We start from the raw sequence: 72089 nt of genomic DNA on the forward strand, positions 1-72089 counted from the left end.
TAGTGATTGACGATTGGGGTCTACAGTTTTAATTTGAAGTATTGGGCTATTATGCGGCAGGAGATTTGATATAACAGAAAGGAGCTACTTGAAATGAAGAAGGATACAACGTAACTTTGAATTGGAAGGATGTTGCCGCATATTTAATTGATGTCCACGAGGGGTGAATGGACTTGTGCAGCTAGAGAGTGAGCTTGGATTCAGAATTTATGCCTTGTATAGAGGCGGGTTTCAAGGGAAGTGATTCTGTTGGGTGCTTCGTCAAAAGGGTATTCATGTGCTAGAAGATTCATGGAGTTGGTTATATTCGGGGCCAAGTCAGAGCGGATTGCTCCCAACAGCGGTCCTAGTGGATTCAAAAGGGCAAGGCGTGGTGCCTAATGATTTCGAGCCTATAGGTACGGTTAAGAATCAAGGTTTGTAACAGCTTATGAGAAGAGGCACAGAATGTTCTATGATGTTTTGACTCGCAGTGTAGCATTTGGGAGGTATGAAATGGTTTGTGGGATTAAGACAGCATGGTCTCATGATTCAAGGTCACTCAGGATGAGTGCGGATGGAGTGTGTCAGGTGTTGAATGGAGTCATTATTATTCTAAGGAAATCAAGAATTAATTTGGAAGAAGATAGATTGGTTAGCCATAGTTGAATTGGCATATTGGTGTTAGTGATCATTTCCTTCAACGTGATCAAGTTATGCAAGTTATTCGTGACGGCGCGTATGAGGCTTGTCGATCGCCGTAATTGATATTATTCAGAAGTATTCCACTGCTATGGCCTGTCATGTGTAGGCGGATCCCGGAAGGGCTATGGTGACTTAGACCACTACTTAGAGATTTGCATATTCTACGGTTATGAGAATTCACTTGTGTGTTGCTATGGTTCTCCTGAAGTGAGTTAAGTGAAAAGTTTTATATGATGAAGTGTTAATCTATTAGTGGTTACAGAACTATGATGAAAATCGTGTTCTATCGTATGTTGGCATGTGGGTGCAGTGTGTGGTATGGAATTTGAAGTGAGGATCAAGGTTGTAGTTCGGTGTTGACAAGGATGTCGCGAGCTCAGATGAGCAGTCTAGGAGTTTCGATGTTTAAAGTAAGTGGATATCGTCTTCAGCATCACCTGAAATTGGTGTTTTGTGAAAAAGGCCTTGCATCCTGGTTATGGATTCTTGAATGCTTTCTCAGCGTTAGTGCGGCTGGTGGTATGGATACGCATATTTGTTGTCGGTTACGGAAGGTCGTGGGAGCGTGCCCCACAGGAAGATTGTATAAGTGTGGCATGTAGTCACTTGGTTGATTTAAGATTTAAACCAAGTACGAAGACGGTGGTGATATCATTAATTTGAGAATTTATGCTTGGAGGGCACTCGACTTATTGGATTGTGGACCGTGGAGGATTTGCCCCAGTTATGATGGTACTTCTCGTGTGTTATGAGAAAAAGGGAGTTATTATGGACCTTCGAAAGGTTACTAGCCCAGTTCAGTGTGATCAGAATCGGCTTGAGGTCTGTGAATGGATCTAAATATGAATATGGGCTCTATATCGGGTCAGATGTGTTCATTTCAGCAATGCGCTCCTTTGGACAAGCAGTCGGGGTGCTATTTCATCGTCAGCTATTTCATGTAATGATATATTGTGCCGTATGAGTTGTGAGACGGCTTGATGAATTTCTTATGTGTTGAGGTTTCGCCTAGAGATGATGTTATATGAGCAGGATGGCTCTCGAGATTCAGACCGTATATCGCACATCAGTTGTGTTTGAGTTTTGTAGCCTATGGCACTATATGTCTCCCCAGGGATGGTATTATGCACTTAGCGTGCTTGTGACCGATATTCGGAATTTTGTTATAATGAGCAGTTTAGCTTGATGTAAATCTCCTTATATGAATTCTATGTGTGGATCGGGTGGCACGCCGCCATGGGTATGTTATTTGGATCGGGTTGCACGCCGCAACAGTGTGATATTGAGTACAGTTTTCTATATGCTATTTTTGTATGCCTTGCTTCCTATTTTCTAAGGAAAGTTCATATTAGTGCGTGAGTTGAGTAGTTCCTTCTAGAGTTCGTTTTTTTGTCGCGTTCGAGTTCATAGCCTATTGGCACATTGTGGCATCATATGAGTCTTTTGATCATGTCCGGAGTGGATTATTGCCTGAGCGGTTCGTACTGGGTGAGACGAGATCATTGGATTTAAGATCAATGCAATCTGATTATATGAAGTATATTAAGGAGCTAAGACCATTATTTGGTTCAGAATGAGGTGATGGTTCTTATAAGGAGTATAAGCCCAATGATTTGTTGATTCGGTAGTTGGGTATGAATTTCTACACACCTCTTCCGTCATGGAGGCATTGTAAGAGTTAGAGCGAGACTTATGTAGGTCATGAGGTGCAATGGGAGCGTCAGATTCGTGGAATTTCGACTAATTTGATCAGAGAATGTTATTGTGGTCCTGTGAGAAAAGTGGTGCAAGGTGTGAAGTCAGCTAAGGTATGCAGTCATGTTTTGGTATCGCGGGTAGTTATTGATACGGTGAACGTACGTTAGAACAGGCCTGGCAGAGGATTCTGGATGTAGGAATTGGGCTCTAAGGCTCATTTGCTTAAGTGAAAAAGGATATCTTCAGATTGATCGAGCTAAGGTACCCAGCCGTGTTGTGGTAGCACAGGTAGGTACTCAAGGTGTTAAATAGTGATTTCGGACAACCCCGACACAGTTCTTAGCACGTTCAACGATGAATGTATGTTTAAGTGGAAGAGGATGTAACGACCCGACCGGTCGTTTTGAGCTCTAGCGCATCGCTCAGCAGTTTGGGTCACGAGCAGCTTCATTTCAGGTATGTCTCTGTGCTCGTTCGAGGACGAACGAATGTTTAAGTGTAGGAGGATGTAACGACCCGGCCAGTCGTCTTAAGAATTTATGCGTCGATCCCCTATTAACTGCTTTCCCCAAGTTTATTTCTGCTATTTTGATTTGTCGGGACGTTCGGTTTTGAGTTTCGGGAATTTTTGGGACACTTAGTTCCCAAATGAGAGCTTAAGTCTTGGAAATTTGACCATAGTCGAAACAGTGTGAAGACGACCTCGGAATGGAAATCCGATGGTTCCGTTAGCTCCGTTGGGTGATTTCGGGCTTAGGGGCGTGTCCAGAGTGTGTTTTGGAGGTCCGTAGCTAATTTAGGCTTGAAATGCCGAAAGGTCGAATTTTGAAGTTTCCGGTTCGATAGTGAGATTTTGAACAGAAGGGGTTGGAATTTAATTCCGGGAGTTGAGTAGCTCTGTAATGTTGATTGTGACGTCTGTGCAAAATTTCACGTCATTCGGACGAGGTTTGATAGACTTTTGATCGAAAGCGTAATTTTTGAGAATTATGGAGTTCTTAGGCTTAACTCCATGGTTTAATTCGAGGTTTCGATATTGTTTGGGTGTTTTAAGGATTGGTAAAAGTTTGGATAGTGTTTTGTGACTTGTTGGTGCCTTTGGTTGAGGTCCCGGAGGCCTCGGGATGATTTTGGGTGGTTGACGGAAAGATTTTTGGAATTTAAGTTGCAGCTCCAGCTGCTGGTTCTGTCATAACCGCACCTGCGGTTTGGGTTCCGCGGGTGCGGTGCAGCAGAAGCGAAATTTTGGCCATCTCTTCAGGAACGCAGATGCGGTATTTTTCCGCAGATGCGGTATATTTTCCGCAGATGCGGGACCACAGATGCGGTATATTTTCCGCAGATGCGAAAATCCATGGGCAGAATGTTTTAAGTTCAGAAAATGGGACTCCGTCCCATTTTCCATTTTTACCAATTTGGAGCTCGGGGAGAGGCGATTTTCAAGAGATTTTCGGAGAGAACAACGGGGTAAGTGTTCTTAACTTAATTTTGGTTAGATTACTTGAATCTATTACAAGTTTTGGCATTAAATCTGTGGATTTAGTTGGAAAAGTTTAGAAAACCCTCTCGGATACATTTGAGGGTCGAAATGTTATGGGATTTGGATAATTTTGGTATGGTTAGAATTGTGGAGAGTGCGAGGCTTCTGAAATCATAAATTTTACCCGATTCGAGCGACGTGGGCCTGGGGCGTTTTGGTCATTTTACCTAATTTTGCGTATTAGCTTAGAATTTAATTGTGGAATCAGTTACTTGAGGTGTTATTTACATTATGAAATTGAATTGAATAGATTGGGTCCATTTGGAGTCGAATACTCGTGGCAAGGACGTGATCTCGGGTTGATTTTGAGCCGGTTCGAGGTAAGTGCTTATCTAACCTTGTGTGGGGGACCTTTCCCCTTAGGATTGATGTTGTGGTAATTGAAATGCCTCGTACGTGAGGTGACGAGCGCGTACTTGTGCTAATTGTTGGAAATCGGGTTTTTCATTAAAAATAACCTTGAATTGTGTTCTTCCTTTTCTTACTTACATTGTTTGGAAACTAAACCTGCTGTAGCCTAGAGAAGCATGTCTACTTGACTAAATTGCTCTATTTGCCTTAGCTGCCTTAATTGTATTACGTGAACCATGCTAGGTTAGGATTACCTGCTTCACTTTGATATGAAATTGATTGGATTGAATTCTTGTTGTTGCTGCGTATTTACTTTGGGACTACGAGACGGTATCCTAGGATCACCCCTGCATGTTTACTTTGGGACTACGGAACGGTATTCAGGGAGATCCCCCTGCACTTTTACTTTGGGACTACGGGACGGTATCCCGGAAGCTCCCCTGTATGTTTACTTTGGGACTACAGAATTGCATTCCGGGAGATCCCCTGCACTTTTACTTTGGGACTACGAGACGCTATCCCGGGAGCTCCCCTGTATGTTTACTTTGGGACTACGAAATTGCATTCCGGGAGATCCCCCTGCACATTTATGAGTTGGACTACGGGACTGCACCCCGAAGATCCACTGGATATGATATTTATATTTGGGGACTACAGGACGGTATCCTGGGAGATCCCCGGTTGTTATCTTGGTCTGAGTTGTGTTCTCTTACTGTGTTTTACTTGCCTCTGTGATAGTTGTTGTTAAACTTTATATCTTGTTGATGTTCTAAACGTCAATACCACACAAGAGGGGGGTTGATTTGTGTGGTACCTAATTTTTCGCACTAGAAGGACTTGGTTCTTCTAGATGTACTTACTATTACCGTTTGCGGAATTAAGAGTGCATAAAATAAAGAACACAGAGATTTTTACGTGGAAAACACCTGGCTTAAAAGGTGAAAAAACCACGACCTACTACTCAGTAGGATTTTCCCAAACTTCCACTAAAATCACTGAGCCAAAATAGAATTTACAAAACTCTTGTAAACCTAAGGATTAAATTCTAATCCCAGTGTGGCACACAGCCTCAACTGCTGCGGCACTTTCAAGTTAACTCTAACTTGAATACTCAAAGTACCTAATACAATTGCTTCTATGAAAGCTGGAAAGGTACAACTTTAAAACACCTACTACAATTGAACTAGAATAAAAGAAAGACACAATGGAATTGGTTCTTCTATCTTGTCCAAGTAGCTTCAGAAATGCACACTTGAATCTCACATAAATCGCTTGCAAAATTGCCTAGCTCTTTTTCTCTCAATTTAGTTTAACTTCTGCGTATGTACAACACCTGTAAAAGAGAACAATCATAGTTATTTAAAGAGTTAGTAATCAGAGTTTGATTGAGACTCAATTGCTGATCCTTCGTCGAATTTGAGTCCTAGAACAATACAAACTCCAACCTTATTCTTGATCCGGATTTAGTTCTCTTCACATAAGGAGACTCTATCTCCTTATCCTTTATGCAACCTTTTCGATCAGTTCAGAAGATATTGTTGCTGATCCTTGAGACTTATCTTCTTCACGTGCATCTCACACGTATAGGTAGATAACCACTGTGTATCACATGATGGACCTGTTCCATGACTGAGTTCATTTTGTCATTCTTCAAAACTTCATCTGAACTTGGGCCAACAAATTCCCCCTTTTTGATGATGACAAACTCTGTGCTTTTACTGATCAGAGAACCTGTGGAGCTCAGCTTAATTATCAGCACTTGAACTTAGAAGTCTTAACTTATCATTAAGGACCAGGTTTAATCAGGTTATAAATATCACTGTATTTCATAATACAAAGTAAAGCACAATATCTCTTCCCCCTTTTGGCATCATCGAAAAGTTGCATATAATGTGAATCCCAGATTTTAATTAATACTCATGGCCACTGGGGAAACTGCAACTGAAAACATGATTCAGTTAATCAATAATCAACTTTGACAAAAATTTAACTATTAAGATCAGAAGCTACATAGATCAAGAGAAAAAGTGCATTGTCATTGATTAGGAAATGTTTCTACAAAGCAGACCACAAAAAGAAAGAAAAAACATCCAACCATGAGCAACAAAAACAAAGAAAAGTCTCGAATTTGGGTCACTGGGGGGTTAGACTGGTTCAAAGATAGGAACTGGAAAGCCTAAGGCTTGGAGGAACTAGAGGGTTGGGATTGGAGAAGATTGATCATGGTCTGAAGCATCCCTTCACTCTTTTCCTTTTCCTTTGCTAGCTCATCTTTGAGGTCATTTCTCTCATTTTCCAGTTCAGCAATACGAGCCTGTAGCCTAGCAATTTCTGCATCTTTTATTCCGCATTCTTGAACCAATGCCCTAATCTTGCTGTTCACAGGAGTCTACAGAGATGAACCAGGTTCAACTGGGGTAGCATTCATTGGATAGTCACAAGCCATAAGAGTCTTGACACCAAAGTGCTCCTTGCTTGATGCCATTTCCCACTTCTTCAAAGGCACATTTAGCCTTTCCAAAACAGTAGTCAATAGGAACCCATATGGTGTGGCATGAGCTTTGGAGCCATTGATGACTTGATCCAGTAGTTTGACAATAAAAGCAGGCCAGTTTATTTGTATCCCTCTCACAAGGCACTCCATGAGGACCAAGTCCATGTAATTGGCAGTGTGCCTTCTCTCCTGCCTTGGCAGCAAGCATTTGTTCACAAACTCAAATAGCACCTTGTGCTCAGCCCTCATCTCACTCTTCTGAACAAACCTGGCTTCAGGCACATCTTCAGCAGTTGCAGAATCACAAAAGTTCCTGGTGATTTAGAGTGCAGTAGGAAGAGAATCCAGACAAGGCCACCTTTGCCTAGTATAATCATCATATCCCACACTGGGAATGTCTAGAATCTCACCCAATTTAGGTGCATCAAACTGCACCTTTACTCCTTTCACCATGCTGGTGACAACCCTATTCTTGACAGTGGCATTGGCCATGAACTCAATCAGCTCCTTCCTGGCCAGTTTCCCTTCCAATTGAAGGACCATGTCCTTCCATCCTTGTGCATCTAGGGCATCCACCAATCTTATCATGCCTGGATCCTCCAGGTCTTTCAACAACCTGCCTTTTAAGATCTTTCTCCTGCCAAAGATGGCAAATCTATCCTGCTCTTTCTCAGACTCCTCCTCTTCTTCTTCCCCACTCCATTCTTCTTCTTCAATAATTTTCTTTTGTTTTCCCTTCACAGAAGATCTAGTTCTTTTAGCCAACGAGGGCTCAGCAGATACAGGTACAGAGGATGACTTCTTGGTCGAAGTCTTGGAACTCTTTAGTTTGGGTGATGGAACCTTTTCAGTTGTTCCTCTTTCTTGATGGACCACATCCATCTCTTCTTCTTCTTCTTCTTATACAAACTCAACACTCTCTACAACTTTTGCCTTTCCTTTTTCCCTCTTTTTCTTCATGCTTTCTTCTAGTGCTTTCTGCAACTCTTCCTCACTTTGTTTGACCCTGCTTCTAGTTGCTCTTCCCTTTGAAGGGACAGTAGACTTAGGAGATGACACTTTGCTTTTCTTTGCTGGCTTGGAAGCAGTTGGAGCTTTTAAAGAAAAAGCCTTGCGCTTCTTTGGATCATAGCTGGCCCCAACCTTCTTCAAGATGTCAGCTAGGGTTTCTTCAACAAATGAACTAGGTTCATCTTGTTGTTCATTCAGATGAACAAGACCTTCAGCAGCCTCACCGGAGCCACTTCCCCCTGACTTGGTGCCACTTTCCTCTACCCCTCCACATATTGCAAGTATTTTGTCTTTCTTTTTCTTTCCCCTTCTACTAGACTCAGCCTCCTTCATATCTTTCACAGAACCAACCAACACAACCCTATTCTCCACTATTTCTACCACATCAGAAAACACAAAACAGGTATTTACCTCACCAGGGGTTTCTTGATTTTTGTCAGTGTCAGAAGACCCACGTTCCTCTCCTTCGCTTGCAGAGATAAATGTTTCAGACTCAAAACTTGAGTCAGATTCTTTAGCAGGGCTCTCTTTCATCTGGCTAGCTCTCAACTTTTCATTTAGGGCTGTTTTCAGAGAACCAGTAGCTACAGTTTTTCTTGCTAACATTTTCTGCCTGCGAAACCTGGGTTTGGGGGTTTCACTAGGGGGTGTAGATGAGGATGTATTTGAGGGAGACACTGGTGGGGGAGTTTCAGGGTTATCTTGAGGGTTTGTCATGGTGAAGGATTTCTGGAGAACTTTGGGAATTTTTGAAATTTTGAAGAGAAGGAGGATGATCAGAACTTGGGAGAGATTAATGACGGTTATGGACTAAAAGGGAGTATGTGGAGTGTATTTAAAGATGATTATGATGAAGTGCAGTAACGGCAGCCTTTTTGCAGTAGTCAATAAGGAGTCTAATCACTTTAGAACTCCAGTCACTTAGTGATTAATAGGCGACGCTAGTTTTTAGGCAAGAATCCCGTTTTCCTTAGAATTCTAGGAGAATAAAACTGGTTCAATGCTCAACGGATATAATTTTTGGGAGTTTGGTGGCAATAGGACTTCTGCTCATGATTGGAAAATTAATCTTTCTAATTGTGCAAAGTATAGAAACATACCTGAACTTTCTCATGAGCTTATATTGATGAACCGGGTTCTTCAAGTAGAACTTCTCTTGATTATGCCTCAAATGTCAGAATAGAAAAAATTTTGTAAGGGATCAGTGAATTAATATAAAACATGTCACAGGAGTATACTGATTAGAGTATGAGACTGAGTAAGAATTAATTTAGATATTTACATAAAGTCAGAACTTCTAACCAAATTTTTTTTTTCATTCATTTTTTTTCATTGCATTCTGAACTGATTCTTTTAGGTGATCTTAATCATGCCTAATTCCAATCTGTTCCTCTCAAAGTTTTTCCTATTCAGTGCTTTAGTGAAGATGTCAGCTATTTGTTTATCAGTAGCACATAATTCTATTGAGATTAATCCTTTCTCATAGTTATCTCTTAAGAAGTGGGGTCTAACATCTATGTGCTTGGTTCTTTTATGATGAACAGGGTTCTTTGTCATACTTATAGCACTAGTGTTATCACAAAATATTGGTATACATCCCACTTCAATTCCAAAATCTACCAATTGTTGTTTGATCCATAGCAATTGAGCACAACAAGAAGCTGCAGCCACATATTCAGCTTCAGCAGTTGATAAGGCCACTGAATTTTGCTTTTTGGTAGCCCATGAAACAAGACATGAACCAAGGAACTGTGTCATACCAGAGGTGCTTTTTCTATCCACTGGGAAACCTGCATAATCAGCATCAGCATATCCTACTAGATTGAAATTACTACCTTTAGGGTACCAAAGACACAATTCAGTAGTGCCTTTGAGATATCTCAATATCCTCTTGACAGCAGTCAAGTGAGACTCTTTTGTATTTGCCTGAAAACGAGCACAAAGTCCTACACTGAAAACAATGTCAAGTCTGCTGGCAGTAAGATACAGGAGTGAACCAATCATACCCCTATACAACTTCTGATCAACTGATGAACCAGGTTCATCAACATCTAATTTAGTGGAAGTTGCAATAAGTGTATCTATTTCTTTAGAATCCTCCATTTTAAACTTTTTGATTAGTTCTTTTGTATACTTCTGCTGATGAATCATGGTTCCATTTTGACTTTGTTTGATCTGCAGCCCTAGGAAGAAGTTAAGCTCACCCATCATGCTCATTTCAAACTCACTCCCCATTAATTTTGCAAAGTCCTTACTTAACTTATCAGTGGTGGCCCCAAAGATTATGTCATCAACATAGATTTGCACAACAAGGTGATCCTTACCTTTTTCCCTTAAGAATAAGGTACTATCAATTTTACCTCTTTTGTAACAAATTGAATTAGAAACAAATTGAATTGAAAGTCATCAAACTTACCCTTAAACTGCATACTGACTTGTTGTGACCAACCTGATGGCAAATTGAACAGGACATCTTAGCACCCTTCTTTGAAAGTTTTCCCCACTTCTTTGGTTCATCCTTGTCCTTTCTTCTGCATTTTTTTGGCCTACCAGGCATTGGTTTAACTTCAGGAGGCTCAATTGGTGGATTGGTAGACTCAGCCCACATTTGTATGCTTGGAATTGGCTGAATATAGTATTGGTAAGCAGCCAGGAAAGTATCTTTCCTATACTAGTGTTCAACATAGTCTTCTGCTTCCTTCCCAATCTTATTAAAGGCACATATTGCATGTTGACATGGTATACCTCTTAACCGCCATAACCTGCAGCTGTATTCTCTTTTTTGTATATCAACAGTGTGCCTATACATGCCTTCATTCACTTCAAATCCAGTGTCAGCATTCCACTGTACTTTTAACTTCCTTCCTATTTCCTTGTTCTCCTCTAAAACTAGTCTTGCCATAGGTGATATATCAGAAGCCCATGTTTCAACAAACTTGATCATATCAACTTTCCTACTCATCATTTTGTGCCTAATTTCTTCAAGCATAGTGATGACAGATTTACGCCTAGGACTTAATATCCAGGAATTAAATGTTTCACACATGTTATTTTCTACAATATCACATCTAACATTCTCATTGAAATAAGCCCTACACCAGTATTCTTTATCATAGGACAGTAAACTTTCACAAATACCATTACCTAATTCATCCAATTTCTTCATTTCTTCTCTTAATTTTACCTGAAATGGAGCCTTAGCACATCTCCAAAACTGCTTCCTTCTTTCCTCTCCCCTCTAAGTTTTCTGCCAGTTTGCCCAAATGTGTCTTGCACACATTCTTCTTTCAGCAAAGGGTAGCAAATCAGCAACAGCAGATGACAGTCCCTAATCAATACAACAGCAGCATAGAATGTTAGTGAGATGACAATCCAGAAGTAAGAACAATAATGGTAAGAAACAAACAACATAATAAATGGATTACAGTACCTTTTGCATGTCAGACATTACTGTTAAATCTTCACCATTCCTCAACTCTAAATCAGTTTTGAGATAGTTGATGAACCAACTCCATGAATGTGTAGTCTCTTGATCTACCAAAGCCCAAGAAATGGGATACATCTGATTGTTTCCATTTTTTCCAACAGCCACTAACAATTCACCTTTGCAGACTCCCTTTAGGAAACAGCCATCAAAACCTATTATTCTTCTACAACCTGCTATCCATCCCTTCTTCATAGCCTCAAAGAATACATAAAAGTATTTAAATAGATGTTTTCCAGGAACTGTTTCTGTATCAGTTCTCACCCAACATGAACTTCCAGGATTGGTGGACTTAATCATGTCAGCATAGTCCAGCAACCTAGAAAATTCAAGGTTCCAGTCACCCATAAACTGACTAATTACATTCATCTTGGCTCTATATACAAGTGATCTTCCTACATACAAACCCCATTTAACCCTTATAACCTCTTGCAACTCATGAACTGTGATGTATTTACTTCAATATCCTCATCAGCATTTACTCCAATACCCTCCTCACAATTTACTCCAATGCCATCATCAGTATTTACTCCATTGCCCTCATCAGTTGTTACTCCAATACCCTCATTACAATTTACACCAATACCCTCATCAACTTTTAAATCAGCCCCCTCACCAACATCTACACTAGCCCCTAGACCACCCCTAATTTCTGTAGCCTGGTCACTATCACCAACTTGTGAGGAAGGTAAATATCCCACAACTACATCCTCTTCCACAACCTCTAAATTATCTATTGCATGACTCACACAGACATCAAAGCGATCCCCATCCTTTAGGTCTTTAATCAAATTTAGTAGTTGGTAGTCATTTTCATTTGGAAAGAACTTCTGAGTTTTAGGAAATAGAACAAATAACCCACCAACAGAGTTGTAGCGCATTTCAGGGGTCTCTTTTATGTAGGACACAAGCTCGGGCAAAGAGAAATGGTCTTTGTCCACCACATGCCCTATTTCTTCACCCTCCCCCACATACTTTTCATCAATAAAGTATCCCCCATGATGAAAAATAACACCAATATATTCGTCCATGTGACTTTATACTGAAAATGACAAAACACAACCAGTCAATATTCCCCGACATTTTCTGATTTTCAAAACAAAAAAAAACCCTAATCTAATAGCACCATAACAGAACCAGTTGTGATAAAATAGAAAAAAGCAATAATAAAATATAAACATACCTTTATGCAATAATCGAAGCCTTTACAGCTGACTCCCCTTTTCACAAAAGATCCACTGCCAAAACCTTAAAATGGCCTTCCTTCAGGTAATAAATCTTGAACCAACTTAAAATTCGAACAAAGAACAGCTAATCATACTTAGTAAGTGAAAGAAATCTTTAATTTTGTAACAAAAATGCCGATTGAACCAAGCTTAACCGAAGAGATGAAGGGTTAGTCGGTGAGAGAGAGAGAGGGACTAGACGGAAGTAACGATGAAGATTTAACATTAAGTTTTATGTTTCTAATTCTTTATTTCTTATTGTTTTTCCACGTGTCAGCTTCTAATTTGTTCTTATAAAAGACACCGGTAAGTGTAATACACGCGATGGGGACTGGTGAGGTCGGGTGTTTATAGAGTTCAGTTTTTAAAACGTGATATGTTTAAGTGAAACATGGCTCGGTTGAGGTGTTCAACTGACCGTTGTGGACAACTTGAAGGGGCTATTTATGTATTTCGCCTTTTTTTTTGGTCGTCAAAAAAGATGATGTTGAACTCGGTGTTTTCGTAATTAAGCACTAAAATCATTTTTTGAGTAATGTTGAATTGATTTGTATAGTCAGTATTGTTTGAGCCAAATAGATCATCGGTCGGGTAGATATTTAGTGGGCCTCACAATGACATTAAACTTTAGAATTGTACTTCAACCATAGATCCTTCATAACAACTAGGCTTAATCATTTTATTACTTTATTTAATTAATTAGTCATAGGATCACGCTTAAGCCGAAATACTTTGGTAGACAAACTTTAGGATTTTATATTAGTTTTGAGGCGAGAGGTTGTTCGCTTAGTTAAATTTATCCGGGCAATGCCCTGAAGGATTTGTACATATCTTATTCCAGGGAATGCCCCGTAGTATCATGTATTTGGAGGCCATGACGAGCTTCGAGGAAAAGTATAGTATATATTAGGATTTAGGATTTTACTTTATTTTCTTATTTCATTTTCTTTTGGTTAGGTAGGGACGACCTCGATCCTCTAGTGTGTTTATTTTTCTTTTCTGTGTTTTTACCTCAATTTGAATATTTTAAAAGCCAACTAGATCGGGTACGCAACCGTACTAGTTACGGGACTCGGGGAATGCCTAACCTGAATCTCTAGTGCAGACTTAGTTTTGGAGTCCAAATGTATTTCCAAGGAAAATTGTTATTTTGAAAACGGTGACCTGGCACATCGAAACCAATGTCAGGTGGCGACTCTGAGTTAATCCTTTGAACACAATTTTTTGTCACTTTTTAGTTGAAAACTTTTTTTATCATATCGTTTGGAAAATGTTGTTCATGTTGTATCCGACCATGACCTTCCCCACTGAGCCCTTCTAGAGCAATGCGGACACTGTCCCATGGAGATGAAATAGGAACTTTCCAAGTCCTATTTTGCAAACTGTAAAAGTGGTCTATTTCCAAAAACCTATCTCAGCAAGGCTAGCCCGTTCCTGGCGCACTCCCTCCAGGCTCGCCTGAAGCCCACTCAACTCCTCTCCCTTTCGGGCAGAGGAGGCCTTCGACTCTTTTAGCTCCGAGGTGAGCTTCTCAAGCTCCTTCCCACAGCATGAAAGCTCATCTTGAAGCTTAGAAAAGGCATGGTCATACAATTTCTTGACCTACAATAAAAGCAGAAGAGTTAGAAAGACAAGGGAAAAACTTGAATTGCAAATGATATGTCGAAAATATTACTTGATGTTGAAGCTTCTCGGCCTCATCAAGAGCGACCGGGGCATCGAGGTCTGTGTCCACGTCGATGCCGATAAAGTAGTCCTTGAGCATATATTCCTCTCCATGAGAGGCCCCCCACACAGGCGGTACCCGGGTCCTGGGCATCCCTAATTTCCCTCGGTGAAAATGAAGGGCCCAATTTAAATCCACCCAGGGCATCAATTTCTGTAAGGGTTTCGTCTCGACCCTGAAAAGCTTCAGGTTCAGGCCCTCCAGAATCGCCAGTCGAGGTTTCATCGGTGCAGACTGTACCATGTTTGACTTGAAGCTTGGGGACTGTGCCCAAACCCTCTTCGAGGGTCTCCTTAGCACGGGTTAGGTCCACATCGGACATCTTCGACTCGGCGTCCTTGCGCCCAATAGCCTGTGGAGCATCCGCACCCCGTCTTGCCCTTTGTACCAAAGGGAGATCATCATCATCATCACCTTCGTCTTCAGTATGGGGACTTGCCACAGCAGCCGAAGTCGAGACCGCGGCGTCGGTCAAAGCCTGTAAACTTTGGATTTTTCTGATTTAGGAGACTCGGCCAATCCTCCTTCTTCCTTTTCTTACCCTTGTCGGGTTTCAAGGTTCCTTCTTCACCGTGGGGAGATGGTCTCATCGACACGCCCTCCCCAAGGCCTAGATAAGCATGATGTATCAAACTCACCCACCACAAAGAATACTCTTAAGGAACCTGGTAAAGATTACGGTAAAAAGCATACCGTGGTTCTTGGCCTGCCACCGCGTTCTGGCCAAATCAAGCCAAGCACGTTCATTGTAGAAGGGGGATTTTCGATGAAAAAATCAGAGACTGTATCGAATTCGCCAGGGATACATTGCTCTATAGTTGGAGGTACTTTTGGTTTTCCCCTGGACGGGCATGACAAAGAAGTGGTGCCTTCTTTCTGAGGTACCATTCTAGAGGTTCTAGCCATAACTATAAAAAAGATTTCAAAAAGAGAAGATGAAGAAGCAAGCACGGAAAGAAGATGAATGCAGAAAGTTGTGAACTCAGCCCTAAAAACTTGAAAACGTTGTAAAAGTGTGAATGGCAAGACAAATTGAAGTATTTATAAAATCCATTTAAGCAATGTTTGGGAAGCGAAAGAGTCGAGTCAATAGCGGTTTGTGGTCTTCTCGATAATCGTGTTGACAGCGACCTCTGCGTAACCTTTGAGTCATGTCATCTAATGCTCTGATGGGATGACATCATAATGGGAGTATCGAGGAGGCAAAAATTCAAGACCGTTTCATATCATTTCACTCTAAGAAACGCGAGGACTATCTGTATACAACTAAAATCGGGGAGTTCGATTTTATGATCATTATGGCATTTCACGACCCGTCTTCAAAAGTCTCGAAGCATAGCTCGTGGTTCGACCCCGGGAGTTCTCAATGCTCAACCTCGGGGCAACGCAAATCGATGGTTATCTTATACAAGCGGGAAATTCTCAAAAGGCACGTGGTTAAAGCTGACCGGGTCTATAAGAACAGTACAAGTCCGTACTGTGACATAAAACAGCTGTACCAACTGCGTATCTTTGTAATAAATGCATATGTAATATGTTGGGATTCCCCCTCCTATAAAAAGGGGACCCTTGTTATTTCTTGCACGCAAGATATTGAATACAAGAACAAGAACATTCTCTGCTCCTAACTTAAACATATTCTCCCTTGATTTTGTTGCTTATATTTATCACATTGCTTATATTTATGTGTTTCATTGATTGTTCTTTATTTATTACTCATCATTGATCATAAAGAGCTCTCATCAAAGCTCTTAGAAATGTTAGTCCTTCATCGGCTACCCACAGTCTCACGCTTTAGCTCGACCTCGAGGTCCAGTACAGGCTAGTTCGAGGCCTCGATTCTCAGTCACTTGGTTTGCTTGTCAGACGACCTCCAAGCTCTTATCTTATTTTCTAGTCTCACACTTAGCATCTACTGCCTAACAACTAGCATAAAAATAAATCACATATTTTTAGAACCACAAAATCAAATCTAATTGTAATTACCATTTTCAAGGTAAACAGAGAGAAATGACGGAAAAGAAAAATGTGAAAGACATTTCCCTTCTTAATTACCATAATTTGCTCACCACCAAACGTAATATTATATTTTTTTTTATGTATCTGTCTTCTTATTCTTTTTCATTATCAAAGTTCATATCTTTTTAAAACCATCTTAACTTACAAAAGCTTTAAAAATGAACCTTTAACGGTTTTTCATTGTATAAATATGAAATATATTATATATAATCTGTCAATACAATGCTCCTCATTTGGTACAAAAATACAAAAATGTGGTTACTAGCATTGAGTACTTTAGCATATTGATTCATTTGCAACCATGAACCTGCAAGATCATTATAAAAATGTTATTTACTATACAATTAAATAAGATCAATATAAATTTTTATCATTAAGAAGATGTTTGAAAATGCTTAAAAGATTGTCGGTTCAACTTAAAATACTTTATGACTTGTTTTAGTGTTTGATAAACTTAAAAAGTAATTTTAAGACAAATGCTTTTAAGCTAAAATAATTATAAACAAACTAAAAATTTTAATTTTCTCATCTCAGTTTATTGATTTGATTATAGAGAAGATCGAAATTGGTATACGCTAATTGCTTCTCTATTTTTTTTTGGGGGGGGGGGGGGGGGTGGATTTCTTAATAAGTTTTAGTTTTTAGTTTTCGCAATTCGAATTTTCATGTATATTTTCCTTAAGGCCATGTGCCTGAATAAATTATACTAAGATTGTGCAGTTCTCTAATAAAATTCAGTTAATATAAAAATAATATTTTGGACAAACTAACATAATTACTGTTCAAAGAGATAATTATAACTTAGCTAGTATATGTGTTGTTATCAAAATATGTTTTGCAACTTGAAGTTGAAGATGTGCTAGAACTTGGATGCATACTTGGAAATCAACAGTTATTTTCTTAATTATATCAAAATTTTGCTCCATTTATGCATTTTAGTTACAAAGTATTGCTAAATTATAATTACTAATGGTTTTTTAAATAACCAAAATAATTCAAAACGGTTTTTTGATTAATACCCATGAGAAAACGATGTTTAAGGACAAATTTTGGTTTGGGAGTTGTTTTCGTGGTAAAACCGAAAGGCTCTTATTTTTAAGTGTTCAAATTCTTTAATTCAATTCAGATGGAGATTGTGGCTTTTACGTGGGACAACAGTCCAATTTACTTTTATTTTTATTTATATCTAATCCTTTAGGTAGCCCACATTCCATCAATTCACCTTTTTTCTTTATCTATAAATCAATATCAGTAAATGGACTCACAATCACACTTGTCAAATGTAGAGGGTGGCCTCATACAACTATTGATGGGCGACTCTCAACCCAGAATAAAATTTCTTCCTTAGGCATAGAGAGAAGGGTAAAGAGATACGAATTTTGTCGTCTATCAGTCACTTGTCAATGCAATCATCAGAGTATCTTAAAGATTCTATGTTTTGTGTATCAACTTGTATTGTGTAATCTTCCTTTGGATGGACCAAGTAAGATTCCGGAACCGAAATGTTGTCTTTTTGGACTGAAAACACTTTTTTAGGTGTTAAAAAAAAGTTACCAAAATATGTAAAATGCGGTTTTGATTCCCCTTGCTGCAGCCACATCCCGCGCACCCTAGAGCAGAGGGTTCAGGTTGATCAGATTCCAGAGGTTATACCGGTACCACCTGTAGCCCCAGTTCAGCTAGAGGGTAGGGCAGCAGCTTCAGAGAAGGAGCAACGTAGGCTTGAGAGGAATAAGAAGTACGACCATCCTATATTCAGTAGCCTAGCGACAGAAGATGCTCAGGGATTTCTGCAGGAGTGCTACCGTATCCTCCGCACTATGGGCATATCAGAGTCGAGTGGGGTTTCTTTCATTGCCTTTCAGCTTCGAGGAGCAGCCTATCAGTGGTGGCGTGCTTATGAGCTTGAAAGTCCGACTGAGGCAGCCTCCCTTACATGGACTCAGTTCTCGAACATATTTTTGAGAGAGTATGTCCCTTAGAGCCTTAGGGAGGGATGGCACGCGGAGTTTGAGCAATTGCGCCAGGGTGCTATGTCTGTTTCAGAGTATGTAGTCTATTTTAGTGACTTGGCTAGACATGCACCAGCCTTGGTTTCTACAGTTCGAGAGAGGGTTCGCCGGTTTATTGAGGGACTCATCCCCACCATCAGAACTAGCATGGGCCGGGAGTTTGAGATGGATATTCCGTATCAGTAGGTGGTGAGTATTTCTAGGAGAGTGGAGGGCATGCTTGCTCGAGATGGGAAGAAGAGAGAGTCCAAGAGGTCTCGAGTGTCGGCCCATTATTCTAGTGCCCGTGCCCCAGCTGCAGGTCGTCATGGTAGGGGTTTGTGAGTTGCCCCATTCATTCAGCTCTTCCAGCCGCCAGTGGTATTCCAGCTCCTCCTAGACCTCAGGAGCCTTATTATACACCTCCAATATCTAGTGTGCCTCCTGCACGGGGTGCTTTCAATGGTCAGTCTAGCAGACCTAGCTCGAGTCAGCCATAGCCGCCGCGTTCTCCTAGAGATTGTTTTGAGTGTGGCGACACTCGCCATATGGTAAGGGATTGCCCTAGATTAAGGAGGGGTGCACCTCCACAGACTTCTTAGCCACAGCGTGCTCCACAAGGTTCTTAGGCCATGATTACAGCACCAGCTGCCACCCCACCTGCTCAGCCAGCTTGAGGTGGAGGTCGGGGAGGTAGGCGTCGCCTCAGAGGAGAAGGCCAGACCAGATACTATGCCCTTTCGGCTCGTACAGAGCCTGTTGCTTCCGATTCTGTCATTACAAGTATTGTTCCGGTCAGTCGTAGAGATGCATCGGTTCTATTCTATCCGGGCTCCACTTATTCCTTTGTGTCCTCTTATTTTGCCCCGTATTTGGGAGTATCTTGGGATTCTTTGAGTTCCCTTGTTTATGTGTCTACTCTATGGGAGATTCTCTTGTTGTGGACTGCATTTATCGGTCGTGTTTGATTTCTCTTAGTGGTTTTGAGACTAGAGCCAATTTATTATTTCTCGGCATGGTAGATTTTGATGTTATCTTGGGCATGGACTGGTTGTCGCCTCATTATGCTATTCTTGATTGTCAAGCCAAGACCGTGACGCTGGCTATGCTAGGTTTACCGCGATTAGAGTGGAGGGGTACCTTAGATTACACTCCCAACAGAGTCATTTCATTTATTAAAGCTCAACGAATGGTTGAGAAGGGGTGTGATGTGTATCTAGCCAATGTGAGAGATGTTAGTATTGATACCCCCTACAGTTGAGTCAGTACCACTAGTGAGGGATTTCCCTGATGTGCTTCCAGCTGATCTTTCGGGCATGCCACCCGATAGAGACATTGATTTTGGCTTTGATTTGTTTCCAGGCACTCAGCCCATCTCTATTCCTCCTTACCGTATAGCCCCTCCTAAGTTGAAGGAGTTGAAGGAACAGTTGCAGGAATTGCTTGATAAGGGCTTCATTCGGCCAGTGTGTCACCTTGGGGTGCTCCTATCTTGTTTCTGAAGAAAAAAGATGGTTCTATGCGTGTGTGCATTGACTATTGCCAGTTGAACAAAAGTTACAGTGAAGAATCGATATCCTTTGCCTCGTATTAATGGCCTATTTGATCAATTACAGGGTGCTCGAGTGTTCTCCAAGATTGATTTGTGTTCAGGTTATCATCAGTTGAAGATTCGGGAGCCAGATATCCCAAGGACTGCCTTCGAGACTCGATATGGTCATTACGAGTTCCTTGTTATGTCATTTAGGCTAACCAATGCCCCAGAAGCATTCATGTATTCGATGCACAGTGTATTTTGGCCTTATTTTAACTCGTTCATCGTGTTCTTTATTGATGAAATTCTAGTGTACTTTCGGACTCGGGAGGATCATGAGCAACACCTGAGGACAGTGCTTCAGACTTCGAGAGAAAAGAAATTATATGCAAAGTTCTCAAAATGTAAGTTCTGGTTAGATTCCGTGGCATTCTTGGGTCATGTGGTATCGAGTGAAGGGATCAAGGTGGATCCGAAGAAGGTGGAGGCAGTGTAAAGTTGGCCTAGACCATCCTCAGCTACAAAGATCCGGAGCTTTCTTGGTTTGGCGGGCTATTACCGTTAATCTGTTGAGGGATTCTCATCTTTTGCAGCACCTATGACCAGGCTGCCCCAGAATTATGCTCCGTCCAGGTGGACGGAGGAGTGTGAGGAGAGCTTTCAAAAGCTCAAGACAGCTTTGACTACAGCCCCAGTATTGGTATTGCCTTCATGCTCGGGGTCTTATACAATTTATTATGATGCGTCACGAGTTGGCCTCAGTGCGGTGTTGATGCAGGACAGTAGAGTGATTGCCTACGCATCTAGACAACTGAAGGTGCATGAAAAGAACTATCCTATCCACGACCTTGAGCTAGTAACTATTGTTCATGTCTTGAAGATTTGGAGGCACTGTTTGTACGGTGTCCCTTGTGAGATCAACACTGATCACCGGAGTTTGCAGCATCTGTTCAAGCAGAAGGATCTTAATTTGCGTAAGAGGAGGTGGTTAGAATTGCTTAAGGATTATGATATCACTATTTTGTACCACCCTGGGAAGGCCAATGTGGTGGCCGATGCTTTGAGTCACCGGGCAGAGAGTTTGGGTAGTTTAGCTTATCTACCAGCAGCAGAGAGGCCCATGGAGTTGGATGTTCAGGCCTTAGCCAGCAAGTTTGTGAGATTGGATATTTCTGAGCCGAGTCGAGGGTTGGCTTGTGTGGTCTCTCGGTCTTCTCTTTATGATCGTATCAAGGAGTGTCAGTATGATGACCCCCATCTGATTATCCTTAAGGATACGGTCCAGCACGATGATGCTAAGGAGGTCACAATTGGGGATGATGGTGCATTGAGGATATAGGGAAGGATATGTGTGCCCAATGTAGATGGTTTGCGGGTTTTGATTCTTCAGGAGGCTCACAGCTCGCAGTACTCCATTCATCCGGGTGCCAGGAAGATGTATCAGGACTTGAGGCAGCATTATTGGTAGCGTAGAATGAAGAAGGACATAGTGGAGTATGTTGCTTGGTGCCTAAATTGTCAGCAGGTGAAGTATGAGCATCAGCGACCGGGTGGATTTCTTTAGAAGTTAGAGATTCTGGAGTGGAAATGGGAGCAGATCACTATGGATTTCGTTGTTGGACTCCCACGGACTCAGAGGAAGTTTGATGCAGTTTGGGTGATTGTGGATAGGCTGACCAAGTCAGCTCACTTCCTTCTTGTGATGACTACCTATTCTTCCGAGCAGCTGGCTCGAGTTTATATCCATCAAATTGTCAGACTTCATGGCGTACCGCTATCTATCATCTCTGACCGGGGTACGCAATTTACATCATGGATCTGGAGAGCCGTACAACAGGAGTAGGGTACTCGGGTGGAGTTGAGCACAGCATTTCACCCTCAGACGAGCAGGCAATCCGAGCGCACTATTAAGATTCTTGAGGATATGCTCCGTGCGTATGTGATAGAGTTAGGAGGTTCTTGAAATCAGTTCTTTACACTCGCGGAGTTTGCCTACAATAACAATTATCAGTCCAGCATTCAGATGGCACCGTATCATGCTCTGTATGGTAGGCGGTGTCGATCCCCAGTGGGTTGGTTCGAGCCGGGCGAGGCTAGATTATAGGTTACGAACTTGGTTCAAGATGCCTTGGAGAAGGTTAAGGTGATTCAGGATAGACATCGCATAGTCCAGTCCATACAGAAGAGTTATGCGGATCGGAAGGTTCGCGATGTTGCATTCATAGTTAGACAGCGGGTCTTGCTTCAGGTTTCGCCTATGAAGGGCGTCATGAGGTTCGGAAAGAAGGGCAAGCTGAGACCCAGGTTCATTGGTCCGTTTGAGGTGTTGCGGCGAATTGGGGAGGTTGCTTGTAAGCTTGCCTTACCTCCCAGCCTAGCAGGAGTTCATCCGGCATTTCATGTTTCGATGCTCCAAAAGTGTCACGGTGATCCGTCGCACGTGTTGGATTTCGACTCAGTCCAGTTAGACAAGAAGTTATCTTATGTTGAGGAGCCAGTGGCTATTTTTGACAGGCAGGTACGGAAGCTAAGGTCAAAGAACATTGCATCAGTAAAGGTTCAGTGGCTAGGTCAGCCGGTCGAGGAGGCGACTTGGGAGACCGAGCAGAATATGCGCAGCCGTTATCCTCATCTTTTCATCACTTCAGGTATGTCTCTATGCTCGTTCCAAGACGAACAAATATCTTAAGAGGGGGAGGATGTAACGACCCAGCCGGTCATTTTGAGAGTTAGAGCCCAGATCCCCTATAACTGCTTCACCCGTATCTATTTCTACTATTGAGACTTGCCGGGAGGTTTCGTTTTGGGTTCTAGAGTATTTTGGGACACGTAATCCCTAAACGGAGGCTTAAGTCTTAGAATTTGGACGTAGTCGGAACTATGCGAAGACGACTCCGGAATGGAGTTTCATCGATTCCATTAGCATCGTTGGGTGATTTTGGGCTTAGGGGCGTGTTCGGATTATGTTTTGGAGGTCCGTAGCTTATTTAGGCTTGAAATGGTGAAAGTCGATTTTTTAGAGATTTGGACCGGTAGTGGAATTACTAATATCGGGGTCGGAATCCGATTCGGAAGTTGGAGGAGGTCCGTAGTGTGGACTATGACTTGTGTGCAAAATTTGAGGTCAATCGGACGGGGCTTGGTTGGTTTCGGCATCAGTTGTCGAATTTGGAAGTTTCAAGTTCTTTAAGTTTGAATCGGAGAATGATTGGTGTTTTTAGCATTGTTTGATGTGATTTGAGTGCTCAACTAAGTTCGTATGGTGTTTTAGGATTGGTTAGTATGTTTGGTTGAGGTCTTGGGAGCCTCGGGTGAGTTTCGAGTGCTTAACAGATTGGTTTGAGACTTATGCAATTTGCTGAAGTTGTTGCACATGGTGTTTTCACACCTGCGCACTTGGGGCCGCAGGTGAGGTGCCGCAGAAGCGGCCATGGAGCCGCAGAAGCGAATTTGTCCTTGTTCAGCTGGGATCGCAGGTGCGGCATTTGTCCCACAGAAGCGGTAGGGGACCACAAGGGTCTATTGTATGCAGTGTTTGTACCTCATAAAATTGAAAAGGACAGCTTGGTGCACTAAGCTCCCGCTATGCGCGGGGTCTGGGGAAGGCCAGACCACAAGGATCTATTGTATGCAGTCTTACCCAGCATTTCTGCAAGAGTCTGTTTCCACGGCTCAAACTCGTGACCTCCTGGTCACATGATAACAACTTTACTAATTATGCCAAGGCTCCCCTTCACCTCATAAAATTGAATTAAGTATAAAAATTTCATGTATCTAATTAAATTTTGATTGCTCATCTTCATAGGTTCAACTGATATCCAATTACCTTAACCTCAACAAGCAAGTCAGATGATCCACATTTGTCAATAACAGAAACTTATATTTTATTTTTTAATGTATATTACTCAACTATTTTTTAATAATATTAATATTATTTTGTAAAATACGTAATTCGGCATACACATGAAACGCACGTGCCGAGAAACTAGTGCACAGAAAAATTATAAGTAATCATGGGTTATGTGTCGTAGATGGTGATAACCATAAGTAATAAACAGGGGTGGATCTAGAGTACATATACGGGTTCACAGGAATTCAGTAACGGGTTCACATGAACTCAGTAACTTTCTCTCAGACTTTGTTTATATATTAAGAATTTCACTAAATATCTATAAATATATCATTATGAACCCAGTTATTATTGCAAATTTACTTGAAATCGATATAGGAACCCATAAGTTTCAAATCCTAGATCTTCCTCTGATAATAAAGTAAACGTCATGCGCCATTGAAACATTCATTATAAAATCCTCTTCTTCAAGTATTGAACCAATATATGTGTAACGACCCGACCGGTCATTTCGAGAATTTGCACTTCGCTCGCCACTTCTCAGGCATGACTAGCCTCGTATGATGTCTTATGACTCATGTAAATTGTCGATTTTGGTTTTCAGGCTAATCAGAATAGATATGGAAAAATGGTTCTCTGCTTGAAGCTTTAAATTTGAAAGGTTTGACCAAGTTTTGACTTCTTAGTATTTGATATCGGATTTGGATATTATGATTTGGTTAGCTCCGTTGGGCGATTTTGGACTTAGGAGCGCGTCCGAAATGGAATTTGGAGGTTCGTGGTAGATTTAGGCTTGAATTGGCGAAATTGGGAATTTGGTGTTTCCGGTCGGCAGTGGAAATTTTGATATCGGGGTCAAAATGGAATTCCGAAAATTGGAGTAGGTCCGTTGTGTCATTCGTGACGTGTGTGCAAAATTTCAGGTCATTCGGAGGTGATTTGATAGTTTTCGATGTTGTTTCTGGAATTTGAAAGTTCCTAAGTTCTTAAGCTTGAATCCGAAGTTGATTTGGTGTCTTGGTGTTGCTTTGAGTGATTCGAAGGCTCGACTAAGTGTTAAGGATGTTATGGGAAGTGTTGGTATGTTTGGGTTGAGGTCCCGAGGGCCTCGGGTGAGTTTTGAGTGAGTCCGGGCATTTCCGGAACTCACGCAATGATTCTGGTGCTTAAATTTACCATTGGGGCGGAAGTTTTACTGCTGGGGCAGAAAAAGGAGTGCTGGGGTGGTCCAGGAGGAGAATCCGCAGGTTCGTTGGTCCGACTTCGGAAGCCTATATATTTTGATCTACAAGGGACTTTGAGATGATTCAAAAATGAAAGTTATAGCCCTTCGTGTCTAGATTCCAGAAAGGTAAAGAAATCATAATTTGGACATCTTTAGAGAAAGTTATGGCCAAAATACTAAGGCCTGTCTGTGCAGCCACCAGAAGCGCGGTCAGCGGTGGTTTTACCGCAGTCAACGGTGATGGGAATCCGAGAGGTGCACAATAAATACGAGATTTGGGATTTTATTTTATATTTTGACCTAGAGAGCTCGGGCTTTGGCAATTTTTCGAGGGATTTTCAAGAAAACCATCGGGATAAGTGATTCTAACTCAATTTTTGCTAAAATACATGATTATAATGTTGGATTCATCATTTGAGTAGAGATTTGGGATCAAAATTTGGAAAAAAAAATTGTGGAACTTCATAAAATGAATCTTTGGGATTTGAAAGCCGATTCGAAGTCGGAATTGAATGAAACTAGTATGGTTAGTCTCGTAATTGAGTGGGTTATCGGATTTTGTGACATTGGTCGGATTTCAAGATGTGGGCCCGGGGCCCGGCTTTTGAGTTGACTTTTTGACTTTTGGCTTTAAGCTTAGCATTTCCTTATGGGATTGATTCCTTTAGCTCGTGTTGATTGTATCGAATTCTTGTGGCTAGATTCGGAGCATCTGGAAGCCAATTTGAGAGGCAAGGGCATTGCAGAGTAGAATTTCATCCGGTTCAAGGTAAGTAACAGTTTTAACTCTGCCTTGAGGGTATAAACGCGGAGAAATTGATATCATGTGATTGTTTGGTGGTGATACCCACGCTAGGTGACGGGCGTGTTGGTGTGCACCGCGAGGGATTGAGCATTGGTCCGTCCTGTGAGGCCTAATGGCTATTATCTGTGGATATGTGTTCACTCGTTGTTGAACTTGTCTGCCTTCATGCTAGACATCATGCTTAGGTTTTATCCATGCTCACATTAGTTGCACTCATTCACATAAATTATTGTACATGTTTACATCAATCTCTATTATTTTGCTGATATGCTGTGATATTTTATGTGGGTTGTGTCCTCTTATTTGTTGATGATGGTGAGGCTAGAGAGGTTCATGACTGAGTGAGGCCGAGGGCCTGTGGTGAGATATTTGATATGATATGATAGCACGTGAGTTGTCCGTGCGGATCCAGGTATTGATACTATAGCGCGTGAGTTGTTCGCGTAGCACGTGAGTTGACCGTGCGGATCCAGAGATAGATATTATGGCACGTGAGTTGTCCGTGCAGCATCTGAGTTGTCTGTGCTTAGCGCTTGGGCTTTGGGAGCCCCTCCGGAGTCTGTACACCCCAGTGAGCGCAAGTACCTATTGAGTGTGTTGTGTGCTGAGTGCTGAGTGATGGAGTGACATTGCTGCGAGGTTTCATTTACTTTGCTGTTGCTGCATTTTACCTGCAAATTTCTTTGTACCATTTACTGAGTTATGGGATTTACTTGTTTATTTCTGTGTATTTTAAATTGTGAAAAGAAGTAATTGCATTGTTTTACTTAGCTCGTCACTACTGCTTAGTTCTTTAGTTATTTCTGTTACTACTGAGTCGATTGTACTCATACTACACCCTGCACTTTATGTGCAGATCCAGGTGAGTTAGAGCGCGACGATCGTTGAGTTCAGGCGGGCTATCTTTGTAGACTGCAAGGTAGTTGTTAGCGTCCGCAGGGCCTTGTTACTCCTTCTATATTTCTTCTTTGGATTGTATCGACAGTTAGACAATTATATCTCTTAGTTCATAGTTTTAGACGCTCATGACTTAGTGACACCTCGATGTCTGGGGCTCGTTTTCGTATTTTTCTATACTATATTTAGAGTTGGTTTAGTTTATGGAAATTTAAATGTTGAAATATTTTATTAATTTCTTATAATCGGTTTAGTAGTAATATTTTGGGAAGTAGACTTGCCTTGTAACTCGAGAGGCACCATCCCGACCATGATTAGATTTTGGGTCATGACAAAACGACCATCCAACCTACTAACTATGGCAGAATGTAGATGCAGCTTATTATAATCCTTTGTCTCGAATTAAAGTGGGGTTTACTCGAGTTCGGAGATGTAGTTGAATGAAAGAATATGTGGATTTAGATATTGATGCAGACGATGACGACGGTTCCGGTGCAACAACAATCCTATTACATCTACAATTGATGTTACTTTTTGGAGGGCCACAATATAATGATGTCGCGTGTTTAGAAAATTGCTACCGTATTAATTAATATTGTTGTCTATGGATTGACACAGCAGTTTGAACTGTAACAATTCGAACTCGAGATTTTCCACTTTGGTTCTGCTTCAAGAACGGAAGAAGGGAGCTAGTGATGAGAATAAACAGTTTTATTTTAGGCTTTAGTCATAGTTTGCACTAATTATAAATTTTGGTTATGTTTAAAAAAACAAAATTAGAAGTGGCTATTGGTGCAATTATCTCACAACTGGAGCCAGCCCACTTGAAGCTTATATACAAAATGTCAAAGTGGCTGGTAAATTTTACCTCCTATAGCAAAGGTTGATACCTTATTTATTACTCCCTCTGTTTCAATTTATGTGAACCTGTTTGACTGGGCACGGGGTTTAAGAAAAAATAAAAACTTTTGAAATTTGTGGTCTTAAACAACTCAAAAAGGGGTCCACACTAGGGGTGTGCATTCGATTTATCGATTCGATTTTGACTTTTATCGATAATTACTTATCGATTATTGATTTGTACATATGCTTATCGTTATCGTTTCAATAAGGTTTCGATTTTTTCGATTTCAATTTATCGATTTTTGGGGCTTATCGATTCGGTTATCGATTACACCAATAAGAAAATTTGCGGGATTCCACGGAAAGTATATCGCTATAAACACGATTACTAATATGGACCAAAAGAAGCTAAAATAAGACGAACACCGTTTATAACATAAAAATTGTGTCAACATGCAACGAAACTAAAGTAAGGGATCAAATGTATGCCACCAACACTCCAACGGTATCAAAATAAAAAAATACAACATCACGGCTAATTCTATTTTCCATTAATTTGAACTTCATTCCCTTGAGCTTTAAATATGATCATTCTTTAAATGTGGTAGATGAAATAATAGGGTTAGGGACTTAGGGTAAAGGAAAGGGTATTATAGAATAAGGATAAAAAAAAAAAATTTAGTATTTCTTATCGGTTTATCGATAAACCGATAATCGAAGAGGACAAAATCGAAATCGATAACTCGATAAGGAAAATTTCGAAATCGATAAATCGATAAACCGATAACAAATAATCGATTCAATTTATTGATAAACCGATTCGAATTCACACCCCTAGTCCACACTATTTGTGTGGTTATAAAAGCTTCTTACTAAGGGTAGAATTGAGAATTTAAGCTAAATTGTTTCCAAATTTAGAAAGGGTTCATTCTTTTTGGAACGGACCAAAAAGAAAATAGGTTCACATAAACTGGAACGGAGGGAGTATAAATAAATACCCTTTTAAAAAATTATCTCCTATAACTACCTTTTAATTTTTATAGCAAAATATCTATTTATGGCCACTTCCTACCTTTAAGCCATTAAATACGCTGTGTATTATTTTCTCTCTCTCTCTCTCTCTTCCCTCTCTCCTCCTTTCTCTTTCCTCTTTCTTCTCTTTTCCCCCGATTTTTCCTCCCCTGCTTTTAGAAACCCTAGCAGGGGCTGTGTTCCATCAACGACAGATCCGGCCGGCGGCCACTTCCCCCCTTCCTTGTTGTGTCACCCCTAACCCCTACCTCCGTCCGGCGATTTCTTTCACACAGTTGTGTTACACATTCTAAATTTTTCTTAGATTTTGCATTGATTGTTCATGTTTGCCTTGTGAGATCCGAAGAAGTTTTGTCTCTAGTTTCTATTTGATCATTTAAATTGGTGCTTCTTTAACAACTCTCTTCGTTTAACCGGCAGCGACGCCGCACATGGCGGCTGCCTGGATATCGGTGGATTCGGGATGGAGTTTGGGGCTGAGGAACTTGAAGAGTCTGTTACCTTTTTTTTATTGTATTTCAATATATCTCGTTGTATTCCATGTGTTTCATTGTATTCACTGTCTCGTTGTATTCCATGAATGTATTAATATATTTTTTTAATTAATATAATTTATGTATTCAGATGTATATATGTATCTGCAGTATGTATTTTTATGTTTTTGCACTATAGATGACCTGCTATACTTCATGTATTCAATGTATTTTTATGTATTTAAGTATTCAATGTAATTATACAACTTCAATATATAAATCTATTTGTAAAGATACCACTAAAAAATATTTTAGTAAAGATACCACTAAAAAAAAGGATGGATTGAATCTCTGTAGATTGCTCTATTTTTGGAGTGTTTTTCGGTTGAGAATCTTTTCTATAACTGGAAATATAAATTTTGTGTGTTATAATTGAGTTTGTTGAGTTATATTAGGAGTCTATCGCGTTAATTGATTCTCTTACAGTTTTAAACAGCTGAAGACCTTTTTTCGCAAATTCTACTATTGTATTCACGAATACAGCTCACGAATACATATGAATGCAGTCTATACGTTAGCTGTAGTTCCCTTTTTTTCCTCCGACTTTTCTTATTGTATTCATGAATACATTAGCTTAAATTCATTGAATACACTCTATAACAAATTAAAACATAGCTATAGGAAGTAATTTAATAAATGGGTAGCTATAGCAAGCTAATAATCACTAAAATATAGTGATTTCTGAAAATTTCTCTAATCTTTATGACAAAGAGGCCATAAAAAAAAAAGGCAGCTAAAGGACTTACAAGGAAGCCAGGGGAGGATTTGACATGCATTAGAGTTGAGTGTTATAAGTTACTCCCTCCGTCTCAATTTAATTGATACACTTTCTTTATTGGTTCGTTACAATAAGAATGACATCGTTCTATATTTGGAAATAATTTAACTTTAAACTTTTTATTTTATCAATTTTACCTTTAATGAGAAGCTTTTATAACTACACAAATGTCATGGCCCCATAAAACTTTTGTCCCTTAAGCTTTAAGGACCACATGTTTCAAAAAAAAAAAAAAATTTAAAAAAACTATGTCAATTCAAATTATATCATCTAAATTGCAATGGAGGGAGTAGCTTTTATAATCGTCACTCTAAGCACATTTGTTGGCTGTGTAATTTCCTTAATTTTTGTTTGGAGAAGTGTAACTTTCTATCAATGATATATACATGAAGTTCAGAGAGAAAGATCAGGCAGCAGTGACAAATGTGCAGCCAGAGTATCCTCAAGCCTGTATTCTTTGTATATATATAGTAAAAAAGTTTCAAAAGTATATATTAATATTAAGTTTGAATGATCATTCTCACAAGATGTAGCGAGTACATTGATATTTCTCAGATTAAAAATTCTGGATTTACTTCTACTAAAAAAACGCCTTGATCACTTATATAAAACCATTGTGCTTGTTAGAAAGTTTATCATAGTAACAAGAAATTAGAGAGAATTTAACCTCGAGTAATGAGTTAGAAGATGAGACTGAAGAGACAATTATATTTACCTTATAATCCAAAATAAGGGTATTTTGCAAGCTAATATGTATGTATTTTGGTAGCAAATCGATATTCATTATTTTTTTTTTCTAAATACGAAATACCATATCAAATTTTTTAAACACTTAGACCAAATATCAAAGACTAAGGACATGTGTGTCATAGATTCATTTTCCCTTTTTTTGGGACTTTTTTTTTAAATGTGTTTGTCCATGAAATGTTATAAATTTTTGGAGATTTTTTGAAAATGAATTTTTCAAAAATCAAAAAGTAGTTTTAACTAATTTTTCAATTTTTTGGAATTTTTTTTCCCCGCTCACAAAACTGCAACAGTTTTTCAAGTGAATTACATGTTCAAACATAAATTCAAATTCCAAATACGAATTTTCAACTTAACTCAAAATGGCACTTGTTTTCAGAACTCATAATTTTTATGTCCAAACTCCTACTATATATTCAATACCAAATTTTTCAATTTCAATTTTGTAATTCAATATATAACAAATTATGACCACTCCTAAATCAAAAACTCTTTGCATTTTGAAAGTTATTTTTGGAGAGATAAATCCAACAAATTGCCTCCAAAAGCAACCCTTTTCATCAATAATACATTTTAACTTAAATCTTCTTAGCTTTTTCATTCAAGGTGTATCTTCCGTTTTAGCAACATGTCCATAAATTTTCGTTTTATATTTGTTTGGGGTGTATTATTGTCAAAATATGTCTCTCTAATTATTTTAAATTTATTTTCTCCAAATCCCAAATCTTTAGCCATAAAAAGAAAAACCACAAACTCTATCCTTCTAAGAATTTGGCACCATATTTCGTAATAGAAAACAAGATAAACAAAAATACCTAACTTGCGCCTTCTCCTGTTGCTAAACCCTTCCTCTGTTTATCCGTTCACAGCAATTCCTCGCCATTGTCTCTGCTAAATACAAAGGCTTAAGTTAATTATTTGCTAATTAGCTCTATCTTTTTCTTTTTTTTTTCAATGTCAAGAAAAATGGGTGGAGGAGCTGCAGCTACACTACCGAATGATGTACCATGGCGAGCTGCTTCTGGTTCAAAGCCAATCCCCAAAATTCATTACTCCCCTATTCTTCGTATCCCTCAAAACCCTTATTCCAGTTATGCTCTCTCTGTTATGAAGGTTTGTAAGTTTTACCCTGTCTCTCTTGCCACTTTCTGTTTTTTTTTTTTTTTTTTGTTCTGCAAATACTTATAAAGACTTGATTTTTGTGCTATTTTTAATGTTTTATGTGCAGGAGCCAGATCCAATTGGAAGTGGATTGGGGACGGAGGCTATTGTAGAAGCTGCAGGTCCAGATTGCATTGTGCCAGGACAGATTGCACCTATTAAATTACTTGGGCTTAAGGTGCTTGTCTTTGTTTCCAAATTTTATTAATTCATTTTTTTGGTTATTAATTAGCTCTTAATAAAAGGTAGTCTGGTACACGGAGCATCCCGCATTCGCGCAGGGGCTAGGGCAAGGCCGCACTCCAAGGAGGGTGTGATGTAGGCAGCGTACCGGGATGCAAGCATCAGTGGCTGATCCCACGGCTTGAACCTGTGATAACCTGTAGGTCACACGGAGACAACTAGCTCCTATTAGATAGAAATGAAAAGTAGTGTGAGTTTGAATTTTGTTAATTTTAAAGACCTAAAAGATTATGTTTCTTCTGAAATTATGAGTTTGTTGGAGAATGTAGTAGAATTAATAGTTTAAAGAAGGTTTATGCCAATTGATAATTATGTCTTTGAGCTTTTCAGTGGGAGTTTATGATGTATTGATTTTATTTTTAACTTGGTTTCGTTGATTAAATAGGATTGCTCCACTATCGTTGAGTATGATTTTGCATGGCATAGTTTGTAGAGTTGAAACAATAGAAGATTCAAATGAGAAACATAACATGTACGTGAGGCGATGCTATTGAAAGGAATTGAGGTTTATTAATCTAAGTTTATTAATCTAAGCTTGTTGTTATTTTCAGCTTGTAGGAGTTTACTATGCTTATCAGACAGCTTATAAGGATCTCTTTGATTTCGTCTATAAGTATAATGGAAAAGAATCTGCCGTTCAGCTTATTTAATCTAACTGTACCTCTGATCAAATGCTTTCTAGGATTAACTTAATGGTGGTCCGTCTAACTTCAAATAATTCTGTAGTAAATGATTGAGTTATATGTGTTAGACAATTTCTCTATTACGAATTAAGAGTAGATGATACCTAACCTTCTTCGACTTATTAAATTCTACCAATAGGCATTGTCAGATAACAAAGATTGGATTGATGCTCTGCCCAGAATTATTGTACTTACAGGAAGGGAATGACGATGTTTATCGGTGCATATGAAGAAGTTTTTTATTTTTATACGTATTTATTTTCTCTCTCTTTCTATTAGTTGTTGGGAGGAGGGTTAGAGGAAGGGAAGTTCACATGGCTAGGTACTTATCAAAAGTAGCTAATCTAATTGCTTTCTATAAAGAATTTGCTATATGTGCTAGTTTTTTAGTAGAATAGGTTCTCTTGTAAAAATATGGGAACAGATGATTTAGTAGACATGCTACTTCAAACAAGTCCAACAACTCCAGAAAGCTCATTGCTTTTGTAGCATACATACAAGATGCTATGAACCAATTACAGATGTTAAGAAACTTTGGCTTCCGTACTGTTGATTAATCCAGAAAACTCATGCATTACCTCCAATAAACCTCCTCTAGAATTGCCAGCTTAAAAGATCAATGTGAAGACAAATGATTATGGATCTAACTACGTTATCTATAGAATATTTAAACTGGTTTTGTCTTATGCTTGTCCAATAAACCTTATTAAAAATGCTTTTTTATTTTGTCATTTGTACTGGTAAGTTGTTAAGGGAGAGCTGAGAAGGAAATAGGAATATAGTTTACATGTTAAATGTGAAAGGTCCAGAGATATTTAATTCCTTTATCAACAACAAGAACAACAACATAACCAGTGTAGTCCCACAAGAGATATTTAATTCCTTTATCCTGAAGCTAAAAATGAAATTTTGATGGATCAGTTAGTAACTCTACCAATTTATTTGTGTCTGCTTCATTTCGTCTGTGAACTACGAGGCCTAACCCCCTGACATGCTTCTTACAATGGTTGCTTCATTGAAGGCTTCATGAGTTTGGTTTGAGTATTCATCGATCGGGTGGATCTATATGCTTCGGGGTGGTGAGACGAGGTGTATATTCAACAACAACAACGGTCCCACCCAGTAAAATCCCACTAGTGGGGTCTGGGGAGGGTAGTGTGTACGCAGACCTTACCCCTACCCTTAGGAGTAGCACGAGGTGTATATAGTTTTGGACTTTTAGTTTCAGGTGAAAGCAACTATGCTATTTAATTTCTTAATTCTTATTCTCCCAAGCTATAACTGTCGCTACCTTGTCAAACTATATTGTCTCAATTATTTTCTGGTTTTGTTTTCAGCCTCTTCATTATGTTTTAGCTTTCAGTATTTTGCATTTCTAATCAACTTCCTTTATGCATGCAGGTATGGCCCATTGAAGTCGACCTGAAGTTTACGGAACCTATTGGACGAGAACTTAAGTCGGTTGGGAAGGTAATACTACTTTGTCTAGTTTAGTTCAATCGACTAAAGTTGACATGTTCTTCAAGGAGATAAATCTATTGATTGATTTAGATTCTGTGGGAGCATACCAGTTTAGTTAGTAACTATATTACTTCCAGTAAAAAAATTGTATATTCTTTTTATGTAAACTATGTTAGCTGCACGATACAGTTATTTTACATTTTTTAAACTGTGATATGATAGCTTATAAATTGCATATGAGTAGCTCCTAAAAACCCATAGTGACAAGGTACCTGTGCACTTGTAACTCAATGAATGGTATTACTCAAACAAGAGGATAGCCGAGTGGTGCAGCTATATACACATTTTTCACACAAAAAACTGCATCTGTACATACCTAAGCTTGATTATTACTTTCAGTATAAGTTTGGCCAATTTATTAATGAAAAACATAAAACATTGTTCTTCCCTTTCTGTCTGATTGGCGAATACTACGTAGAAAGTTGACTCAACATTTTACAGTAGGTTCAAGTATGTGCATACAGATGTTTACGCACATATGATGCTGGCTTCGTGCATACAACTGCTAGTATTTGTAACAAAGTTTCGTTTTACCTTTATCACATTCTTGTTTTCATATTTCGCAGTTTATGGATTCAGCAGTTAATCTTATGAACAAATCTTTCATTGATCGCTAGTGTTTCCATTGGACTGGCTGGTGTTCACCAGAGTCTACTATCTACACGAGGCATGTAAAAAAACTGGTGAAGTGGGTTATAGAGATCAATTTTTCCAATTAGCCCTGTTAATGTCCCTCATTTGGGACTTCATTTGTACTTTAATTGGTAGTTTGTTGTATATTACTTGAAGTTGTGGCATTTTAGAAATAAGTGAACTATATCTATAATCATATGATATGGAATTTTAGTCCCAAATTCATGACCTGAACAATGTCTATTGAATACACACTATTGATTTGTTATTTCCAACTTTGGACTTTAATCATGGATAATGGAACTGAACGATGAAAATATACGTGCTCTTTTCATTTCCCTTTAATTTATGCATTTTCAAAGGTAACCGTCCAATTCTCCCGATTAGACAACACCATTTGCTAGTATAAATATTGCTTTTGGGGCTCTGATATTCAAAAATCACTCTCCTTTCCCTAAAGTAAAAGATGGCAAGCTCTAAGAAATTATTTGCCGCCGCTTTCCTCATGCTGGTTCTTATTTTGGGCAGTGGTAATTAACTTCTTGCGTCTCCCTTTAGTTCTAGATTTGACGCTTAGCTAACAACAACAATAACCATAATAACATATCCAATGTAATCTACATTACCTCTACTTTGTGCAGGTGGAAAGGTCGTTTCCGATAGACCTTAGGCTGACACTTAGCTAGTACATTCATCTGGTATTCCAGGAGGGGGGTGGGGGAGGAAACACTTCAAAGCTAGATGTCTGCATTTTCATTTTCCAAGAATTTATTAACCAAGTCTTTTCCTTTTTCGGAAATTAATTGTTATTTTTGGAGGTAGAAACTCCCTGATACGTGCGAGGACACAATTAATTAAGCTCTATCCCAAGAGCATCCACATCCTAATTGACGTACATATATAGTTTGTTTTGATCCTACAAATTAAACATTTTATTAAGAGTATACATTTGCTAAAGGAACGTTCATAGGATCATGAATAAACTTAGCTCTCTTCAGTCCATCCCATAAAAGTCTGAATTACTATGATATAACACTATTTCTTTTTAAGTATAAGTATAATCAACACTTTAATTTCCATACATAATGCGATATATTGGTTTCTTGGATGTGTGCAGCTATGGGACCAAAATTGGTGGAGGCAAATATATGCAAGAAGCAGAGCCAAAACTTCCATGGGCGGTGCCGCAGCCGGAAAAAATGTGCTGATATTTGCCACACTGAAGGCTTTGAAAGTGGCCACTGTAAAGGCTCCTTGCTTCGCCGCTGCATCTGCACCAATCCTTGCTAAATTGCTATAACCTCATGAAAATAATGAATGTGTTGCTCAGAATTGGAAACTTCAAGAAAAATGTTCACCTTTGCTTGTGGGAGAGATAGGTGGACTCTTATATATGTTAATAATATATAATGAAGTGAATGAATTGATAAATTCTTGTTGGATTTTGTTATTAATAACAAAAGAGGGGTGAATGGAAAATGGTAGGAAAAGAAATGGAGGGAAGTGAAATTTTGAATTAGTTCACTTTACTAATGCACTTTGTCCCTCATTGGAAGAAGGAAAGAAAATCTTTGTTTATATATAGAGAAGCTCATCTTCTAGCTCTTAAAGAGTTAAGAAGAAGTGGTGCCTCGCGCCGTCGTCGTCGCTCGGCTTCGAAAATAGAGAGGCTTAGCCTCATTTTCCACTACCGAAAAATCTGAAATCTATCCCCTCAATCTTCTGCATTCTGCATTGGTAAACAAAACGTAAGCATTTTGTGTGATTTGCTCCGCCATTTGAAGTTCGCCGAAATTCTGTGATTTGAAGTGCCGCTATCACAGAATAGTTATTCCGTTCTATCCTGGGAGGAATTAATCCGCAACCTTGGGCATTGTGAGGGATTAAATTACTTAAGGAAACACAAGAAACTTGTGGGCTCGGAATTTTTTTCTGCTTTATTTTTTAAACTAACGTTGTTGATTTACTGGTTTTGAATACGGACTGCTAACAAGCTTAAGGAATTTAATATTTTGTATTCATTCTATTTTCTGGTTTGGGAGACTAAAATCGTACTGATTTTCTACTCCAGTTTGAGATTAGAAGTCTTGGTGAAATTCTACTCAATTCGAGATATAAAAACTCGGTTGTTTGTATTCGGTTTGAAGATATAAAAACTTCACCGAGATAGTAATTTGGTTTGTGTCAATTTCATTTACAGAAAAATGACAACATGTATGGAACACCAAAATGGTTCTGTTGGAACGACTACTGCTGCAATGGCTACAACGTCTTCAAGTCGCACAACGCCTGGACCGGCGATGGCACCGGCAGAAAAGCCCGGAAAATTTTCCGGCATGGACTTCAAACGCTGGCAGCAAAAAATGTTCTTCTACCTGACCACTCTCAGTCTGCAGCGCTTTATTAGAGAGGACGTTCCAGTCTTGGGAGGAGAGACTCCGGGTAATGAGCGATTTGTGGTCACGGAGGCATGGAAGCATTCTGATTTCTTGTGCAAAAATTATATATTGAGTTGTTTGGAAGATGGCTTGTACAACGTTTACAGTGTCATGGAGACTTCGAAAGAGTTGTGCAACGCTCTTGAAAAGAAGTACAAAAAGGAAGATGGTGGACTAAAGAAATTTGTTGCCGCAAAATTCTTGGACTTTAAAATGGTTGACAGTAAGTCTGTCATAACTCAAGTTCAAGAATTACAAGTCATCGTTCATGACCTCCTTGTCGGAGGGATAAATCGAATTAATATTTTTATTAAAGATATTGATTATATTATTAATCCTAAATTTATGATTGTAGGTATGGTCATAAATGAAGCGTTTCAAGTTGCGGCATTTATTGAAAAGTTGCCTCCGATGTGGAAGGACTTTAAGAATTACTTGAAACATAAGCGCAAGGAGATGACGCTTGAAGACCTTATTGTTCGCCTAAGGATTGAAGAGGACAACAAGGCTGCAGAAAAGAAGTCTCGTGGAAATTCAACGACTATGGGTGCAAATATTATTGAGGAAGCTTGAATGAGTAAAAGAGAAAGAAGTCGCCTCGATCAAAGAATTACCCAAGCAAGAAGAAGTTCAAAGGTAATTGCCACAACTGTGGAAAGGTTGGACACAAGGCTGCTGAATGTCGTGCACCAAAGAAGGACAAGAAGAAAAGTCAAGCTAACATGATTGAGAAGAATGATGAAATAGACGATTTATGTACCATGCTTTCAGAATGCAACCTAGTCGGAAATCCTAGAGAATGGTGGATTGATTCGGGGGCAACTCGTCATGTTTGTGCTAACAAGGAGTTGTTTACTTCTTATACTCCCGCTGGACCCAACGAGACAGTTTTTATGGCAAATTTCACTACTGCAAAAATTGAAGGAACGAGCAAGATAGCTTTGAAGATGACTTCTGGCAAGATTGTGACTCTAAATGATGTTCTTCATGTTCCTGAAATGCGGAAGAATTTAGTCTCGACATCACTTCTAGTCAAGAATGGCTTTAAGTGTGTTTTTGTTTCCGATAAGGTTGTAGTTAATAAGAATAAAATGTATGTAGGAAAAGGTTACCTGATTGAGGGCCTTTTCAAACTCAATGTAATTTCCATTGATATGAATAAAGTTTCAGCTTCTTCTTACTTGCTTGAGTCAAATAATATATGGCATGAACGTTTAGGACACGTCAACTTCAAAACTTTGCGAAAAATGATTAATTTGGAAGTATTGCCTAAGTTTGAATGCAATAACTCGAAATGTCAAATATGTGTGGAATCAAAATATGTTAAGCATCCTTATAAGTCAGATGAAAGGAATTCAAATCCTTTAGACTTAATTCACACAGATATTTGCGACATGAAGTTAATACCATCTCGCGGTGAAAAAAAGTATTTCATAACTTTCATTGACAACAGTACTAGATATTGCTATATTTACTTACTTAATAGTAAAGATGAAGTAATTGATGCATTCAAGCAATACAAAAATGAAGTTGAAACGCAACTAAACAAAAAGATCAAAATGATAAGAAGTGATAGGGCGGAGAATATGAATCTCCTTTTGAAGAAATATGTTTGGAAAATGGCATTATTCACCAAACAACTACCCCTTACCGCAATCTAACGGAATTGCGTAAAGAAAGAATAGAACGTTAAAGGAGATGAAAGAATAGAACGTTAAAGGAGATGATGAATGCCTTTTTAATAAGTTCTGGTTTACCTCAGAACTTGTGGGGGGAAGCTATTCTTGCAGCTATCCGAATACCGAATCGAGTTCCCCATAGCAAAACGCAATCCATTCCATATGAAAAATGGAAAGGAAGGAAACCCAACTTAAAATATTTTAAAGTGTGGGGTGTTTGGCTAAAGTGCAAGTTCCTAAACCCAAAAGGGTAAAAATTGGACCAAAAACCGTTGATTGCGTTTTCGTAGGATATGCAACAAATAGTAAGGCTATCGTTTTCTGTTCATAAATCAGAAAATCCCGACATTCATATTAGTACAGTAATTGAATCGGATAATGCTAAATTCTTTGGGAATATTTATCTTTATAAAATGGAATGTGAGTCATCTAATAAAAAATCTAAGCGACCTCGGGAAGAAGCAAAGGAAAGTACGTTTGATGAGGAAAATCCAAGACGTAGTAAACGTCAAAGGACAACTACTTCCTTTGGACCAGATTTTCGGGCTATCTTATTGGAAAATGAGCCTCAAACGTTCAAAGAAGCAATGTCTTCCTCGGAAGCACAATATTGGAAAGAGGCAGTCAATAGTGAGATAGACTCCATATTAAGTAATCATCCTTGGGAATTGGTTGATCTTCCTCCAGGAAATAAACATTTGGGTTCTAACTGGATTTTCAAGAGAAAAAATGAAATCTGATGGTACTATTGACAAATATAAGGCAAGATTCGTTGTTAAAGGGTTTAGACAACGAGAAGATCTTGATTACTTTGACACGTACTCGCCGGTAACAAGGATTACATCTATCCGGGTGTTAATAGCATTAGCCGCCGTGTATGGCCTTCAAATCCATCATATGGATGTAAAGACATCCTTCTTAAATGGAGATTTAGAGGAAGAAATCTATATGGAACAACCTGAAGGGTTTGTAGTTCCCGGAAAAGAAAAGAAGGTGTGTCGACTTGTTAAGTCACTTTACGGACTAAAACAAGCACCCAAACAATGGCATGCGAAATTTGATCAAAAATGTTGTCAAATGGTTTTAAGATCAATGAGTGTGACAAATGTGTTTACATTAAGAATACTCCAAATCAAATAGTCATTGTTTGTTTATATGTGGATGATATGTTGATAATGAGTAACGACATTGCTAACATAAATGCTACTAAGCGCATGCTTACTAGTAAGTTTGATATGAAAGACTTAGGAGTTGCCGATTTAATTTTGGGAATTAAGATCCTACAGACTCCTCAAGGTCTAGCTTTGTCTCAATCTCATTATATTAAAATGGTTCTTGAAAAGTTCAAATATTTGGACTTTAAAGAAGCAAGAACACCAATTGATTTAATCCATACTCTTGTAAAGAACGAAGGTCAAAGCAAATCTCAATTGGAATATGCTCGAGTGTTGGGAAGTTTGATGTACATTATGAATTGTACACGACCTGACATAGCTTGTTCGATAAGTAAGCTTAGTCGATACACAAGTAATCCCAACCAAGCTCATTGGATAGCAATGAAACGAGTTTTGGGATATTTGAAATATACCCAAGATTATGCATTCATTACAATAATTATCCCGCGGTTGTTGAGGGATATAGTAATGCAAATTGGATCACCGGATCAACGGAATCAAAATCCATAAGTGGATACATTTTTACCATTGGTGGGGGAGCGGTGTCTTGGAAGTCGTCCAAACAGACATGCATCGCCCGCTCTACAATGAAGTCTGAATTTATAGCTTTAGACAAGGCCGGTGAAGAAGGTGAATGGCTCCGGAATTTCTTAGAAGACATTCCATTTTGGCCCAAACCTATGGCACATGTATGCATACATTGCGACAGTCAAGCAGCAATAGGAAGGGCTGGGAGCGTTATGTATAACAGGAAATCTCGTCACATTCGACGTAGGCATAATACCGTTAGACAACTATTCTCTAGTGGAATTATCACAATTGACTATGTAAAGTCAAAAGATAATGTATCGGATCCGCTTACAAAAGTCCTACCTAGAGAGGCGGTTGAGAAGTCATCAAAGGAAGTGGGACTATGGCCGAGGACAAGTCACTATGGCGGTAAATCTACCTAGAAGACGGGAGATCCGAAGATCTAGGTTCAAGGAGATCAAACAAAGTCATTAGTGACGGTTCAACATAGTCAAATAAAATTTTGGTCCATTCTCATGATGAAGACAATGTTCAGTACCAAGGATAAAGTGTTAAGACTTTTTAATGGTTTCTAAGTTTGATATGGGTTATATCAAATAGTGTATCTACGGGATAACACGTTTAGGATTCACCTAGATGAGTGTGAAGTGTAAGCCGCTTCAAGGAGAATATTGTAAGGTCAGTTCTCTACGCACTTATGAAGGTGTTCATGGCTGAAATGAACACAACAATGAGAACCAAAGACGATTAAGGGTTGATTGTATGACATATGGCTATCTAGCTATACACCAAAGTTAGACGGTTCAAAGATATCAAATCTACCGTTTGATCGAGTATATCCGACATATGTTCACTAGGAAAAGTTCAAAGGGAAACCTACTTATCCAGATGCGATTAATCCTTACTTGCGAATCATATACAGTTTTTGATGCATATTTGTTTCGGAGAGCCATTCCCCATTCATGTGGGGGATTGTTGGATTTTGTTATTAATAACAAAAGAGGTGTGAATAGAAAATGGTGGGAAAAGAAATGGAGGGAAGTGAAATTTTGAATTAGTTCACTTTACTAATGCACTTTGTCCCTCATTGGAAGAAGGAAAGAAAATTTTTGTGTATACATAGAGAAGCTCATCTTCTAGCTCTTAAAGAGTTAAGAAGAAGTAGTGCCTCGCGCCGTCATCGCCGTCGCTCGCTCGGCTCGGCTTCGGATTCGGATTTGGTCAATTGATATGATTGATTGATAATTTTTTGGACCAAATTTATTTTCCTTTTCCATGATTTAACATTTTCTTTTCTAAGTATTTTTTGCATTGGAAGATCGCAAAAACATTTTCGCGCGTTGGAAGATCGCAGAATTATTTTCGCGACCAACAGCTGAATAAACACCAAAACGTTCCATTCAATAGCTGAATAGACACCTTATCAACGAACATGCACCTTTGCACCTGTTGGGACTCAACTTTGTTGGATATAAATAGAGAGGCTTAGCCTCATTTTCCACTACCGAAAAATCTGAAATCTCTCCCCTCAATCTTCTGCATTCTGCATTATTTTTTTTTTCAAAAAACAAAACATAAGCATTTTGTGTGATTTGCTCCGCCATTTGAAGTTCGCCGAAATTCTGTGATTTGAAGTGCCGCTATCACAGAATAGTTATTCCATTCTATCTTGGGAGGAATTAATCCGCAACCTTGGGGCATTGTGAGGGGATTATTTAAGGAAACACAAGAAACTTGTGGGCTCGGAAATTTTTTCTGCTTTGTTTTTTAAACTAACGTTTGTTGATTTACTGGTTTTGAATACAGACTGCTAACAATTCTTACATATCTTTAAGGATTAATTGACAAGCAAAATGAGTAGGTCAGTTGAGAGATAAAGTGAAGAAGAGGAAGAAGTTTTTTACTGTTCCATTGATTTCCATTAAAGGGGAAGAGGTCGGGGTCGGGGTCTGTTATATAACTGTGGTGGTTAGTGGTTGACAGCTCATAACCAACTAAGAGTCCAAGTTATAGTAATTACATACTGACCCCACACACTTCTAAAACTCTACACATCTCATAAGGGCATTTGCCTTCCAACACATCTGTAGGCATCTTATTAATCAAACACAACTGTCCTGATGCAGTCTCCCCAAAATTTCATTGGTACCGAACTCTGAAACTTCAAGGCTCTTGCTACCTGTAGAATGTGTCTATTTGTTTTCTCTACATAGTGCCATTTTGTTGTGGAGTGTATGAGCAACTGCTTTGATGTATGATGCCAAGAGATGCCAGTAATTCATTACATTGAGAATTAAAGAATGTTGTACTATTGTCTGACCTCAACACCTTGAAATTTACATCAAATTGATTTCTTATCATTGCAACAAAGTTTCTTATTACAATACATACTTTACATTTAGATTGAATGAGGCATACCTAAGTGTATCTACTGTAGTCATTTACAATGGTGACAAAGTAATGATTTCTATCATAAGTAAGGGCTTTGTGAGGTCCCCATACATCTAGATGAACTAATTGAAAATAACCAGTAGACTTAGTACTACTAACAGGAAACTTCAGCCTACATTGCTTAGCCAAAGGACAAACTTGACAATTCTGTTGAACCTGGGAATCAATTTTATTCTTCAGTTCTGGAATGTGTTCCATGGACTTTGTTGATGCATGCCCTAGCTCAGATGCCAAAGCTCAGTGCCAATTCCTTTCCTTACAAAAAATCATGTTGTTGCTAGTGGTATTTTCTCTTTCAGTAGGTATAGCACATTGTTCTCCTTATCAATCCCCATCAACTTGCCACTGTAAAGATCCTGAAATATGCAGAAATCAAGGGAAAATGTGACACAACAACAGAGATCCCTAGTGAGTTTAGACATTGATAGTAGATTGAACTTAAAATCTGGAACATATAACGCATTCTTGACTGTTTTATTTTCAAGTATGGTTGTATTTCCTATATGTGTAATTTTGGATGTATTTCCTATAGGTAGTTGCACTCCATGCAATCCTTGATTATCGCCATTCTTAATGTTTCTTAAGACATCCTTACAGTAGGTAACATGATATGTTGCCCCTGAATCTATTACCCAATCACACATAGCTGCAGTGGACAACAGAGAGATTATACCTGATATATTTGCATAACAGTTATCTGCATTAGGATTTAACAACAAACTAACCAGTTGTTTGTACTGCTCCTCTGTGAAAAGTTGACCAGATGCTTAAATAGCTGGCATTGCTCTCTCTCTTCCTTTGTAGTAGTTGCATTTGCATTGTTAGCATATGCCTTTCCTCCACTTGTCTGATTCTTCTTCTTGCTTTTAAGATCAAGTGGATAACCAATTATTTTAAAGCAATTCTCCTTTAGATGTCCTTTATACCCACAGTACTCACAATTAAGCTGGGTTTTCTAGGTCTGAAGTCCTGACCTTTTCCTGCTAACATTGTAAACGGATCTCTATGTGTGTCTATGACACCTAAAGTCCTTTGACTCTTCTCTTGACTAACAATTGCATAAGCTTTGTTAACAGTTACAATTGGTCTCTTTGCTAATAATTGTTGCGTATATTGCTATAACTTTCGTTTAATCCCATAAGGAATTGAAACAATCTTATATTTTTCAAGTGATCTACAAAAGGCCTAGATTCCTCGCAATAACAAGAGAATGAGCCAAACATCTAGTTCATCCTACAAGTCCTTCAATTTGAATAATAACTAGTAATTGAATCAGTACCTTGCCTTAGAGTCACAATTGCAGTCCACAAATGATAAATTCTAGTGAGATTAGATCTGTCAAATCTCTCCTGGAAATCATTCAAAACTTTCTTCGCATTTGAAGCGTATACAATAATCGACATTGTGCTTCCAAAGCATGATAGGACAATAGCATTGCATTTCTCCCATTGCTCTGCTAATTCTCCTCTGTAATTGCTTTTCACACAAGTATTGTCTACAAAATCAAGCTTGCTCTTTTCTAGAAAGGCTAATTTCATTGCTCTACTCCATAGAGCATAATTTTCTGGCCCAGTGAGCTTGAGCGGTATCAACACGAGTCTTGGAGCGTCTCCAGCTTGTACAAATAACGGATAATTGTGGTCAAGCGAAAAAATTTCATTTCCATCCATGGCTTCTCTCAGTGCTCTGTACTTCAAATTTCCGGCGGAACTTCGATCGGAGCTATGAATCCTAAGACCGCTGCTCTGATACCATGATAAATTCTTACTGATCTTCAAGGGTTAATTGACATGCAAAACGAGTAGGTCAACTGAGAGAGAAAGTGAAGAAGAGGAATAAGAAGTTTTGTACTGTTCGATTGATTTCAATTAAAGGGGAAGGGGTCTGTTATATTACTGTGGTGGTTAGTAGTTGACAGCTCATAACCAACTAACCGCCCAAGTTATAGTAATTACATAACGACCCCGTACACTTCTAAACCTCTACACATACACACATTGGTCACGTCCAACCCTACTCTCAGATTGAAAGTAGTACGATCGATTGCAATATAAACCCAACTAGGTTGGGGTCGGTCCCACGAGGAGTATGGTGTGTGCTAGAATGTCAAGAGTGTGTGAATTCAATGAACTTAAGGTAATCTTCAACTAAAAGATTGATTTTCTGCAATTACTTCTAAAATTATGACTATGAAATTTAATCAAACACTTAGAATACAAAAATAATTAGAGAGTAGTAATCAATGAGAGAAAGCACTAGGGTAGCTCATCCTTCGTGTATGCTATGCTATGGGTATAGATGTATTCGATTCCAATCAATCAAACATGTGTTATGACAATAATATCAATAATACCAACTTAGTATTTTCCAACACTAAGAGGTTTTTACTCACAAATGCTTTTCCAAGTTATTTAGAGCTCTATGCATACAATTGTTAATGCCCAAGTAAGAATCTCCCTATTCCTAGTTTGATTACATTGATTGAGATGAGATTAATTCCTTAACCTACCCAATTTCTTGTTAATTGCTTTATACCTAAACTCGGTTCAACTTTCCCAAGTTAGAACTAAGTGTGATAGGCATTAATCTAGTGTTTGCAACCACCAAATCATACAAGAAAGCATGGAGCAATTAGATAACATAATATTTAATCAAAGACGAATCTATATTAATAACCCACGGTCATAACACCACTCCGGAAAACCTTGCTAATGAGTTTAGCTAGACATGATAGAAACAATCAAATTATCCTTTAATCTTATCATTGATACTAATAGAGAAGAAGAAGATTGAGAAATTGTGATGTCACTTGTTAACCTTAAGAAAACTCACAGCCGCTCGTACAATATTCCTCTCTGTCAAAAGTTCTCAAAAAAGACCTAAAAAGTACTATTTATACTCTTCTAAAATGCTGTCAAAATTATCCTCGTCGAATCTTGCGTGACCAAGTTGTGTGGCCCACGCAGGAGGCGTGGCCCAGTACTCTATTTCTTCAACTCTCGGTGCGTGGCCAAGATGCGTGGCCCACGCAACACGCAGGATGCGTGGTCACTTCCAAAACTTAAACTTTCAGCCTCCTAGTTCTCCAACTGCGTGGGTGGCTTGTGTGGCCCACGCATGATGGACTTTTGCATCTTTAGCTTTCTTCTTCGGTTTTGGCTTAAATTTGATGTTTTTCTTGCAAGTGTTTGATGATTTTCAATCTCTTAATTCTCACCCAACTCCATGACCTGCAATTATATCATTCATAACATAATTAGTCCATTAATCACATAAAAGTGAGGTATAACTCTATTAAAAAGCATAAGAGAAGTAAAAATACCAACGTATCACACATACACATAAACCTCTACATATATCAATAATGAATCATCATATTGACAGTTAAAATCACTTCCATTATGTCTCTCCTCATAAGAGTTGGTACGTTGGCACTGCATCCTCAACTCCTCAATTGTCTCTAAAGTTTCTTCGGGGAGAATGATTATCTTATGACTAATCCTGATTATATTTTTGCAAAAACTGATTGGTTCAGGAATCCAATTGTGGTTATTTTGGACTCAAAATACCGAAATAGGTTAGAAAAAAATTTGGTGAAAAAGTATATAAAACGTGCTTTTGAACCAAGTTTTACCTTAACGTCTGTTTGGGACATTAAGGTAAAACGCCTTTTAAAAATATGTTTTATATAAAATTCCTTTTTAAATACGTTTTACCTTTTCTGATTGGATGTTTATATAAAACGTAGTTTATTAAGGCGTTTTATATAAAAAGCCTTAATAAACAGCGTTTTGCTAGAAAGACTTTATCATCCTTCATGGACTTATTTGGTGAGAATTTTAAATTAGCCGAATCATTTAAAAATATTTATTTAAAATTGAAAAAAGATATTGGATGTTTTGTAACTTCTGCAATTGCGAATGATGAAGAGAAAAAAAAAACTTTCTGTAAACAAAATTGGCAGAGGTTTAAAGTAAAAATTACGCAAAAGAAGCAACAAAAGTAAGGGTGTTCGTCGATTGATTCAGTTTGATTTTTAGACATTTTGGTGCGATAATTGTGATATTTGGTTTCTTAAAATATTACTATATCAATATCATACCTAATTAAATTGAGTAAATTTCATGGATGGTCATTCAGCTTTTGGTTCATTACGCAAAAGCCACTTTTCTTTTTCTTGTTATGTAAAAGTCATTCAACTTTGAGTAAATTTCATGAATGGTCATTCAACTTTTGGTCATTGATGCTTCTCACATAAATTTACTTGCTTGATGTGTAAAAAAAAATTATACTATAAGTGCACGGATCTCAAACTATGTTATTTTAATAAATAAAACTTTCAAATAATTTGGGAGACATCTACTATTAAAATTATATTCACGTATACTGAAATATTAAATTTCTATCCAAATAGTATAACATGGATAAGTTTAAGACAGTCAAACCGTCTAATTTTCTTTTCCGAACTTGAATAAAAGCATTATTGATTATAATGGAAATATAAAAATACTTGATAGGGAGCATTTTTCTCTAAATAGATCATAAACAACACAAATCTTAATTAGTTAGACTAGTGAATTTCGAATATCATTGACTAAACAAAGAAAAATGATAGACTAAAATATTTTTTATAATTAAAAGTCGTATGAGAATATATTTTTTGTGGGGGGTGGGGGTGGGATGGGGGAGTTAAAATACAAGAAATTGCATTTTACTAGGTGTGATGTCATATAAAATGAAGTACAAACGGTTGCAGTAATGCTAGCAAAACGTGGTTTATTAAGGCTTTTTATATAAAACGTCTTAATAAACCACATTTTATATAAACGTCCAATCAGAAAAGGTAAAACGTATTTGAAAAGACTTTTTATATAAAACATCTTTTTAAACGGACGTTAAGGTAAAACCGGTTCAAAAGCACGTTTTATATACTTTGGTCATCAAGTTTTTTTTCCACTTATTTCGGTATTTTGAGTCCAAAAGAACCATAATTGGGTTCCGGACTCCCTACCGCCTCCCCTACCGAGTGCCGACCAACCATGTAGCGGAAGTGTGTGTATAAAAAGTAATGTTTGACCTATTATATACAATATTTCGGCGAAGGATATTCAATTGACCACCTTTCGTCGACTAACTCCGCCCCTACGCCCAACACACCCTTCGGCCTCATATTAAGGAGATTTATGAACATAATAAAAGAAAAAAGAAGCAGTAAAGTGCAAAAGAATGATGATCGTCCAGGGCAATTAGAGAGAACGCACATTTGATTATGAAAAAGCACGCGTAAATCAGCAATTTGGCCAATATGAACAAAGAAAATGGAGAAAGACAAATGACCATTTATTAATCGGAAAAGGCCTAAAAATGCCACTCAACTTTCAAAAATGGCATATCCATGCCATCCGTTAAAAAATTTCTATTTACATGTCACTGCCGTTACAGAAATGGCCCATCGATGCCATTATTTGACTTACGACTGGAATTTTTTTTAAATATTTATAAGACTTGAATTTCCACGTGTCCTATCATTATTGGTCCGAATTAACCCATGCCCCACTTAATTCTAACCTTGGTTAGGTCCATCTACTCAAACCCAACCCGGTTAAAACAAAACCAAATCCCCTTAACCCAAACCTAGCCCTTCATCCCAACTCCCCTTCACTCAGTCGTCTCTTTCATCAAAGAAATCCCATTTCTCAAAATTCCTCTTTAGTCTTACTAGGTTTTCGAACGGAAGCAAAGCTATTGTCGAAGGTGGCTTCAAAATTCGATTTTGTTGGAAGATTAATGTAATTATCAAGGTTAGTAGATCCAAAAACTTATTTAATTTGGTGGGTGGGGTTTAATAGGGTGGGTGTAAATTCTGTTCATGTGGGAATTGTTGTGCATGTGGGGTTACATGTTTTTGTCTTTGATTTGGGGTTTATCTTTCAAACGTTGTGCATATGGGGTTTAATTTTATGTTTTTGTTCTTTTCTATATCGGGCCCCCCAAAAAATTATCTTTCTAGGGTTTTGTTATTCTTGTATTTTTAATTGCTGAAATGTGTATTCTGATTTATTCCCTCAATTTTCTATTTTTGTTTTCCTTTTGCATGTGAACTTTATTGAAGCATGACTGACACAGTTGACGTGTATTTCAACTATGGGGGTGAATGGATAATTTCTCCAGAAGTATTGTATAATAAGAGGCTGGTCCATATGCGGAATAGGTTTGACCCAGATTTGTTGTCTTATAAAGATTTATGCGAAGAGTTCACAAAAGAGTTAGGGTTATTTGAAGTGAAACAACTTTTAGTTGCTGGGCCGTCAGGTAGGTTCTATATAATTGATGGAGATGATGGTATCAGGGCATTACAGTCGCTTGTTACAGGTTCTATATATAGTTTCAAAATCATAAACTTGTTTGTTGTAGATGAGTTAGAGTCGACTGTCCATAATCAAAGTATTCTCCACCATACTGAAACATTCCATGTAGATGTTGAAGCAGTATCTGAAAATGAGCATGTTATTGGGGACTATGATTTTGATGTTGATGCTCCATCTGATGTTGAATATGATTCCGAAGGACTTGAGGTTATTAGCAAACAAAGGAGGAGGGTAGTGAGTGATAGGTTGGAGAACTTTAAGGAGTTAGATAAGGGCATGACATTTAAAGATATTGTGGAAGCTAGAAGGGTAGTGAACTATTATGCAATTGCTAATGGGTATGGCTTGAAGATTGAAAAAACATATCCTACTAGGGCTAGATATATTTGTGATGTTGGATGCCCTTTTAGATGTTCTATCTCAAGGGATAAAAAGACTAATGAGTTTAGTATAAAAAACATGAAGGCAGAACATAATTGTAATCCTTGTTATAAATATCCAAAGGTTGATGCAAAGACATTAGCACAATACTTTAAGAATAAACTACAAAACAATCCCAAGTATACTATTAAGGATATGAGAGGGAAATTAGAGAATGATTTTAAGCTTAATGTGACAAGATCTAAGCTTAAAAGGGCTAAGGTGATGATCCTTGAGAAGTTAGATGGGAGTTTCAAGGATGAATATAACAAGCTTGAAGCCTATGGTCAAGAACTAAGACTATCTAATCCTAGGAGTGATGTTGCAATCAACATATCAAAGGATGCTTTGGAAGAAGGAAAAAGGAGGTTCTTGAGATTGTACATATGTTTCAAAGCTTTGAAGCTAGGCTTCAAAAGGGGACTGAGACCACTTATTGGTTTGGATGGTACTTTCTTGAAGGGAAAATGCAAGGGTCAGCTATTGGTGGCAATAGGACAGGATTCTATGAATCAGTTCTATCCACTTGCTTGGGTAGTGGTTGACAAGGAAACAAGCAGGACCTGGAGTTGGTTTGTTGATCTTTTGAAGAGGTCTTTGGACCTAAATAATGGGGCTGGAGTGACATTTATATCAGACATGCAAAAGGTAACATATCTATTTTCAATTTTGTTTTTAGTTCTGCTTTTTACTTTGTTCTCATCTGTTTCAACTACTGTTTCCAACTATGTTTAATTTTCTGTTTTTTCTTCTGTTCTCATCTACCATCACAGGGGTTATTAGATGCTATGAGCACTGTACTACCTTATGCTCATCACAGGTATTGTGCTAGACACATTGAAGCCAACTGGTTAAAAAAATGGAGTGGGGAAATGAGGAAGTTGATGTGGTGGTGTGCTTGGAGTACTTATGAAGAAGAGTTTAAAGATCAGTTGTTGAAGCTTGGGGGGATGTCAGAGGATGTTGCAAGGGACTTGATCAACTATCCACCAAAAGCATGGGGCAGAGCCTACTTTAATACACAATGTAAAAATCTAATGGTGGATAACAATTTTACTGAGTCCTTTAATGCATGGATTCTAGATTCTAGACATATACCAATTATCAAGATGTTGGAGAACATAAGGATCAAGGTAATGGAAAGGCTTGCAGACTATGAAGGCAAAACTATGAGCTGGAATGACAATTTCAGTCCACCATGTATGAAACTATACCATGACTATAGGGCAATATCACATGCTTGCACTTTGAACTTTAATGGAGAAAATGGCTATGAAATAACAGAAGGTAAAGACAAACATACAGTGAATATTGAGAAGAAGAGATGTACCGGTAAGTTGTGGGATTTATCTAGAATACCTTGTCCCCATGCTATTAAGGCATTGATGCATGAGAAGATTGAACCAGTGACACAAATACACTGTTGGTATAGTAAGGAGGCTTACTTGCTAACATACAAGTACAAAATTCAGCCTGTTAGAGGGGTGCAATTCTGGAAAGTTCTGCCTAGTCAGGCCATGGAGCCACCTGAAATTGTCAAGATGGTTGGAAGACCCAAAGTAAAGAGGAATAGGGTTGCTGATGAAGCTTGAAGAGGAAAGGTGAATGGAGTAGTTCAAGGAAGGGAATTATAATGACATGCAGATAGTGTGGTGATGAAAATCATAATGCAAGAGGATGCTACAAGGTAAAGATTTATATTTATTGTAGTTTATGAAATAATTACAATTTTTGTAGATTATTTACTAACTATTGTCTTTGGTTAGCAGGATAGTGGGGCTGGACTTAGTTCAAAAAAGGGGAAAGCTGTGGACAATACCCCCACATTGACATCTTCAGAAGATGAAACACAAGAGTTTGGTGAAGTATTCTTTGAAACTGAAGTGGGAACACAACAGTCACAACAGTCAGTATTTAACACTCAAGCTGGAACACAAGAGTTCAGCAGTTATGGGCCTGATGTTGGAGATGATGAAGACCCAACAATTAGGCCAATGGTTATATCTGAGACTGACACAAGACTAGCCATGAGGAAGGTACAGATGATTGCAACTGGTACAAGAAGGATCCAGTTTACTGGAGATGAAACAGGTGTAGCAACACCAACGAACCTGCCTTATTCACCAACAAAGGCTACTTGGAATGGAAACCAACAATTACTTCAAGCAGAAGTTAGAAAAAAGAAGTAGAAAATGAAGGCAAGGAAGGGCCAAGGACAACAAGCAGATGATTGAAAGCTAGTTTACTGTTTTTGTAATTAGCACTAGCAGCTAGACAGTTTAAAGTATTGTTTTTTGTAATTAGCACTAGCAGCTAGACTGTTTAAAGTATTATTTTTTGTAATTAGCACTAGCAGCTAGACTGTTTAAAGTACTATATTTTGTGATTAGCACTGGCAGCTAACCTACTATTTTTTATAATGTTCAGCTAAGCAAAATGCTGTGTGAATACAGTTTGAAACTGCTGAATGTGCAGTTTTTATGTCCAGTTATTGCAGCGTTGTTTAGCTTTAATTTTGTGAAGTTTTTATGTCCAGTTATTGCAGTGTTGTTTAGCTTCAATTCTAACAGTGTTGTTTTGCTTCAATTCTGTGCAGTTTTTATTGAAGTGTTGTTTAGCTTCAATTCAAAGTTCAGACAAAAAGGTTCTGAAACAGAAAACATGGTGTCTATATGGGTCTTTTTCGATTTTAGTCTGCGGGGAGGCCTCTAAAAATGGCTAAACGCTTCCATGTTTGAAAAGGATAAGAGCAAATTCACAAGTCTTTTTATCTCATGCCATCCAAACAGTCCTAATTCATACCTGTCGTCCCTGCATAATTTTGTCTAGTGTATGCTCATATTTAGCAAATCTTAGTCTTATATCTGTCTCATCTGCACTTGAGATACAATACTTCTTAGTCCTATATCTGCTTTACCAAGTCTAGTTGATACTAACACACTGCTACTTCTTTGTGGTGAACAATTTTAATAAGGTTTGAATATATAGACTATTACATGATTCGGAAATATTGGAGACAAGTTCACAACATAGACTGTTACATGATTCGGGAATATTGGAAACAAGTTTACAACATAGACTATTACATGATTCGGGAAGATTGGAAATAAGTTCACAACATAGACTATTACATGATTCGGGAAGATTGGAAACAAGTCAAAATTACATAGAACAAACATATACCTAACAAAAGACCAAACTTTTGAAATTCTAAGCAATGATCATTACATGGATCATTTGGTAGCCCATGCTGCCATGAACACAATAAGGCAAGCGAACAACCAAATCAAGAAAATCGACTGCCGGAATACTTTTCCCCTCAACTCCACAATCTTCAAGTTATCCTCAATAGCAGACGCTTCAAGTGCATCCAATCTTTCCCTCATCTCTGTTATGGTTGCAACATGAATAACAGCAGAAGCTTCTAAATCATCTATCTTCTTCAATAATCTATTTCTTTCAATTTCAAAAGCTTCCAATTTTCTCTATTGACTGCTAATGACGATTACAGCTCGCGGGGGAAATTCAACATCGTCCCATTCCCAATACACACAACCTTGTTTCTGCCAAGTAATTATACAATAGACTCTCCGATTATGTTCCGATAAAAATAAAATATTACACAAAAAAATGCCGAATTGCATTATGTAAATTATACTTACTTCAGGCGATGGACACTTGTAAAAACGTCTCCCACAGTTCATAGGAATTGTCGCCGTAAAATGATGCGCTACAAATCCACAACGACACTTCCTCTTTGAGTCAATTGAGCCACTTGAAACATCAGACATTTTGAACTCTTTAACAATAAAAAGTTACGTTGGGGGAAACGTGAAATGATGCGCTAGAGAGCTAGGGTTACAATTTCAGAATGATAATGGAGAAATTGGATTTAACGGAGGTTCTAGGGTTGCTGATTTGGGGAAGACGACTGGAGAGTGAAGGGGATTTGGTTTTGTTTTAACCGGGTTGGGTTTGGGTAGATGGACCTAACCAAGGTTAGAATTAAGTGGGGCATGGGTTAATTCGGACCAATAATGACAGGACACGTGGAAATTCAAGTCTTATAAATATTTTTAAAAAACATTCCAGTCGTTAGTCAAATAATGGCATAGATGGGCCATTTCTGTAACGACAGTGGCATGGAAATAGCAATTTTTTAACGGATGGCATGGATATGCCATTTTTGAAAGTTGAGTGACATTTTTAGGCCTTTTCCATTTATTAATAGTTTTATACACTAAATTTGTACTACCTTTTGAATAGCAGCACTAAGATAAATGATAAAAGAATATTTACATGTTTGATCAACCGATAATGCCAAAATGAAAATGTGACGTTTACTGCCCCCATCTAGTGCATGTCTTTGATACATTTGTCAATGGTTCGGCCTAGATTTGGAGAGGTTCTCATGAGCAACAACTATTCTGTGCTGTTTGGTGTTCTTGTTTCTGTTTCAAGATATTTTTCTTCACTGGAGCAGATCCTTCTTCTAGAAGACTAGGTACCTCTATTATCTGGGTATAGTAGAAGATTAATAAAAAGGTGTGTTATTTGTGGCTTGAATTATTTCCTTGTATTTTTAGGAAACCCATAGTCCCTATAGGTTTAGGAAAACCCATTGTCCTAATAGATTTGGGAAAGGAAAACCTATAGTCCTTGTCAAATTGGGAAACCTTTCTCATATATGTTTGGGATATTTTGGGATCTATATATAGGGGTTGTAGTTGGGGATCGTAGAGATTGTATTGTGCTTTTCTTCTCATTCATAGTGGAAAACTCTCTCTGCTTTTGCTCCGAGGATTAGGCTTAGCCGAACCTCATTAAATCCTTGTGTTGATTTTTCTTCTCTATTTGCTTTGTGTGTGATTGTGTGCTAGTTAACCCACGATATTCCGCAACAATTGGTATCAGAGCAAGGTTCGGGTTTCTACATATAATCTAGGGTTAAGATGTCTTCATCATCTTCAACAAAGTACGAAGTAGAGAAATTTGACGGAGGTTCTAGTTTCATTCTATGGAAGATTAGGATGAAATCGTCCCTGGTGTTACAAGGATTATGGAAAGCAATTGATGAGGATTTTCCTGAAGATATGAAAGAGACAAAGAAGGAAGACCTGAAGGAGAGGGCTTTGAGTGTGATATTCATGAGCGTTACAGATAGCGTTTTTCGGAAAATTGCTGAAGAAACTTCTGCAGCAACGGCATGGAAGAAGCTGGAAGATCTGTATTCTAAGAAATCGCTGACAAACCACCTCTACTTGAAAAAGAGGTTATAAAATCTCCGTATGAACGAAGGTACACCTGTTAAAACTCACCTTGATGAGTTTAATTCAATTATAATGGACCTGAAGAATGTGGATATCAAAACTGAGAGTGAGGATCAGGCCTTGATTGTGTTATGTTCTTTACCACAGTCTTATGATACTTTTGCCGATACACTGCTATATGGAAAAGACAACATTTCACTAGAAGATGTTAGCAATGTACTAAAATCTAAAGAGTTGAAAAAGAGCTTTCCAGACAGCAGAATTGAGGGCGAGGGTCTTGTGATTAGAGGAAGAACACAACAAAAGGACTTTAACAGGAAAAAGTCAATCGCAAGATCAAAGTCTAGAGCAAGGAAGCAACACTGTTATGAGTGCGGGGAGCAAGGTCACTACAAGAAAGATTGTCCTAAGCTGAAGGAGAAAAGAGGGAAGCAGAAAATAGATAATTCGGCAAATATTGTTGACACTGGCAATAATTCTGATGATAGCGACTATGTAGGGGAAGTTTGTGCTGTGAGTTCTAGTCATGGGCAAAATTCTTGGGTTCTTGATTCTGGTGCTACTTTCCACACAAGAATTGGTTTGCAACTTACAAACAAATGAGTGGGACTATCTATATGGGAGATGATAATCCATTACCAGTAGAGGGGGTTGGTAATATCAAATTGAGAATGTTCGACAGAATTATCAGAAACATTGAGTGTTGGCATGTTCCTCGGATAAAGAGAAATTGATTTCTCTTTCGACTTTGGATGATCAAGGGTATAAATTTCACTTCGAGAATGGAATACTTAAAGTGTGTAAAGGCTCCATGGTACTCATGAAGGATAAACTACATTCTAAATTGTATCATCTTCAGGCCAGTGTAGTTGAAGGGGAAGCTGTTGTAGCTTCTGGGAAAAGTTATCTGAATCAGTCTCAGTTGTGGCACTTGCGACTTGGCCATATGAGTGATAATGGATTGTCTTTGTTGAGTAAGCAGAATTTGCTGAATGGGTACAAAAATCAAGTTTTGAATTTTTGTGAGCATTGTGTGTTTGGTAAACAGACAAGGGTAAAGTTCATCAAGAAGGCCGAGCACAAGACCAGAGACAAGTTAGATTATATACACTCTGACTTGTGGGGTCCAAACAGAGTTCCCTCCAAGAGTGGTGCTAGGTATTTTATGACTTTGATTGATGATTACTCAAGGATATTATGGGTGTATTTTCTGAAAACAAAAGATGAGGCATTTTCGACATTTGTTAATTGGAAGACGATGGTTGAGAGGAAAATGGAAAGAAAGTTAAGCGTCTTCGAACTGACAATGGGTTAGAATTTTGCAATTCTGAGTTCGATAATTTCTGCAGCAGGGAGGGCATAGTGAGACACCGCACTTGTGTTGGAACACCACAACAAAATGGTGTTGCAGAACATATGAATAGAACGCTTTGTGATAGGGCACGAAGCATGCTTTCACACTCATGTGTTAGCAAAGATTTTTGGGTTGAAGCAATCAATACAGCTTGTTATTTGGTCAATAGATCTCCATCCACAGCTATTGAGTTCAAAACTCCTTTTGAGGTATGGTCCGGTTTCCCTACTGATTATTCAAATTTAAGGATATTTGGTTGTCCTGCTTATGCTCATGTGAGGGATGGAAAACTTGAGTCGATGGCAAAGAAGTGCATATTTCTAGGGTATGCAACTGGAGTGAAAGGATATAGGTTCTGGTGCACATATCAAAAGACTCCAGGCTAATTATCAGTAGGGATGTAACATTCAATGAATCTGCCTCACTGGACAGTCAGAGGGAGAAGACAATAGCAGAAACAGATCGTGGTGTCAGTGACCGCATAGAGCTAGAAATTGAATCTCCACTAGCTCAGCCTAGGAGTTCTAAAGTAGAGGAAGTGGAGGAGGTGCAAAACATTGATCAAGATGATAATGTTGATGCACCTGCGCAACAACAACCATATATCATTGCAACAGGCAGAGAGAAGAGAGTGATCAACCGACCGCAAAGGTTTGCAAACGTAGTTGATGGGAATCTTCTTGGATATACGAATCTAGTGGGATTTGCTTTGGCAGTTGCAGAGACCGTTGTGCGTTTTTAGTGATATGGCTAAAGAGATTGAGTCTCTTAACAAGTTTAGGTGTTGCCTAGACTTGGTTGATGTGTGCGAAAATGGATAAGCCCTTGCGAGGGCTGAGGGCAAGGTAGAGAGACGTTGTTCCTATTGATGAAGAGAATTCAAGCCAAGGGGAAGATTTGTTATTTGTGGCTTGAATTATTTCCTTGTATTTTTAGGAAACTCATAGTGCCTATAGGTTTAGGAAAATCCATTGTCCTAATAGATTTGGGAAAGGAAAACCTATAGTCCTTGTCAAATTGGGAAACCTTTCTGATATTTGTTTGGGACATTTTGGGATCTATATATAGGGGTTGTAGTTGGGGATCCTAGAGATTGTATTGTGCTTTTCTTCTCATTCATAGTGGAAAACTCTCTCTGCTTTTGCCCCGAGGATTAGGCTTAGCCGAACCTCATTAAATCCTTGTGTTGATTTTTCTTCTCTATTTGCTTTGTGTGTAATTGTGTGCTAGTTAACCCACGATATTCCTCAACAAGGTGAATCTTGAATATCTCGTCAAGAATAACAACAACAATATACCCAGTGTATTCCTACAGTGTGGGGTTTGGGGAGGGTAATATGTACGTAAACCTTACCCTGCCTTGTGGAGATAGAGAGATTGTTTCCGATAGACCCTCATCTTTAATATCTCGTCAACATCAAGAAATGCCCGGAAGGCATGCTCTTTTGTGATTTTCAAGTAATATTTTATAGTTATCTTAAGTGTAAAAAGATGTCATGGCTTTTGGAATACTTGCACCAATAGGTATTAAAAAGTCAAGGTATTACCCTTGTGTCATGAGACAAAATGGGTGAACGTAAATTAGGATAGGAAACAGCAGCAACTCAAAGTTAGGGAGACAAAGGGAACAAAAGGGAAAGAAAAAGGAAGTGACAACAAGTTTCCAAAGTGTCAAGACCAATCATTAGTTTGGATTTTGGTTGGGGTAATCAGGATTTTCCATGCAGAAGTCATAATCTTCTATCAAAGTCTATATAATGAAACCATCAGCAAATATCTCATTAAGGTAAACTTTAGTAAAGATTTTCCATCAAAGGTCGGTTAGAGCATCTATAAACTGATATAATACCAATTACCAAACATCAATGTTTTTAGATCTGTATCCACCATGATATTTTGATTCAGAAATGAATATAAAGAGATGAAGATTCATAATCCAATTTTATATGCCTAAGTGACACTCGTATTCAAATCACGAGAAACAGTATCTATTCTTGAATATGTCTAGAATTAATTCTTGTAAATCCACTTCTATTCATGTGGTATATTTTTTTTATGAGTTGGGAAGGTGAAGATTTTCAAGAACATATACAAGCATATTCACTGTCGCAGGACTTACTCTGTCAACTTTGTTTCCAACCAGCATTTTGATACAATCCTCATTAGTACAGTAAAGCTCCACCTCTTTTACCCACACATCAGATAGGTCTGTGAATGTGTCTTTCCTTGTCACATCGTAAACTGTGATTTATAGTAACAGCGATCAGATATTATGAACATAGAAAAGAAACGCAATCACAAATTTAGAGAAGACATAGTATTGCACAACAAATAAGGCAGGAAAATGCTTCTTTTGCTGATGCAACTAGGAAAGCTTAATTTCGTTGACAAGTATTTGAAGATTTCCCAGATAAAAAAATGAAAATCCATCATTTGCATGTCATCATATGTTTCCGTTAGGTGCTCGTAAGAGCCCATCAACATGGCTACATGATGCTCAGATAAGGGGACTTAGGAATTAAGACAACAGTCAGTTCACATTTCTGTTGCAAAAAGCTTCTAAATGTTTGTGATGACGATGCTTTTTCAGTCTACTTAATTTGCTGGACAGAATTCCAAGAGGGGAATATAGAGAAAGAAATAGTATTAAAAATTTCGAAGAGTTCTAAAATCATCCACTCTAAACAAATGAAAGCATTCTCATCTTGGTACGATGTAAGTTCCTTAAGCACTAACATTTCATTTAGAAGCATAAATATAATTCTGAAGACAATAACATCCGCTTTCACCAGTATAATAACAAAACAAAAATTCTCTATTCACAACATATGCATGCACATGAACTGAATACGAAGAGAAATTTGGATGGCTCTCAACTCAAACAACAAAATGGCATGTAGCCCCCTCTAGCATGCATGGTATGAAATATTCCTTCATTCATGACATACCAAGAACGATTCCCTGAGCACCTCTGATTGTCAATGTCCTGAACTTCTCCTGTCCAGCTGTATAAAATATGATCAGAAAAGTTACAACCTGGCCATGGCATCTAGGTAAGCCTAAAAAGTACACGCCTTTATGATGTCGTGTGAACGTTACTGTGTTCTGGCGTATTTTCAGCAGTGATTTGGCATTTATTTAATTATTAAATAACTAAATAAATTTTGTCCAAAAATAATCTTATCGATCATTTTCCAAATCCAAATCCAAAGCCGAAGCCGAGCCGAGCGAGCGACGACGACGGTGCGAGGGTTCATTCTCTTCAACTCCTTTTAAGAGCTTTAAGAAGTTATTCTATATATAAGCACACAAATGTGGTTGTCCCTCACCAATGAGGGACAAAGTGCAAGACAAAAGTTCACTTCTTCAAATTTTCAATTTCCCTCCATTTTATTTCCCTCCATTTCCAATTTACACTTCTTCTACTTTAAAGCCCAATGGCTTAAAGTCCAACAATCCCCCACATGAATGGGAATGGCTGTATCAAGAAATATCATAGATGAAAGCTATGTGATTTTGCAAGTAAGGATTAATTACATCTGGATAAGTAGGTTTCCCTTTGAACTTTCCGTAGTGAACATATGTCGGATATACTCGGTCAATCGGTAGATTTGATATCTTTGAACCGTCGAACTTTAGTGTATACCTAGACAACCATATGTCACACAACCAACCCTTAACCGTCTTTTGGTTCTCATTGTTGTGTTCATTTTAGCCATGAACACCGCCTGGTTTCATAAGTGCGTAGAGAATTGGCCTTACAAAATTCTCATTGAAGCGGCTTCCACTTCACACTTACATAGGTGATTCCTAAACGTGTAATCCTTTAGATTGACACTATTTGATAAATACCTCATCAAACTTAGGTAATCATTAAAGAACGTATAAAGTTCTATCCTTGTTACTGAACATTGTCTTCATCACGAGAATTGACCAAAGATTTTATTTTGACAATGTTGAACCGGTCAATCACAACTTTGTTGGAGCTCCTTGAACCTAGATCTCGGAACATCCAAAATTCTAGGTAGAGTTACCGCCATGTTGACTTGTCTTCGGCCATAGTCCCATTCTCTTAGATGATTTCTCAACTCCCTCTCTAGTTAAGCCTTTTGTAAGCGGATCCGCCACATTATCCTTTGATCTTACATAATCAATAGTGATAATTCCACTAGAAAGTAGTTGTCTAATGGTGTTATGTCTTCGTCGTATATGACGAGACTTTCCGTTATACATAACGCTCTCTGCCCGTCCTATTGCAGCCTCACTATCGCAATGTATGCAGATAGGAGCCAAAGGTTTTGGCCAGAATGGAATGTCTTCTAAAAAATTACGAAGCCATTCAGCTTCTTCACCGGCTTTATCCAAAGCTATAAACTCTGATTCCATTGTAGAGCGAGCAATGCACGTTTGTTTGGAAGACTTCCAAGATATTGCTCCTCCACCAACAGTAAAAACATATCCACTTGTGGACTTTGTTTCTGATGAGCCGGTTATCCAATTAGCATCACTATATCCTTCGATAACCGCAGGATATTTATTGTAGTGCAAAGGTAGTCTTGGGTATATTCCAAATATCCCAGAACTCATTTCATTGCTACCCAGTGATGTTTGTTGGGATTACTTGTGAATCGACTAAGTTTACTTATCGCACAAGCTATATCAGGTCGTGTACAGTTCATGATGTACATTAAGCTTCCCAACACACGAGCATACTCCAATTGAGATGTACTTTCACCTTTATTCTTTATGAGATAATGATTTAAGTCAATTGGAGTTCTTGTACTTCTAAATTCCAAGTGTTTGAATTTTTCAAGTACCATTTTCACGTAATGTGATTGAGACAAAGCTAGACCTTGAGGAGTCCTCTGGATTTTAATTCCTAGAATTACATCGGCAACTCCTAAGTCTTTCATATCAAACTTACTAGCAAGTATGCGCTTAGTAGCTTGAATGTCGGCAATGTCTTTGCTCATTATTAGCATATCATCAACATATAAGCAAACAATGACTATATGTTTTGGAACGTTCTTAATGTAAACACATTTATCACATTCATTAATCTTTAAACCATTTGACAACATTGTTTGGTCAAATTTCGCATGCCATTGTTTGGGTGCTTGTTTTAGTCCATAAAGAGACTTAACAAGTCTACACACCTTCTTTTCTTTTCCCGGAACCACAAACCCTTCAGGTTGGTTCATGTAAATTTCTTCCTCAAGATCACCATTTAAGAAGGCTGTTTTTACATCCATTTGATGGATTTGAAGACCATACAAGGCGGCTAACGCTATTAGCATCCGAATGGATGTAATTCTTGTTACCGGTGAGTATGTGTCAAAATAGTCAAGACCTTCTCGTTGTCTAAATCCTTTGACAACAAGTCTTGCCTTGTATTTGTCAATAGTACCATCGTCTTTCATTTTCTTCTTGAAAATCTATTTAGAACCCAATATTTTGTTACCTGGAGGAAGATCAACCAATTCCCAAGTATGGTTGCTCAATATGGATTCTATTTCACTATTGACAGCTTCTTTCCAATATTGTGCCTCTGAGGAGGACATTGCTTCCTTGAAGGTACGAGGCTCATTTTCTAACAGAAAAGTCAGAAAATCTGGACCGAATGAAGTAGATGTCCTTTGACGTTTACTTCTTCTCGGATTTTCTTCATTAGGCATATCTTCTATTATTTCCTCCCGAAATCGTTTTGACTTTTGGCAGGTCACTTCACTTTCCTTTTTATATGGAGAAATAGTTTCAAAGAATTCAGCATTATCTGATTCTATTATCGTATTAATGTGAATCTCAGGATTTTCTGATTTATGAACCAGAAAACTATATGCCTTGCTATTGGTTACATATCCAATAAACACACAATCAACCGTTTTTGGACCTATCTTAACCCTTTTAGGTTTAGGAACTTGTACCTTAGCTAAACACCCCCAAACTTTGAAGTATTTCAAGCTAGGCTTCCTTCCTTTCCACTTCTCATAAGGGATGGATTGTGTTTTACTATGAGGTACACGGTTGATTATTTGGTTAGCTGTAAGTATAGCTTCCCCCCACAAGTTCTGTGGTAAGCCAGAACTTATTAGCAATTCATTCATCATCTCCTTCAACGTTCGATTCTTCCTCTCCGCAATTCCATTAGATTGTGGAGAGTAAGGGGCAGTTGTTTGGTGAATAATGCCATTTTCCAAACATATTTCTTCAAAAGGAGATTCATATTCGCCACCCCTATCACTTCTTATCATTTTGATCTTTTTGTTTAGTTGCGTTTCAACTTCACTCTTGTATTGCTTGAAAGCATCAATTGCCTCATCTTTACTATTAAGTAAATAAACATAGCAGTATCTCGTGCTATCGTCAATAAAAGTAATAAAATATTTTTTCCCACCGCGAGATGGTGTTGACTTCATGTCGCAAATATCTGTGTGAATTAAGTCTAAAGGACTTCAATTCCTTTCAACGGACTTATAAGGATTCTTAGCATACTTTGATTCCACACATATTTGACATTTGGAATTAATGCAATCAAATTTTGGCAATACTTCTAGATTTATCATCTTTCGCAATGTTTTGAAGTTTACGTGACCTAAACGCGAATGCCATAAAGTGTTTGACTCAAGCAAGTAAGAAGCATTCTCTTTATTGATAGGAACTGCTATTACATTTAGCTTAAAAAGGCCCTCATTTAGATAACCTTTTCCTACATACAAATCATTCTTACTTAGTACAACACTATTAGAAACAAAAATATATTTGAATCCATTCTTGACAAGAAGTGAGGTAGACACAAGATTCTTGCGAATTTCTGGAACATGGAGGACTTGGTTTAGAGTCACTATTTTTCCCGACGTCATCTTCAACGCAATCTTGCCAACTCCTTCAATTTTGGCCGTAGATGAATTTCCCATGAAGATTATCTCGTCGGGACCTGCGGGGGCATAAGAAGAAAATAACTCCTTGTTAGCACAAACATGGCAGGTGGCTCCAGAATCTATCCACCATTCTTTCGGATTTCCTACCAAGTTGCATTCAGACAACATGGCACACAAGTCTTCCATTTCATCTTCAACCATGTTGTCTTGATTCTTTTTCTTCTTATCATTCTTTGGCGCACGACAATCCACAACCTTATGCCCAGATTTTCCACAGTTGTGGCAATTACCCTTGAACTTCTTCTTACTTGGGTAATTCTTTGGTCCAGAAGCTTTCTTCCTCTTCTTATTTTGTGGTGCCTCCTCAACAATGTTTGCCCCCATTATTGTCGAGTGTCCACGTGACTTCTTTTCAGCATTTTTGTTGTCCTCTTCTATCCTCAAACGAACAATCAAGTCTTCTAGTGTCATTTCCTTCCGTTTGTGTTTAAGATAGTTCTTAAAATCCTTCCACAGCGGAGGTAACTTCTCAGTGAAAGCAGCGACTTGAAAGGCCTCATTTATGACCATACCTTCAATAACAAATTCATTATTAATAATAAGATAAATCTTATTAATAAAATTATTGATTTGGGTCATACCTTCAGCAAGGAATTCATGTACAATGACTTGTAGTTCTTGGACTTGAGTTATGACCGACCTAGTGTCAATCATCTTGAAATTCAAGAACCTTGCAGCCACGAACTTCTTAAGTCCTGCATCCTCAGTCTTGTACTTCTCAAGCGCATTCCATAAAAGCTTTTGAAGTTTCCATGACACTATAGACATTATACAAGCCATCTTCCAAACAACTCAAAATGTAATTTTTGCACAGGAAATCAGAATGTTTCCATGCTTCAGTTACAACAAGTCGTTCATCATTCGCAGTATTTTCAGCCATGATCGGAGGATCTTCCTTGATGAAACGTTGCAAACTCAACGTAGTAAGATAGAAGAGCATCTTCATTTGCCAGTGTTTGAAGTCAATACCGGAAAACATTCCGGGTTTTTCTGCCGGTGCCATAGCATGAGCAGGAGTAGAACGGCTTGACGAGGCAGCAGCACTCGTAACAGTAGCACCCGTTCCCGCAACACTTCCATTAGTTTGGTTTTCATTCGTCATATTTCGGTAAAGTTGAAAACAATACAAAACTTTGTTAAATCAGTGAAGTTTTGATATCTTCAAACTGAATATCAAACCAAACATACAACACGTAACTGTCACACCTCCTTTTTTACACACCTACCCCGAAGGATAATGTATAAAGGGAGTTTTTCCATTTAAAGTGACATTATTCGAAATGGGATCATTTATTTATTTTTAGAGTCGCCACTTGGGATAGGATTGGCTTTTGGTGTCCCAAGTCACCGATTTAATTTAAATCCCAAATCGAGGAAAATTTCGACTTCCCAATTGGAGTCTGCGAACCAGAAATTCTGTGTAAGGAATTCTGTTGACCCGAGGGAAGGTGTTAGGCACCCCCGGATCCCGTGGTTCTAGCACGGTCGCTTAAATTATCATAAATGGCTAAAATCTGGTTTTTATACATATTTAAACCTATAGTGCAATTTTAAGATTATTTACCGCTTTTAGTTTATTTTGTTTTTACGAAAGTGAACGCCGTTTAAGAGCGTGTTTTTTGGATCACGTCACATGAAATGCACCCGGATCCTAAACACCTCTTATTCAACATTTTGGGATTTGGATTTGGGTTGCATGAAATGCGCACCCGAGTTTAGGAAAGTAAAATTATTAAAAGCGTGCCTAAAGTGGCTAGCGTCTTATTAACTTTGCGGGAAGCCATGAAAATTCGCTAAATGGCACGTCCCGAATTTCTAAAATATTTTAATAAAACATTTAATGAGGGCCCCGCAAGTTATGCATTTCATTTGGCGAGGCTCATCCCAATTTATTATTTAAAGGCCAACCTAAAGCAACTAAGATTTTCTATTTATTTTTGTCCCTAAAAGGGCTAATTAATTTGCATTTATGAATTCGGGTCTCAAGTTCAAGTCCGAATTCAAACAAAAGGGCAGACCCTCTTAGTTTGAACCCGCTACCTAACTCGAAAACCTAAATTTATACTTGCAAATCAATATTCCTGAGGTAACTTTAAAAGGGGTTTTTGACTTATAACAATTTTTTTGGGCCTAAGAATTGACCCAAACATGAAGCAATCCTGTTGTCTGAGCTAGGCAGTCTACGTTCATGATGCAGCCAAACTTTGGGCTCAATATGAGCCCAATTCCAGAATGAGGCAAGAAAACCGGACAGGCCTTCAGTTGTAGTGCACATTGGGCCTGTCTTGATGGTCCAAATATTTACAACCATACTAAGCTAATGCTCAGATTCACATGTCAATTAATACTCAAGTTATGAATTAGCACTTAATCTGGAATTGTGATAGGCCTTTAGACTTAATCCGTGTACCTCTCAAACAAATCTAGTATTGACTAAACAAAAACTGAAAATCAATACTGGAAACGTGACTATTATAATGCTACTATTATATCCAGCAAGACATTTGATATGGAATCCTAAGCATTTATATTTCCTAATATTGTAGCTCAAACTGATACTGCATGTGATATTGTAAAATTAGCTGTGCTAAACGAGTATTATTGGATATCCTACTTGTACGAAGTGAAGAGAATGGTCTAGTAACTCCAATTAATAACAGTTCAACAGTCCAAATTATACACATAGAATTAACTCATGACAAACTTAACATTCTACATGCAATCCTGGTTATACAATCCACAATCTGTCCGATTTAACTACAAAACAAATTTAAACAGCCCTAAATAACACACATAGTCCTATCTAACACCAATACTCATTTATTTAAATGAAACTACAACTACACATTAACTAGTAATGGAAGCCAAAACAGATTCGTATGATCGAATTGCTTCATCATTTGGATTTCACAAGTATTCACATGCATTGAATGAGCCATTAGGGATTACAAATGTACCTGGAATTGAGCAAAGTAAAAGAAAGGGGTCAGCAACAGCAAGAGGAAGTAGCAGTGTTAAGCAACAAGAGCAACAACAATCCCAAATCGAAGTCACAGCCACCAAAACCAGTAACAAGACCCAGAAATCGACTTGAATAGCCCAGTTAACTTCAAAATGATACTCTAAAATTCTCTGCAATTCTAACTACTGAAAGCACAAGGAAAGCTAGTCCATATTCAAACTTATGTGAGCTGGAATTGTGATTCAAGACTTGGAAATCTCTAATTCACTCAAAAAAATTCAATGGAGTAGTAAATTTCAGGGTTCAGCCGCCCCAAATTTCCAGAGTTTTTCAATGCTTCAAAATCTGTATTGTATTCCAAGTAACAATGCCTTTATAGGCAAGTTACTAGGGCAACTTCAGACTTTATTTTTTACACTTTAGTCCTTTAATTTATGACTTGTTGGTCAAGTTAGACCTACAATTTACTAGCAAACCCCTACTAGAAGTTTCTAGGAAGCCCATTGGGCAGTTACTTGAGAGATTCTCTCAGTGCATTACCCAAGTTACCCCTTAAACACCCTGTATTTACACTAAAGACCGACCTGGGTCCAGTGGGTGCGGGTTATTGGATCCTAAGTGGGTTCAATGTCTCAAAAGATATGGCCTCAAGTTCGGGCCAAGCAAGATTCCCTAAAAATGTGATCCGTAATGACCTCAAAGCCCAAATGGCACAGTAAAACCAAGACAAATTCAGAAAACTAAAAGGATCCAAACAAATTGATTAATCAAACGATTACCAACAAATAGGGGACAAATTGAACTATCAAAATAAACCTAATCAAATTAACCTATGTGACCAGAACAAGAAATCAAAGATTTAAACATGCTATTAACAAAACTAAATAAACTTAGAAAATCAGAAAATTAAAGAAATCTGTAGGAGTAATTCGTGCAAGGCAAAAATCACATGCTCACAGCTGCCCCTCTTTGCTCGAAGACACGAAGGGTTTTCGGGCAAAGATAAATGAGCAACATGAGGGATTTTTGCCAGCTCGGCACTCCAGGAGAAGCATTTTGAAAACCGTCTGACCGAACCCTGCTTCAAAGGTTGCCTACATATCCTTGGCTATAAAGGAATCAGGTCAGTGTAGTTCTGGAGTGCTTGGTAGTTGGGATTACCAGGAGCTGTGATTTCACTACTGTTGTTGCTGCTACTGCTTGCTGACCTCCTTATTACACCAAAAAGAAAATCAAAGCTAAGCTAGCTATGCCTATCAACTATGAGTTACAAGATTCCTATCTATAATTGTCTTGAAACTTGATCTTGAGTCTTAGCTGATTTTGCTGTGGACTTCGATCTGAATCTTGATGCTCGCAAGTTGTAGGTGTTTTACTTCTTCATGCAGCATTGGGTCAAAACAAGATCAACGGAGCTTGTGACTTCAATCAGATTTTGAGCACTCCGCCCTTGCTTGCTTCACATTTGAATTCATCATCTTTCGTTCTTTTCTACTTTTCTTGATTCTGCACTGAGATTCATTCCATTGGTCATTTCACACCTGGCGTTTTGAGGTTGGCATGCTTAAGATACCAAAACAAACCAAACGAACGAAATTTTCTGCCCCAGTTTTCACTAGGAAAATTTCGTGAGTTAGTTGTGACACATATCTAAGCAATCAAATCAGGAATGTGTAGAGAGATCCTCGGTTTTTGGCCGGGATTTGGAAAGAAAAAGCTCCTCGGTTTTTTGGCCGGGAGATCCTCGGTTTTTGGCCGGGATTTGGAAAGAAAAAGCTCCGCGGTTTTTGGCCGGGAGATCCTCGGTTTTTTGGCCGGGATTTGGAAAGAAAATATCCACGATTTTTTGGCCGGGAGATCCTCGGTTTTTTGGCCGGGATTTGGAAAGAAAAAGGCTCCACGGTTTTTGTGCCGGGAGATCCTCGGTTTTTTGTCCGGGATTTGGAAAGAAAAAGCTCCACGGTTTTTGGCCGGGAGATCCTCGGTTTTTGTTCCGGGATTTGGGAAAAGAAAAAGCTCCACGGTTTTTTGTGCCCCGGAGATCCTCGGTTTTCGTTTCGGNACTGAAAGCACAAGGAAAGCTGGTCCATATTCAACCTCCAGTGAGCTAGAGTTGTGATTTAAGACTTGGAAATTTCCAATTCACCCAAAAAATTCAATAGAACAGTAAATTTTCAGGATTCAGCCGCCTCAAATTTCAGAGTTTTCAATGCCTAAAAATCCGTATTGTACTCCAAGTAACAATGCCTTTATAGGCAAGTTACTAGGGCAACTTCAGACTTTATTTTTTACACTTTAGTCCTTTAATTTATGACTTGTTGGTCAAGTTAGACCTACAATTTACTAGCAAACCCCTACTAGAAGTTTCTAGGAAGCCCCTTGGGCAGTTACTTGAGAGATTCTCTCAGTGCATTACCCAAGTTACCCCTTAAACACCCTGTATTTACACTAAGGACCGACCTGGGTCCAGTGGGTGCGGGTTATTGGATCCTAAATGGGTTCAATGTCTCAAAAGATATGGCCTCAAGTTCGGGCCAAGCAAGATTCCCTAAAAATGTGATCCGTAATGACCTCAAAGCCCAAATGGCACAGTAAAACCAAGACAAATTCAGAAAACTAAAAGGATCCAAACAAATTGATTAATCAAACGATTACCAACAAATAGGGGACTAATTGAACTATCAAAATAAACCTAATCAAATTAACCTATGTGACCAGAACAAGAAATCAAAGATTTAACATGCTATTAACAAAACTAAATAAACTTATAAAATCAGATAACAAATTCTAAAGGAAAAGTGAGCACTAAGAAAAGAGGTCCTGGGTTCAGGACCTTGACCTAATCTCGATGGAAATGATCTTAACCAAATAGGGAAGCAGAACGAAAGGGAATCACAAACAAAAAAAGAAGAAAAAGAGAACAAAAGAAGAGAAAAAAAAACAAAACATGAAAGGGACTCACCGGCTAAGCTCGGAATCGAAACTAGTACTCTGATTTGACCTAAAACCATGCCAAACGAGTGCCATTCTTTTGTGTCACAACAGGCTTGAACAAACGAGGAAATGCAGAAGAGTGACCTTGTATGCATAGATCCAATTTTGGACTCCTAAGGCTCAAGTCTCGGATTTAATATTTGAAGAATTCTGGGCCAAAGGAAGCCAATGACAGATTAGGCATGAGGGAGGCATGGGGACTATGGGGTGTTGTTTCGAGGGGGTTTGGAGGCGGCGCCGCCACCGGCGAAACTGTGGCGGCGTTAGGGTTTTGAAGTTTTGAAAGGCTCCGGTGGGATTTGAAGGAAGATCGTGGTGGATTCGTGACAAGGGGGGAAGAAGGGGTTCTGGTGTGATTTTGGGTATCATTGGAGAATCGCCGCCGCCGTGGGCGATTTCCGGCGGCGGCAGACGGTGGCTCAGGGCGGAGACAGGCGGTCTCTAGGGTTTGAAGAGAGAGAGAGATGAGGGGGTGGGGGGGTTGGTTCGGACAGCTTTATACTTATGATATCCCACTTCAGGGCCGTTGGATCTCCTTACCTCGACGGTCCTGATTATTTTGGATGAAACGACGTCGTTTGGTTGATGGGGGGGCTGGACTGGGTTAGCGGGATGGGTTTTGGGCCGGACTTGGGTATTTTGACCGGGTTTTCTTTGGGCCTGGGGAGTTAGATCAGAGACTGGCCCAACATTTGGGCCTTTTAAAGTAAAAGACTCAATTTCTTTTGATTTTGTTTTCTTTTTCTTTTCAAATTAAAGCTTAAAAATCTAAATTAATTCTAAAACTAAATTAACCTACCCAATCTATTTAATAATTGATAAAATTAATTAAATACCAAATTTAAAAGAAATCTAACCAAAATCAAAGTTACAAATTAAACAAAGCAAAAATAACTCATTTTTTGTGATTTTATATATATATTTGTGAAATCCTAATTACTAATTAATAAGATAAAATCATAAATGCAAAAGCAATGCGAATTTTTGTACTATTTTCTATGAATTATGTCAACTAAAATGCTCACAGTAAAAATGCAAATAAACACGAAAATTGTGCAATTAATTCTTACAAATTAAACAATTAAAAGAAAAAAAAAATCATAAATTAAAGAAATCTGTAGGAGTAATTCGTGCAAGGCAAAAATCACATGCTCACAGTAACAATGGTGAAGTTTTTATATACTTCAAACCCGTACGTTTATTATTCCGGCAAAGTTTTTATGTACTTTAAACCGGACAGAAAGAATTATTGGAGTAGAAAGCAACAAGGCTTTAGTCTCCAAAACAGTATACAAAATATGAATAACAGTTTAATATATGTTTCAACACGGAAACGTTAGTATAAAATTCCTTAAGCTTGTGAACGTTACTGTGTTAAACCAACAATCAGGAAAAACTGTTAGAAAAATAAAAGAAACTGGAAAAACAGAAGAGTTTAAGAAATATTCCGAGTCCACAATTTTCTTGTGTGTTCTTAAGGAATTTTAACCCCCCTCACACGTTGCCAAGGTAATGGATTAAATCCTCCCAGGATAAAACGGAATAAACCTTCCTGCAACAGTGGCAATACAAACTGCAGGATACCAACGAACTCAAAGAACGGAGCAAAATCGCACTTACGAATTTGAGAGAGAGAGACTGCGAATTAGGATGCAGTATATTCAGAAAGAAAGAAGTTCTAGAGTGTTTTTCGTGTGTAGAAAATGGAGCCTTGCCTCAGAATTTATAGGCAATTATCAGAAGAGGTGTCTGGAAAAGGTGTCTTTCCAGAAGAATACGCTGCCTGCCGCGGTTCTACCGCGGTCGCGGCAGAACCGCGGTCAGAGAGGCTTTCTGAACCTCGCGGCAGAACCGCGGCCAGAGAGGCCCTCTGAACCTTCAGCAGGGTTCTGGCGTATTTTCAGCAGTGATTTGGCATTTATTTAATTATTAAATAATTAAATAAATCTTGTCCAAAAATAATCTTATCGATCGATTTCCAAATCCAAATCCAAATCCGAGCCGAGCGAGCGACGACGGCGGCGCAAGGGTTCATTCTCTTCAACTCCTTTTAAGAGCTTTAAGAAGTGATTCTATATATAAGCACACAAATGTGGTTGTTCCTCACCAATGAGGGACAAAGTGCAAGACAAAAGTTCACTTCTTCAAATTTTCAATTTCCCTCCATTTTATTTCCCTCCATTTCCAATTCACACTTCTTCTACTTTAAAGCCCAATGGCTTAAAGTCCAACATGTTGCTGAGGAAGAGATGATGCAACAATTTAGGTTATTATGTTGGAGTATAACAATGACAGAACTTTTGTCCATGATAACTGCTTTCATCAATTTCCATACAAGTTACTCTAACATTCTTGACATCAAAGCAGAGCATTATGGCAGAGTGATTCCAGTTTTGCAGTATATATTAATATAATAACCTTATTTCAAAATCCAAAACTGTTACAGCCTTTTGTGTACCATGAGTATAGGTAGAAGATCAATTCAGTAGGTTCACAAACAATCTTATTAGTAAATTACAGGAAAACCTGTATTACCAAAATAAGCATATGATTCCACTGTCTAACATCCTTCAATACAAAAAGCAGCAATTGGTTCTTAATTTGATCATAGGTAATCCAGATATCATGACAGGTGATATCAAACTTAAATGTCTAGAAACAGATAACTTGAATTAGTCATCAAATGTAACTTGAATTCAAAAATGCATTAATTCTTCCATACCATTGAAGACAACGAAGCGCCTTCCTATTGAATCACAGGACAATATTAGGAGAAGATTTTGAGGCATTTAAGTGGAGA

The 72089-nt window shown here is 38.4% G+C and overlaps 3 protein-coding genes across 4 annotated transcripts in view; 1 reads left to right on the forward strand and 2 right to left on the reverse strand.

Moving 5' to 3' along the window:
• Window positions 1-10449: 10449 nt before the first annotated feature.
• LOC109236566 lies at window positions 10450-12293 on the reverse strand. Its single transcript, XM_019402763.1, has 4 exons — window positions 11689-12293; window positions 11204-11581; window positions 10963-11106; window positions 10450-10870 (listed from the first exon to the last, which is right to left on the reverse strand). Exons 1-4 carry the CDS (start codon window positions 12291-12293, stop codon window positions 10450-10452), a joined length of 1548 nt encoding a protein of 515 aa, XP_019258308.1.
• Window positions 12294-31205: 18912 nt separating this feature from the next.
• Window positions 31206-35028, forward strand: LOC109236572. Of its 2 annotated transcripts, XR_002069518.1 has the most exons (5): window positions 31206-31581; window positions 31697-31807; window positions 31875-32011; window positions 33957-34025; window positions 34643-34660. XR_002069518.1 is itself a non-coding variant. In XM_019402767.1 (4 exons), exons 1-4 carry the CDS (start codon window positions 31423-31425, stop codon window positions 34691-34693), a joined length of 390 nt encoding a protein of 129 aa, XP_019258312.1. In that variant the 5' UTR covers window positions 31223-31422; the 3' UTR covers window positions 34694-35028. The 2 variants fall into 2 exon arrangements, 1 of the variants encoding a protein (XP_019258312.1); XM_019402767.1 differs by lacking the exon at window positions 31875-32011 and having other exon boundaries at window positions 31223-31581; window positions 34643-35028.
• Window positions 35029-58448: 23420 nt separating this feature from the next.
• The window catches only part of LOC109236567 (ras-related protein RABC1-like), a 14406-nt gene continuing 765 nt past the window's right edge, over window positions 58449-72089 (reverse strand). Inside the window, exons 2-3 of the mRNA XM_019402764.1 lie at window positions 59344-59469; window positions 58449-58636 (exon numbers count right to left, since the gene is read on the reverse strand). Of these exons, the coding sequence (XP_019258309.1) occupies window positions 58449-58636; window positions 59344-59469 (314 nt within the window). The remainder of the gene's footprint in view (window positions 58637-59343; window positions 59470-72089) is intronic.

The sequence above is a fragment of the Nicotiana attenuata genome, unplaced genomic scaffold (assembly GCF_001879085.1).
Source record: "Nicotiana attenuata strain UT unplaced genomic scaffold, NIATTr2, whole genome shotgun sequence".
In the NCBI taxonomy this organism is placed as follows: Eukaryota; Viridiplantae; Streptophyta; class Magnoliopsida; order Solanales; family Solanaceae; genus Nicotiana; species Nicotiana attenuata.

Coding starts and splice junctions, on each gene's coding strand:
- LOC109236566 (XM_019402763.1), bottom strand. CDS start 12,293: ATGGACGAATATATTGGTGTTATTTTTCATCATGGGGGATACTTTATT. Junction 11,107..11,203: donor TCTGACATGCAAAAGGTACT/GTAATCCATTTA, acceptor TGTATTGATTAG/GGACTGTCATCTGCTGTTGC. Junction 10,871..10,962: donor GTGCTAAGGCTCCATTTCAG/GTAAAATTAAGA, acceptor ATACTGGTGTAG/GGCTTATTTCAATGAGAATG.
- LOC109236572 (XM_019402767.1), top strand. CDS start 31,423: ATGTCAAGAAAAATGGGTGGAGGAGCTGCAGCTACACTACCGAATGAT. Junction 31,582..31,696: donor ATGCTCTCTCTGTTATGAAG/GTTTGTAAGTTT, acceptor TTTTATGTGCAG/GAGCCAGATCCAATTGGAAG. Junction 34,026..34,642: donor AACTTAAGTCGGTTGGGAAG/GTAATACTACTT, acceptor CATATTTCGCAG/TTTATGGATTCAGCAGTTAA.